Here is a 72,089-nt window from a genome sequence, read left to right as displayed (position 1 = left end):
GTTATATACACCGCGTGTGGCGGAAGCGCCGTTTATTAAAAAATAAATAAAAGAAGCCGCGTGCTCCTCCCGCCTGTCGGCACACCTACTCAGTATACAGACGCCATAATTTTAATAATGCCAAGACTAGGCAACTTTGTCTCCCTCCGAATACGCTGCTTCTTGACAAGGGACAGACTTCTAAAATATTATGGTGGTTATGCACTGGAACTCGACTGCAACGCCATTCCTTACTTTTGTCGCACACACTGCAATTTATCTCGTGCTGTATAAACCCTTCTGCGCGATCCTCATTCATACTGCCGATTGGAAGCCGCGTGATTTGGAGATTCTGGTGGCGTAATTACCGTGAAAAAATAGGCACACGAAACTGCGTCGCAAACGATCGCCTGGCGAGGTTTATTTATGCAGAGTCAGATGGTCGAGAAACAGGCCCGCCGCGGATTGGGTTCCTGCGGATTCCTCGTACAGCGGGTGGGACGCTTCCGCCAAAGTGACAAAAAGCACGGTTGAAGCGCATTAATGGCAGAGTGAAAGCAATTGGTTTCCGAACAATTTAATTGCCACTGTGCGGAAATGGTCGTCTATCAATCGCCCCGCTGCGGCGGCGTAGTGGTTAGGACACTTTAATAGGCTGAGACGAAAATACGGGTTCGATCTCGGCCGCAGCGGCCGGGATTTGATGGAGGCGAAACGCAGTTCGCCCGTGTACTGTGCGCAGGTTGAGGTACCGTAGGTGACCTAAACAAATTCTGAGCCCTCTACTAAGGCGTCCCTCATAGCCTGTGTCGCTGTGGGGCGTTAAACCTAAACCAACCAAAAGTAAACAAACCAACCAACCAGGTCATTTACAAATCAGAATATTTTTTAAGCCCGTGCCGACTGAGGCGTCCTCAATCTTCATTGTCTTCTTCATTGTCAAATACAGGTGGCGCGAATTGAAGCAACACATGACCATATGCAGACGCTACATTTCTGTAGATACAATTGACATTTCCATTGCACAAAAGCTCAGTTCATGTGCAGGGAGAGTGGATCCAGAAAGAGCTCGGCTGAGGCACCTAACTCGTCCGAAGCTACTACGTCATACCTATTTATTATGAGTTTTTTTTCGGCGCCTTTGAGCACCTCTAGAGGGTGGAAAGTAATGCGAGTCCTGCCGAGAGCATGCTGAAAACATTGCCGAAAAACTTCATTAAAATATGTACGCACACTACTGGCTTCATCAGGAGCAGTCGCCAATGATTGTCAGTGCGAAATGTTTTTACAGCAAAAATGTGAACAATTTTTTATTTCCTCGCTCCCTTGTTCCGCTTTGGGAGATTGCCACTGGAAAAGGAGCAGCCGTCATTTTAAGTTCGTGCAGAAGAAAAATAAAACCGCCAATTGGCGAATGGCTCGATAGCCTTGCGGCCACCAATTTCACTTTTGAAACTGGGAAACGAGTATAGAACGTGGCGCTGCTGAAGCTTTTGAGACGCAAGCAGAGCTAGGATTGAGAACGAGTATCCCTTTTCCTTGTCAGTAGTCAGAGCAGAATGGGGCTGTTCTTTTGTGGGTTTTGAGGTGTGCACACCGTCCAGTTGGACATGATACGATTTAAAAACGGGCTAAAGCTGCTCGTTTGCGACGCGATAACGCGACATGTTATCACGAACGCTCTCTCCGAGCAAACAGTCTATTACAGGCCATGAGGTTAACTCTTATGCTGCAAATTTTATCGCCAAATGAACAATGGACACATCACGCTTACATATAAGGTCACTTATCCCGTAAACCATGGTTGATGAACTGCATTCAAACGACGGTAATCTTGGTCTGACGTACGCACCCTCTTGTGTCCATTATTCAGAGGGACATGAACTAGTTACTACTGGTTCATGTCGCTAAGTCTTCGCGTTTGACTATTTTGCTGAGGAACAGACCCTCAAGGTTGACTAAAAAATGTACTTCGTGCCATGCTTGAAAAACTGATGAAAGAATAATAAATTTCATAAATCGAAAAAGCTGAACAGCTGAGTTCAACCCATGCCATGTGTCGATTTGCTGTGAAGAATCCCAGACTGCAGAGTATGTTTACAGTATGCGTTTTAATTTCTGCATAACTAGCGGGTTAAACAAAGACAGCTGCATTCGAAGGCGCTAGCCATAATGTCCAGCTATTCGCAAATCTTTATTCTAATGGGAATTTCTTTTTGGGAAAAATAAATTAACATCTATAAGTCCTGGTAATAAAGCAGTGGTATAAAATAAAAAGCAAAAAATGTTACCCGCTATCTTTGGCACAAACTTATCTGAAATAATCCAAGAAACTGTTCTAAATTCAGGGTCACTCTACCCTGCGTCTACTAGAATGTTACGCAGCGTAAGTCACTCTCGTCCAGTGAGAATTCAACAGTAAAGACTACTAACGCGCCATTATGTGTTAGGGAAAGTGTTTCCACAAAGTTTTACCCAGTGCCTGGGTATAAACTTGCAAACAGAAAGCTCGCTCTGATTTGGGACCTTGTTTACCGAGGAGAGGAGTACCAACTGCACAGATGGCCATTTAATCGAAAACTATTCAGTTCTAATTCCACAGCGGCCTCTAAAGAGCGGTCTGAGACAGCTTTTTGGGGCGCTTTCGTCAGACAAGGCCGTCTTCTTCATTTCAATTAGTGATGAACTATATTCCGGAGAACAGTTTTTCAATCAGTCCCCCAATGTCAAGATCGTTTACACAGCTTCATTTTCTTAAACTTTATCAGTTTTTTTTTGCATATCATATAACGGTACGAAAACAATCATACCCTCAAGTCCTCCCTTGGTAGGCTTGCACTTCTTTTGCTATATATTTTAAAAAAGCACCGCTCATTGGATTTCTATGTGGCAGTCTTAATTATTCGTTGTGAGCGCAGGAAAAACTTCAGAAGCAAATTTTTGCTACGCATCCGATGCTTAGACCACTTCTATCAACATGTTCATAAAACGTGTGTTACAATACTCATCAGCTGCCTCACAATTATTTTAAAAAGCGTCTCATTGGTTTCATATGACAGTCTTAAATGCATTCCCTTGTTCTGAGTGCATGACAAAGTTAAGAAGCTAAATTTTTTTCAATTCGCATCAACTCGTGCATAACCGTACCCTACAATATCCCATATTGCCCATAATTAAAAGGTGTGGATAGAAAGCTGGACTTGCTCTGCCTATCTGGAGACCATTCGAATTTTTCTAAATTTAAAACCTTGATACGTTCTCATCTGAGGTGTAATTTGTCTCCAAATACCGTTATCCTTATTTCTAATATCATTTTATTTAGCTTTTTACCGCCTTCTGTTGCCACTTTCTCTCGCGCCGAAATCTCTGTCCAACATATGGTAGCACATCAGCACTTTTACACGTCTGCTGAAATCGGTGTTCTCCATTACAGAGTCTCTCTCTTTCTCTCTCTACGAACGAAATACGAACAAATAGCAGGGGGAGGGGGGGGGGGGGCGGAAGGCGATCGAAGCATACACGTACCTGCATAGCAGATCAGCGCCTCTTTCTCTATGGTGCCATGTGTGATCGTTCAAGTTGTCCGCCTGTAAGGCCAGCACTGCAGTGTGTTTGCCTCTAGCCCATGCAGTAGAGCCTTGTAACGGGAATGAATAATAATCTGCATGACGTGACCCAGAAAGAAACTGTACTGGGCTCTGAACTTTTGTCCAATAGTGCAAATATCAAATAGTGCAAGTCCTATCTTATCTGGTTGCGACTTACCTAAATATAACAAAACCCACTCCTCAGCAAGGTTCTCATGTTCGAGTGCCTGTTCATAAGCTTAGCGTTTGGGTGTTTATTGGATTTTAATGCGAAAGCATTACTTGGCTCATGGGCGGCGTAGGCAGAGTCCGTCATCAGACCGCGTTATCAAAAGTGTCTGAATGCATGAACTGGGAATCTTCCATTGCATAGTAGTTAACAATAATACAACAGTTGATTAAGCAAGAGTTGACTAAACAATATGTACATGATGATAGTAGTGCTAGTTAGAAATAGAGAATGTGATAAATAGCGATAGGGCTAGATATAATGGCGATAGTAATGTGATAATGATAGTGATAGTTAATGATAGTTATCGTGATAATTTGTGACAATGATTGTAGTGTTAGCAATAAGAAGGTTATGGGTTTGAGTTCATGGTGATGATGATACTATAGTGATACTATAGTGACAGCGATAGAAGATAGTGAGGATGGTACTGATAGTGATTATGAATGATTGTGATAGAGGTAAGGAGATCATGGGTTCGAAAAATGAGCATAAAACAGAAAAAGAAAAGAGAAAAGAGAGGAAAAAAAAGGCAGAAAATGAACATGAAAGGATAAATGCTTTCACTTTTCTGCACATAAGAAGTATTAAGTGCAATGCCGTAATTTTTATGGAGCGTAATGAATTGGGTCATCATGCGCCAAACACAGGGCTCAACAAATTTTATCTTAAGCCTGCACGTAAAAAGAATTATTTATAGTAATCGAGCTTTTCTTGGTAAAGAGTGGTGCTATCTCACTTCAAATTTATTTTTCGCTGTACTTTTTGTTTGCAGAGTCGTAAGCTGCACTGATGCAGCAGCGGTGCTCAATGTTCTGGTTTTTAAGTGAACAGCTATAATATAAATCGACCGCAAGTGGTTGTTCTTTAGCGACGGGCTCCCTTTAGTCTTCACTCCCCTCAGTGTCACTCTGCTTGTGTTTGCATCAATTACGCCCACGTCCTTTTCTGGCAAGTCGAGCTCTCTGTTTCACCGGCAGACCGGCGCGGTGCTGTCAGAGGTGGCGTTCGGAAACTGCCCGTGGAACGAGCGCTGTCGCGGTTACTTGGTGGTGGCGGCAGCAGCAACAGGCGTTTCTCCTTGTCCCTCAGATGCCCAGTGGTGAGCTGCCCGCACTGCGATGGCCGCTGCCGCTTCGTCTCGCTCAAGGGCTCCTACCCGCACTGTTGCCAGCAGGTGGTCTGTGACAGGGAAGTGGCATTGAACCTCTCCTGATTTCCTGGGACGCCACCGCACGAGAACGCATGATCTACCGACTTCGTCGCCCAGTCCGTGACCCTGCACTCGGCGAGGAAAGACCGCCTTCCCTCGCTTGCAGCTGATACAACACGAGGCCGCTCTTGTTGTTTGAGGCATTTTTTGTATGCGCGCGCGGGACTGATACCGAAGTGAATCTCACGCATTAAATGCACCACTGTTATTTCGCCGTTAAGTTTTACGGCGACAGCTCTTGATGGTCTATTCCCTGCGGTTTGGCGCCGCAGTAGTAACGGTAGTAGCAGCAAAATAGTACTAGTACGCGTAACCTGAGGTGGTGACCGCGGGAAAGGTGGGTGATTACTGCGGAAGGAGGAGGGTATGGCGAAAGTGAGAATATGCGCTACAAAAAGATAGTCGCCATGGGAATCACCTGGATAGTTGTTCATCGGAGAGGAGGAGTGTACAGTGACAGCGGAGGAATGCGTAACTGGAAGATGGCGAGGGCGGAGGATGAGTGTGTATTCCGAACGTTGGTACCGCGGAGATAATCCGAATTGTGTTAAGCGTGACAGGAAGAGGGTATGACCACAGCAGAGGTAGGTATGAACAGCCGGAGGGGTTGCCACGGGAAGGATCTAGAGGGTGATTAGCGTGAAAAGGGGAGCCGAAGTAGGGGAGAGCAGAGGAAGGTGCCACGCGTTTATGGCGGTGCTTCGAAGCGTGCCACCTGAGGAGAAGCCCCGAGGTAGTGGCGTCGTGTGCCTGGAGTGGATACTGGAGGTAGGCGCTAGTTGAAGAACGAGTATATGCGAAAAACTAAAACATCCTTATAAAGCTATGTATACGTATATACCTGTTGATTTAGAATTATTTATTCAGTGCATAGAGCCCCGCGGCGAAGTGAGTACGACGCTCGACTGCTGAACTGAAAGACGCGGGATCAAATCCTGGCCGCGGCGGTCGCTTTTCGATGGAGGCGAAAAGCAAGGTGCCCGTGTGCTGTGCCATGTCAGTGCAGCAGGTCAAAGCACTCCAGGGTTCGAAATTTCCGGAGGCCTCTACTACAGCGTCTTTCATAGCCATAGCCGCTTTGGGACGTTAAATCCTATAAAAAAATGGAAGCATCAGTACATAGATAAATGGAAACACCTAAACAGGAAACCCTGAATATCGATTTACATAGTGGTAACCGTACTGAGAGTTTATTTTTTTTCTCTTCGAATGTTTTCTTGAAGTGACCTGCAGGAAACTCCTTCCGGTATTGACGAGTAAAGGGGAAAACTTGCAAAGAAGTAGGTGTGATGGTTTAGTTATGTCTAGGGGAACGTGATTGGCAGAAGAAAAAGAAATCCTCTTTTGTCGACAAGAGCTCTACCCACCTCAGAATGGAGTTCATTGGACTCCAGAAATAAATTCTTTTTGTAGGTTGGTGTATGGGGTTTAACGTCCCCAAGTGACTCAGGGTATGTGATAAGCAATTTTGTTTTTACTCTGAAAATCTCGATGCATACAATGTTCCATGTTCATTAAAACTGTTGTTACAAAAATTACATTATGGAAAGTATGTGAGGGGATGACACTTTACTTAATTTTGTTTCGCACATTTAACGTGTCTGCGGTTTAAAATTCTGTATTTTACCTTTATTAACTCGGTAAATGTGTAGTGAAAAGCGTAGAGAGGTCCTGACTGCGGTTTCGTACCATGAGATCTCTTATTTATTCCATAAGTTTACTGCTTACTGTCAGTGAATAAACTGTGAAATTTCTTTTGTGTGAGGTGAGTTAACAGTAGTGTGCCATTTGAATTCTCATTGAAACTAACTTAATTAAAACATCTGGGCTTCTTTCACTGTGTCAAAACAGCCTATGCACGTAATCTCTTGTCCCACAGTACCTCATTCGACTATTGCACCGCATTCAAGCTTTTGTTGCACAAGTGGGCTTTCCTGCACTATGACTATGCTTGAGGTAGAGCACGCTTGTAAGGAGCCCTAAATCGCCTTGGGAGCTGCTGTCCGTAACGCGTTGCAAATAATTGATACTTATAACCAATTACACTTTTTTCTTTATTAAACAATTACTTTTGATGTGGTAACGTCTCGGGTGAATAAGTAGTTTTTTTTTCTCCTCCAAAACAAGTTGAAATTAATAGTGCAGCTTTAAGAAGGGAAACGCGTGATAGCGGAGATGTGTCATTATGAAAGTGCGACAATGAACCAGCTGCAAGTATGGTGTGACCACGCTCGGGCCGCAATCGGGTCACCGCCGTTCTTTTCGCGTGACAGTGGCAGTCCTGGGAAAGATCACGTGTCAGCTATCTAGGGAGCCCCTGTTCGGTATGGTGACACCACAGATTGCCTCCAACTGCAAACTTGATTTCGTGTATGCAGTATTTTACACTTCTTAACGCACTGCAAAAATGACAGTTTTCCCTTTTTGATACGTAAGTTGCAGATTATGCCACCGGTTCAAGGAACATGGAGTTCTGCTGGTACCCGATGCGATTGCTCGATTTCAAACAAAACGAGTGACTCTTGAAAAGCGAGGTCAAAAGCTCCATCAGCTGCTGGCCGACGAATTTAACAGTCGATTCTAAGGTTCCGCATGTAATGTCCCAAATAAACCAACACAATAATTTTTTTTCTACTTCTCTTTGGCCTATACTCGCAGTGCCTTGCCAATGCGCTGACAAGCAACGAAGAGCGGCGCTTCATATACGACCTATACACTAGAATTGAAGCATTGAACAATTAGAAACTGATACGCATGCTGTTAACACGGTGTAATGTTGCACTCTTCTTCAGCGCTTGTATAAAACGAGTCTTCAGTGCAGCTGCTAATATCTTCACGAAAAAAGGTGGGAAAAATAGCGGCAACTCCGACAAACGACTCCTGCTGGAAATGAACACCGTGTAAAAAATATGAGGTGGTCGCATGGTGCGTTGTAGTTAAAGTAACTTGTGTTACGGCAATCAAATTCCGGTGGAAAGTAACTCAATAGTAATTGGTTGCATTTAGTGTGAAATCACTCATCGCATCATGCCCCTCCTTAAGTTTATTTGCGTGATACCTTTACACCAGGTTTCCATTGAAATTGTGAGACCAGCCGTCTCGCTGAGTGCCATAGCGACTGTAACGCTAGCCGTTATTGAGCCACTGAAGCAGTGAGTGGGACGACGGTACGCACAAGCGATACCTATGTGGCAGGGCCTCTTCCGCTACTGCTTCTTGCGTGCCATTTCCTCATCACTAACAGAACTTCGTGCATGTGGCTCTAGATTTATCTTTAGTGTCAAAAATTGCGATATAATAAAGGACGTTTAACACTTTGCCAAACTCTGTGCCACTCTTTCAATGATAAACCGCCAAGAAAAAGCGTCAGACGGAGTCTCTGGATCCCGAAGATGTGTTCAAGCGACAAGATCTGAAGAGAAACCGTGATAGGCAGAAGGTATGAACTGCTGAAACAAAAGAAGGATGGGCTGCGAGGCTGGAGGCTGACCGTAATTGAAAGCGTTTTTTAGACGAGCTGTTCAACCGCAACGGCGTACCGCTTTTGCACGACCATTGACTTAACCTGCTTCTGTAATTATTAAATTAGCTCTATGGGCTGTAAATCATCATTTCAGCAAGATTATTCGTTATTATTTCCTGTAACGTATGAAAGACCGGAAGAAAGCCAATAGTCACTGTGACTGAGGAACGCGCCAATGATTATCAAGCCAGTGTGTGTGATCAGCCGGTCACATCACCTTATTTCTCTGGTTCTACCAGGCTAGGGATAGGCAAAATATTAGCTAATGCAGAGGATCATATTGTGAAGCGTGCTAATTGTTTTTTTTTTTTTTTCAGTGAAGAAAATGATATAACTGTCAGCGGTCTGCTAAGTTGTACGCAAAATGTTTTCGCTTAAGCAATTTATTGTCAGAATTATTTATTTTCGTGTAACGAAATTAAGACAACTGAGAAAAACTTGTTTTTTTTTTTCTTCTATAAAATGCAAACGATACGGTTTTATAATAGCGGTACAGGTTTGTGCATATGAAGGGGTTCCAATAGCTACTGACACCAATAAACCCATACGGGATTTTTTTTTTTTTTTTTTTTTTTTTTGTGGTTCGTCAATGTGAATTTCTTGGGTATTTATGTTGCGTGGAACCGATCCTTGAGAGTGTTCGCCAGTGCCACCACACTCCAATGCAGCTTTGTTTTCTACTTTCTGATAAGTTATCTCCACAATTACTTTAATATATACCACTAATGAAAAGACAACAAAACACCCATGCACCACAAACCATAGCCCTAATGTTGGTTCTGTGTTAGCTATTCCCGGCCCTGCATTGCAGCGCAAACACACGACCACTATTGAGCCGATGGTGCGTGTTGCTTGGGAAAATCTCTTGTGCTTTCTTTTGTGCCAGTGGCTATTGGATCCCTTCGTATCTATCTCATAACGAAGCGCCCAACTTCCTCTATATTTGCTTGCGGATTATCCTAACGAGGTCTTCGAGTCTGGCGACCTGTATATGGCACAGGTACAGCAAGGGGGTTATGGCACCGATCCCACCCTCCCCCTTAGGTCACGTTCAACGTGACACTCGCGGTAGCAACGTTATGGCTGTCCGCCTCTCTACTGCCTTTCCTCGCTATCACTTCTTCCTATCCCTTTTATTACTGTCGGTCGCGGCTCGAGTGCTTAAGGTGTTAGGTAGCAAAACTGGCAAGATTATATTTTGTTTCATTTTTGTTTTTTAATGCTGAAGCATCACAACTCGCATTCTTGGATATCGCTATGAAGCCGCCTTTGAGCAACCGCTCGAAAAAAAAAAAATTGCTGCCAGTAGGTTTCGAATTGAGGCCGAGGCAATAAGATAATCATTTCAGACCCCTGCGGCATACCACTGCAGCACCTCGCTTTTCTTCTTCTTTATCGCAGCATAAACAGACATTCTAAAAACAACCACCACACTTGGGCTGTTGTTCCATCTCGCTTTTTTGTTTCTTTTTTATTTATTTCCAGCCTTTGGCACACATGACACCAATAAAACAATCAGAATAAAACTGAGCGCACAAAGCACAATGAATACATGGTATTGTACACTGCGGCGTCCGAATAAACGTAAAATTACCACAACGCCACATGCGGTTCTACTCGGGAGAACCACTCGGAAGGTTCCGCGGTCTATTTTTGGATCGCGACAAACCACTTCATACACTCTCGCAAAAAAATTCCGAGCAGGCCTGGCATCATTATCGCAGTGATACCCTGTCATTCTCGAGAGCCATATAGAGTTTCTTCCGATTTCTTCGCGTGCAGCTCAGCTGCCTGGCTTTCATGCTGCATTTGTCGTCTTCTTCATCGTCATCTCCCCTGGCAAAGTTGCTCTAAAGACATTAATTATTTCTCATTGATTCCAAAAGAGCCTAAAGTATAGGTTAACTACTTAGCAAAGCACGTTTCTGCGTATATTAAATTCTACTGAATTGAATTTCTTTCACCAAACTAATTGGAGAGATTTCAGGGCAAAAAGCTTATTTTGCAGCTTCGCGGGGCACAGAAAATGTTTATAGAGCAGTACAGTCGACATATCATGTGATAGAAATAATATATAAAAAAAAAGATACAATTAGAAAGAAGAAAATAGGCGTTATAAAATGCATACAATAAATACACTCGCCCAATGCAGTTGTGTGGTGAAAGCTATATACCTTCTTGGCTCACCTACTGCGAAATCATGCGTAAGTATTAAAGAAACACATGTATCAGATTCACAGGTCTACTAAATATTCACGGGTGTACATTTTAAAGAGATTTACTTACATAACAGGCAAAATACGCACGGCATGGTAGTACAAAGCAATGAAAATTTTAGAGAAATGCCCAGCGTTGTTTCTGTAGGTATCTGTATAACTCAAACTCGGAAGTAAGGAATCTAAAAAGATATTTCACAGGTCAATAAAATACCACCGCAATTCTTCGAATATGAAATATGATTGTATCTTTATATTTGGTGATTACAAATGGAATAATATTTCGCAATTTTTGGAATTAATGATCAGTTTTCTGTAGTGTGGCACAAAGTGTCAGTGCTGTGAGTATTAGTAGAAGTATTTTTGCTTATTAAGAACTCTGTTTCAGTAATAAAGGCTTTATGAGAGCTATTAGAGGAAGAAATATGTAGCATCCGAAAGTCATATAAGTTGTTAATTCTGATACTTGGTATATTTTGATATATATCAAAGCTTAGCCAGGATAAACCGCCGCTTAATTAAAAGAAATGAACGTGTGCTGACTTGTAAGGGCGCCGCGTGTTTTGCCTCCATTGTAACACGGCCGCTGTGCTCGGGATCGAACCCGCAACTTCGGGCTCAGCACTCGAGCGCAACTTCGGGCTCAGCACTGTTAGATAGTAACTGGCTTGAGCGCCTGCAGTTGGAGTGGCGGCAGATCGGCCAGATTTCGAGCGAAAGCCGCGTTCAGACACAGCGTGACAAATTTCCTTCCGTGCTCTCGAGCACGCTCGGCGCAGTACGAAACTTTGAAGCAAGGATGATGCTAAAACAGAATGCTGCTCCGATGTTGTCGCGATTTGTCGTAGCGATTTGTCGCTACGGGAAAGAGTAGAAAAACAACTCAGCCAGATGGTAGAGACAGGCATGATATGCTTCGGCAAGTTTCACACAATGAATAGGCAACACCAGTTGTAGAGGTCCAGAAGAAAGATATATAGTAGCCTGTGGTTATATGGATATTATGAAGTTACGTAAAACCCAGTATTGAAGACCACCCCGCCGGGGTGGCGCAGTGGTTACGGCGCTCGACTACTGTTCCCAAGGACGCGGGATCGAATCTCGGCCTCGGCGGCAGCTTTTCGATGGAGGCGAAAAGCAAGGCGCCCGTGTCCTGTACGATGGCAGTGCACATTAAAGAACCCCAGGTGGTCGAAATTTCCGGAGACCTCCACTACGGCGTCTCTCATAGCCCTACGTTAGCCCCCTTGGGACGTTAAACCCCACAAACCAACCAACCAGTATTGAAGACCGAACAATATCAGCTACCAAGGCCAGAGAACTTTTATTCAACACCAGAAGGTGGAAATATTTTTTGCGTTCTCGACCTGTCTGCTGCCTACCAGCACGTGCCGCTCACTCTATAGAAGCCAGACCTCTTTTGACCATTAACACTAGTTTGGGGCTTTTCGAACTTGAGCGCCTTTCGTACGGTGTAGCGAGCACTCTGCAGCCATTTCCCAAGCCATGATGGATCAAGTGTTTAAGGGCATTCCTAGAGTTGGATGCTACATTGATGACGTCATTGTGGCAGGCTCGGTCATAGATGACTGCCAAAAGTAACTTGAACGTGTCTTGCAGCGATTGTGTTACTACAACATCACACTGAATGCCTACAAGTGCAACTTTTTCCAATACTCCGTGACTTATTTGGGTCACGAAGTGATTGCGGAAGGCATTTATCCTACAGAAGCCAAAGTAAAGGCAATTCTGGAAGCGCCGAAGCCAAGTTCAGTTTCCGAACTGAAGGCGTATCTGGGAATGTTGAATTTTTATTCAAAATGTTTGGTTAACGTATCCACGGTATCACAGCCACTTTACCAGATTCTAAGAAAGGATGAAAAATGGTTATGGTGCAGACAATGAAACGATCGCTGTTAAAGCAGGTCATGGGGCGCGGTGTCCCTCGCGCGCGTTCGCTTCAGGAGTGCGTTGATAATATTTCTTGGCGCCTACAGAAATACACCAAGCACTGTGACGGTGCAAACGACTGCGTAGTTTTTTTTGTGAAGCGTCAACCGCGCACGAAGCTTTCTTTGCTCAAGCCCAGCTTTGTCGGTGATGAGCAGCAAAAACAAGGTGACAATGAAAGAAAAGCGTGATGTGTCGTGTGGTGCTGAGCGCGTGTTTCGCGAAGATGGCCGTGCGTGGAGACTGCGCGCGAGGAACAGGCCTCTTGGGAGGCAGGTGTGGTGCACCAAGTTGTGAATACTGTGACGTACGTTGTGAAAGTGCACGGGCATCCTCGATTTACCCACGCTGACCATCTACGCCCACACAAGGCCGATCCTGTGGAAGCCCCAGAGCGACCATGTACAACAGCGCCACCAAACGGACGGTGCCCACTCATCGGTCCCCAGCTTAATGAGGAGGCCCAATCAGCTCGGGTGAGGGAAGAACTAAATCCGACCACCCTTCCACCTCCTCCGGAGGATGACGCAATGCCAACCTCCGGTAGTACAGACCTCTCACTTCAGCAAAACCCTGGGCAGCTGCAAGCATCAGAGCCCACACCATCTACTGCGGGGGAAGAACCACCCCTTCGTAGAAGCACTCGTTTGCACAAGCAACCGGACTGGTCTAGACATGAGAACTTTAAGGATGAAATGTGGTTGAGGGACGCTGCGTTGTGACGTGTTGCTTTATCACGCCGCTCGGTCGTATATATAGGCCTTCGCGCTTTCAATAAAAGTTATTCGTTCGTCGTCCACGCCTGGCTTCAATCGTATCAGCAGGTTCTTGCATTTCGCTATGCATGCTCTAAGCCTAAATGCAGAAATATTGCGTCGACGCTCTGGCTTCTTTTCACCTGGACGAAAATGGTCGTTCTCTGCACTGCGTATTTCTTCAACACTTAATTGACGATGCTTGTACTGCGAGGGGCATATATTGGCTTAAAGTCTTGCGAGAAGCATCTCTGACCTACAAGCGGCGGAGGAAATTTAAATTGGAACCTGTTTTTGTAGCGCCTTATCAGTGGAACTATACAGTTCTACCGACCGTTCATGCGTGACGTTGGTGGTCGGAGATATATTGCAATAAAGAGCGGCTCGATAACGTAAGATGATAAGCAGAAGCGGCACAGCTTTGGTATAGAAAGCGTAAAGCGTTGAGTGTGCTTCCACCCGTCTGAATGGAATTTAAAGTATCTTTATCTGGCTTACAAAGGTGCGTTGTGCGCGTACACGCGGTTTATGCACAACGATGCGCCTGTGCTAGCCTTTCGATCGCGGAGCCGTGTCACGGGAAAACAAATCAGAGCGAAGAAGAATCGACTCCGTATCGACGGTGGCCTCGCGGTTGGTTGTCACTCGCTCTAAACGCCCGACAAGGCGCCTGATGAATCGCCCGCTGTTCCCGATCATGCGGCCGCCAGCGAAGCGCAGTTATTTCCCTTTCCGGGCCCTCCATTAGGGATGACGAATGGGGACGAAAGCGGCAACTGATTTTTTCAGGAGACGGGATCGTGGGGTTTTGGTATCTTTAACGAGTATCGCCGTACCATGGCTTATTTTTATTGCAAGCAGGTGAGTTATTATTTCAAACACTCGCTGCCACAGGCTCGACTACGCAAAGAGCGCAAATTTTTGGTCTGAAAGGGACATGTATGTTGGGCTTGGCCTTTTAGGCATTAGCTGAACTCATCAAGGAAGCTAGCGACGTGACACGATGCTGCGCTGGTGTTGTTAGATTAGCAGCGCAGTTTTGTTGTTTTAGGTGCTGCTCCGCTAGCCTGCATGCCTCTGCAGACTCAGAAGCAGCACATCCTAACTGCCTGTTAGCTATAAGATCGGTTTGCTCACTATCATCGCCGGCTTAGAGCAGTTAGTTGCATAAGTAGTTTCTTCAGCGGAATGTGGGACAGTGGCACGAAAAGTGCGCATGGTTGTCATGCAAAAATGTTTTCTGGCTTCTGCGACGATTGAACGGCAGTTCCATCGCTCTGCACGTAGATGGAGTGATGCCCCTCTCTTTCGGCCAACATAGCGAAATAACCTAACGATGAGATATGATACCAGCTCTCAGGAGTAAACTTTCACAACTATTTTGACGCGCATTAAAGGCCCATGCACTCACTAATATTCGGCGTCTGCTCTGGTGTCGGCGTCAGCGTCGTCGTTGTGACCGAAAACTCATGGGCTTGCTTCTGACAAGCAATAATTGGCAGGTGATATGACGGAGAACTCGGTGGTTGGTGTGACGCCGCGAGACCCCTTGCCATGCCGAATTGACAGGTGCTGCCAACTCGACTTCTCCTTGGAGATGGAAACTGAATTCACTGGGACCCTTGGACTCCGAGCCAGGCACGCTACTCCCAGGCCACGCAAGCACGTTACCAGGAGGCGCAAATCATAGGCACTATATCGGTACCATGTTGGCTATGCACTGGTCCTATGTCAGGCGGAACGTTGCGAACACACTGCATTGGGCCAAATGCTGCCTGGGTTAGTACGGTTAATCGCAGGGTGGTAGTTCACATAATACGGTTGCGTATGGTTGTGTGCGATATAGTTGAGACACAAATTAAGGTATCACTGATTAAGCTAGTGATTAAGCATACACACGAACGAGGATCTGCAACGGGAGGTCTCAGACGGGAGCCATTAACATTGTCGCGTCATACCCTTAAAGGAGAAGCTTAAGTGTTCCCCGACTTTTAGTCGGCTCGCTGTCTCATTGAACTTTCGTTACTTTCTTAATACCGGTAGCAATTCTATCTACAAGGGAAGCTTCGAGGAGGAGTACCATGTTCACACTATTTGCTGTTAAAATAATTTGTGCTGAGGAAGACGCCGTGATATTCTCCAAGCGATCCGTTTTAGCACGCAGGAAAAAATCTTGCGCTGTGAAGTAAACACTAGAAAAGGTTAGCCGAATTAAAAAAACAAAAACAAAAAACAATCCTGGGAAGTCCAACCCTATAGGTATACGTAAGTAACACCTTCATAACTTTCACGGAGTTTGGGCTGTATTTTAGCCTTGACAGACTTCGGGACAACTGCCAGCTTGCGCCGCTAATCCTTCTGACCCACGCCGTTTTAGTGAGAGAAGTTGCATTTTCTGTGTGTGTATGCAACTGACCACATATTTAACGCACTTAGTTTTTTAAGAGGTTGGGAATTCTATACTGATCATCTGCACATGTCGATGGCAGAGGTGCCGTTATAACTCGCCTAACATTCTTTCCAACCACTGAAAGCTCCAATAATGAATGCCCATGGAAACTACGAAAGTTAAGAGCTATTTTGGGGGATAAAAACATGATATTTGAGATGTTGTTCCAATCGTTTGTTTCCTGGAGCTTCAAGTAGTGCGTGGACTTTTCTTTCCGGTGTTTAATGCCGTATTTGTCGAAACACGCAGGAAAGTTGACCATAAGTGATATTTTCAGCGTACTATTGCGCTGTCTCACGATGTAGGCCGTCGACAATGCGTCCACATGCACGTACGCGTCGCGCCGTAGCTGAGAAGTGAAATGCTGGACCGCAAAGGAAAGAAATAGGCTCTCATACTTCATCATCTCTACTGCCGTTTAATTTTTCGCAGAATAAAATACTGGACTTTGTTTATTTTATGCTTCATGTGGCGATAAAACAGGCGTACTGCACCATTGTTATGAATTCCTGACAACATTCGGCGATAGTTGCGCCTGTTTTATTTTTTTAAAGTAATTTTTTTTTCTTTTTCTTTTTTTTTTTTTTTTTGCTTGCCAAAGTTGCACCCCGGCCTATCAGGCGTACCGAATAGAGGAGCGCCCAGAATTAACTTTGATCGCACAGGTGCGCTCAGCATGAAGCGGAACCCGAGCACACGGTGTCTGAAGTAGATAAACTACCATGAATAAGGTGCATGTTGCAAGAAGCGATCGACAGCTTCAACACATTGTTACTTGATGCCTATAAAATGACATGGTGTGGGAGGATTAATCTACCAAAGTTGTGGGCGGATTATAAGGGACGCCACAGTGGGGCCGGCCTCAGGATTAAGCCCAGCCGTTCAGAAAATGGCGGCAAAATGATTTCGCAGATTAAACATTAGAGAAAGGAAAGCATAAAGTTAATCAGTTGTAATGAGCCAGAGGACAAAGTTAGCGATGCCCTTGGGACTAGGCTGCCCCACTGAACCCACTTCGGCAGCCGGCTATATGTATGTTTTCGAGCGACTTTTGATTACAGTAGTGATTATGAATTTCACTGGAACGTTAACAACAAAAGATGTGCTCATTATGATACCAGTCAACATACCTTACACTTTACTGTGTGAAAAGAAGACAAATTTGTGCACATACAGAGGTCGAAGCACGTCTCAGTGCCAGCATGTACTGCGATTCGCTAGGAATCCAAGCGGGGGAAGGGAACTGTCTGCGTGACGTAGCAGGAGCGTAGCGTCGCCTCGTGCCAATCGCCCAAGCATGCGCACATGACGAGACCCTCTGTGGCGACCTCTAGGGTGCGCATTCGCCCGCCTCAGCCGTCAGGAATGTCCCGCGGCAGGGGCGCGCTGCGGCGCAGTGGGCCGAAAAGTCTGGACGACCTCACTCCCTAGCCCCCCTGTCTGATGAAGAAGCGAAACGATTAATCGAGTTTCCAAATAACGACAGCGGTCGATAGCCTTTCGGCCGGCGGAGGGGGCTTAAAACGGGCCTCTTCGCCCACGTGACGGTCAGTCGGCCAGAACCAGGCAGCGACACAGTTCGGCATGTTCGATAATGCTTCCGGAGCGTGCTTCGGCCGTCGCTGTCGTCTGGCTTGGCGCTAACTTGGGCCGTGGGGACGGTCGCCGTACCACCCGGTACCCTGTAGGCGCGGCGGCGGCTTCCTTTGTTCCCTGAGAGGTACGTGTTTCGGGAAGAACAGAGCCCCCGCTCGATATGCCGGGCCGTAGAATGCACGTGCAGGAATGTAGCGAGCACGAGCACGCGGTACCTCCGATGATGCTCCTTTCGAAAGTTGCACACTCATACAAAACGTTAGAAGCTCGGTGCAATTCCCGGCACAGCTTGGTCAAGAGCCAATCGCCTTTACAGGGACGTTTGAAATTCCATAGAAACGAACATACTTGTAATAAACTACATTAAGGCGAAATGCGGTCAGAAGTCGGCCACAGTAGCAGGTAAAGCAACCCTCGCATTCGCAACACACGTGTAACTCTTCGAGGGCAGATGATAACGGTATGTTATGAAATTGAGTTAATGGGCATGCAAGTAACCAAGGCTGTCATGAGATCAAACACAAGTTGAAAGGTACTTTGATCTGGTTTCGGTACCTGAAGAGCAGGTCGCCGGTTTTATTGAGGCAGATTTCGCTGATGCGGCAGCATCGGTGTTCGCGATTGAGAAAATGCGAACGGCGTCTAATACATTTATATATGAAGAAGAAAATCTGCACTATACACCTGTTGTATTACTTTGAATCTGAAGGCAAGTACTTACATTCTTCGATTTTTTTTTTTTTGGCATTGAAACAAAGCTTGTGAGCTATGTATGGCTGAGCGAATATTTGAATATTCAGCATTCTCTATCCAACCACACGTCCGTCGTAACGTTGTTGAACAAATCGTTTTCGCCCTACCATCTGCTAGTCTTCCTACTTATCTCCGTTGGTAGAGCGACTGTATAGTTTCTGCGAAAGCTGTATATATTTCCTTTGTATCCATATGACTGAGTTTGGGTGGATGCTGATGACTAATTTATCTCTTATCACTAATTATTATAATGTAAAAATGTCGCGTTTTTAACCTAGCGTGGCAGTAGTTACGTGATACTGACCTGTAAACGATACCTAGGCGCCCTGCGTCTCAATACTGAACCATAAAGTACTGAATGTTTCGTAAGTGAATGCTGGGCAGATAATTACTGATTTGTCTTTATAAATGCCGTCGCTCCCTGTCAGTTGTTCGGCATATAAAGCTCACTTGAATGCGACTGTTTTTTTTTTTTCCAACTGTTTCACACGCCAGGATTTGTTATATTTTACCATTCCACAAGCTATCTTTGGAATCTATGTGATCACATGAAAAAAAAAGAGGAAGAGAGAGAAAGATGTGCTACTTTTATACTATCGAACCCCGACACGTGTGCTTCCCATCATGTGTATATTTTTTGGATGATAGATGTAATAAAAACTGCGTTTGATTAGGCTTAAACCACAGTTTCAGTTCATTTAAATCTTAGTTACATGCTACCGCCAAAAGAAATTTTTCAATAACTTTTTTTTTTAAATTCCAGCAGCCCGCTTTTTGTTCAGCAGCAACGTGTATATCTCAGAGTTAACGAGCGTAGATTTTGAAGTGCGCATCGTAAACGCGACATCACACCAGCGGGAGTGCATGTACTTGGTTAATCCTGTCACCTATTGCAGGCCTGATTTTGTGGTTGGCAGGAGTATTGTGTAGATTCTTTCATAAAATCACCTGCTTATAGTAAGAACCCTATTTGGTAAAGTAGGGTTTCGTCAGTACGAGCTTGCAGATTTTACGTGGGTCGCTCCGCTAGTTTTCGAACGTGTATTTCTCTCCTGTCTTCGAGTGGTGAGCCATGCCGTGGGGTTGCTGCGCTGTGCGGGACGTGGGACCCCCACACAAGGCCACGCTGGGAGACGACCTGGTGGTACGCTCCAGCAACGTGGACCTCAAGGTGCCCCTGGTGTCCGTGCCAGAGTATCTCGAGCCCGTCTGCCAACACTACGGACCAAAGGCGGCCTTTGTACGTGCCTAACATTTATTTTCTTTTTTTTTTTTAATTTCCAGCTCCGAGAAATTTGTGAGTAAAACAACTATTCCAAGGCTCACAGGTTCTCGGATTTCCGCACTCAGCATAGATTTGTACGACGACAGCAAGTTCGGAGTTCAGTTGTCAGCAGAGGGAGAATATCCACGTGATCGCGGAGTAAATATATCTTGTTCGTAAGATTATAATATGAAGCTTTATTCTTACAGGGGTTGCTAAGCTGAAGATGACTTCTTATTTCCTTTTCTTCTTTTTAAGGTGCCGACCTTTACTGGCGAGGAAGCGCTGGATGTGTAAGAAAACTGGCTATGAGGAAAGGCGCGATAACTGTCAAACTCCTAAAAAAAGAAAAAAGAAAAAAGATGAGGCTTGGGGAAAGCGAAGGTTCAGTAGCTGCCACATTTCATGGTGAAGACTTGACCGGCGCTGAGAGAGAAGAGATCGAGAAATGAGTGAAAAATGAAAGAGGCGCTTAAGTAGAAGGCTGCAAAATAGTTTCAACCCTCTTGCATTTTGAACCTGCACTGACTTTGTACACCACGCAGGAGCATTTGTGCTTTGCCTCCACCGAAATGGGCCGCCAAGGCTACACGATTTATGCCGCGTCTTGCGGCTCAGCAGCCGAGGAGAGACTGACAAGAATGTAAATAAAGGAAGAAATTAACGTGGTAGTGGAGGGCTGCTAGTAATCTTGACTATCTGGGATTTTTTTAGGCGCACTGACATGACAAAGCAGAGAGCCGCCTTTTGCGTTTCGCCTCCGTCGAAATGCGGCCACCTGGTCGCGATTTCACCCGATTTCTTTATAGCCAGCACACAAGCCTCTGCAAGACGGAAGGCTGAATTTCGTCCCCCGTGTTTAACTGCCGTAAAAGACACTCTGCAGTGGTGGCAACGAGCTTGGGGTGCTTGCAACTGAGTACGCTGACTAATCTGAGTAATCAATTGCCTAGTGTTTATTTTATGTTTTTAAATGACCAACCTATGAGTACCTAAAGTTCGCGGCGCTGTTCAATCGCATGTGCTTCTGTTGGGTGCAGTGGTAAATTTATAGATGGGATTATGCTTTGAGGTTCTGTACAGTACGTGTGTCACAGGGTATGCAGACGCAGGGCAGTTGGTGCTGTTCTTATGCGGTATACAGCAAGGAATTAGCGAGATAGCTGACGTCTGTCCCGAAATTCCCACTGGTCGACAACGATGTGACGTAACAACCACATGACCTATCACGGGTAGTTCAAACACGATCACAAAGTACAGCAGTTATGACGTCACTATACAATTATTCATGAGTATACGCGTTCGCGACGTCATTCCACCACTTTTAAGCAGCAGTGGACCTGAAACAAGAAAAGTGGCGAAAAGTAATATGTGGTCGCGCTGAAGATGCGGCCGACTCGAGACGCCGTAAGAACAGCGTACTACTCCTCGGCCACTGCGGAATGTTCGTTCAGTACTCTAGTTTAGGGACGACAACCTCATACCGCATATTCAGCAACACTGCCGCATTACACTGCTAAGGCTACTTAAACGACCGCAGAATTTATGTTTTTATAATTGCTTAATTATATACGCGTCCATGAACCTTATACCCGGTTACACTGTTTATATATATATATATATATATATATATATATATATATATATATATATATATATATATATATATATATATATATATATATATATATATATATATATATATATATATTCAAACAGAATGTCACACAACTTTCCCAATTATCTATTTTATTCTAACAACAGTTTCTGGTGGTGGACCGTCCTTCTTCAGGGTGCAAAATTCTACCCTGAAGAAGGACGGTCCACCGTCCGAAACTGTTTTTAGGATAAAATAGATAATCGGGAAAGTTGTGTGACATCCTGTTTGAATTTAACCCTGGCCTATTAGTCACAAGCAAACTATGTCTATATATATAAATCATTTGCTGCCAGCAGAAAGATTGTTGCATTATGGTTTTAAGTAATATTATTCCTCCCAAGGCAGCATAGATAGCTCCTCACTGTCTCCGCAAGAGGATTCTTGCTTTATAATGAAGCATCGTCTGAAATCTCTAATTTAACATTGATCAGGGCCTTTTGTAAAATCCTAATTTTTGCTTTTAGGAAAAAAGTGCTAGCGATCTTGTTTTTACGCTGTCTTTCCGAAATTTGCTTCCAAGCGCGAACCGGGCTTCGTCCGCAGATCGATGCGACAACGGGCCTGTCGACCAGCTTCGGGGAACTGTGGGCGCAGGTCATCGCAATGGCGTCGGCATTTCGGAAACGAGGCCTGACGCCTGGCGCCAAAGTCTGCTTCCACTGCTCAAACCACGTCATCCTGTGGCCAGCGTTTCTGGGAATCGCGAGCATCAACGGAGTGCTCGTCATGGCCAAAGCATCCCTCACACTTCGTGAGTTTTGCACCCTGTGACTATCAGCTGTCATTCCCGACACACCTTAAGGCGCTACCCTATCGAAGGGTGACCGTAAGAGGTCGCCCGTTAGTATTCCAATCGGTTGACCGCTCCTGTAATAGCGATCTTACGGTGGGAACGTTAACAATGCTACGAACATGCGTATTTTGTTTTTGCGTATTACGTTTGCAAACTTTTACGCACGGTGCGCTGAAAAGCATTTTTTTTTCTATGATATTTATTTCCCACAGGCACTTCGTATGCGTAAAATTATACCGAAATCGTGGTGATAAGCTACATGCTAGACGTCGTCACATCCGGTGATTAGTTGCAAACACGCTTTTTTGATCGGCCCGGCATCAAACAGTGTTTACACTTAGCCCGTGGCAAATAAATAGTGTTGCTAAATCCTTTCCCTTGCTGATAAGCTTACCAGACACGTCGCGAAATTTCGTAGATGATTAAGCTAGCGATGTTTTCGCCACCTGGCGTTATCTGCAGGCTTTCATGCTTGCAAAAACTACGTAAACACTTTTCTATCATTTAATGAGAATATTGCAGTCTGAAATTTTGTCGTATTTGCAAGAAAAAGAAAAAGAAGGGAAGAGAAAGGTGTTCTAATTAAGGAGTCCTTAATTAGGGCACCTGCAGTAGTTTCGTGCCGATTGGCGGACATGAATGCGTTTTTCGTCCTGCAGTGTACAGCCCGGCTTTTGTTGAGGGATTTGCAATTTGCAATTTTGAAATGAATTGAATAGACTCTTAATCCATTCGCTGAATGGATGGAATAGCGCACACTGAAAATCATTCAAAGCGAAGCACTGAAATAAACATCCAGGCTTTCGAATAGTTTTCGAATAAGTGGTATAAAGAGAAAGCGCAGTTTTTTTTTTTTTTTACAATAGCTGTGCATGGACATTCCCACTCCGTGGCTGCGCAGCATGCCACCACGATGGACCTGTGCAGGCAGAAAGTACAAGTGGTACAATGATAATAATAATATTGTTACGACGGGGGTGTGACGTCGGAGCTCTGAACAATAGGTCGATAGGGCAGGGAGCTCAGCTGGTCAACGGCAGCGCGTCCGGCACGAGAGTGTTTTCCAACGTCTTTCTCCTTCACTTGTGCCGACAGCTTCATCGCCTTCAGGACTGTTGCATTTTCCCCCTGGGCAGACGAAGCCCCCCGGGCGAGGTAGTTATTCGTTCCCACGAGAGTGACAATATAATAATTGGTTCACAGGAAAGGAAAGGTGCAGTATCTGTCAAACTTGCTCTGTGGGCACCTGAACCGCGCCGTAGAGGAAGGTAGGAGGGTGGGAGTGAAAGGAGGAGCCGTAGTGGAGGGCTACGAAGTAATTTCGACCACCTGGGGATCTTTAATGTGCACTGACATCGCGCCGCACACGGACGCCTCTCCGTTTCGCTTCCTTCGAAACACAGCCGCCGGCGGTCGGGATCGAACCCGGGAACTCCGGCACAGTATTTGGGCGTCTTATCACTCAGTGGTGCAATGTAATGTGGCTGATTCGTGTGATTAACTGGGCGATAGGATTTAACCACCTTTAGGAAACCCGCCACGCCGCCAGGTCTCGGAGACTTGGCTCGCAGCTCGTGGCTCTCTCATTTACCGCGATGTGCTGCTGAATCATTCGCTGTAGTGATTAGTGGCAAGTGTTAGTTTTCTTGTGAGTACAACACGGTTGTGATGCGTTCCCCATAGAGGAAATTGAAGGAAATGAGTTGTGGGTATTTTTAGAGCGACAGGAATTAGAGCCGTACCGCAGTGTCGCCTTTCGCTCGAAAGCTCGCGGGTCTCAATACTTCTCAAAAGTAGCGAATATTCATACCAAGATCAGATTCTTATGCGGTGCGCTTCTTTGTTCGACTCGTGTTTGGTTTGGTCTTTAGCGACGATGTTCATATTTTATTCGGCTGGCTTATTCGTATTCGATTCAGTGTTGAAAAAGTATACTGTTAGAATATTGCTAATCCTCTACTGTGTGCGTAACACTGGCATGTAAGACAAAGCTTTGTATCACTGAAAGAGGCTGCCGCGTTAATACAATGGCCACCAAATTTATGAGGCAGAAAAGTTCACGAAAATTATGCTAATGGCCTAGCACGGCTTACTACAGCGAAATGCTGTTTGCCTCAAGGATGTCACCGTGCACTGTGGTGTTCGTGGGTGTCAATAAAGAAGAAGCGGTAGGAACGCGGTGCTTTATTTGGCGGCAGAGAGTACTCTGCTCGCTTTGCACTGCTGTCGTGACCGTAAGAAGAAATAAAAAAGATAGAGAAGGAGGAGGATGAACTTTATTAACCGAAATGTTACGTGGATGGATCTCCGGTGCCATTTCCTTTCCTTTTGGAAGGCAGACCTTCGGCACTCGTTTCCTGAAAGGAACGGAAAATGCACAGGCCTGTCGACTGGCTTTAACAGGGTCACTAACACTGCCGCGTGCAGGTAGAGTTGAAAAAGGTGTGGAGTATCAAAAAGTAGAGGCACCCGCTGCAGCAGCAACACGTCCACCGAAGTCATGACGAGGGCTGCTTCAGAAACAGATTTTACATGTCTGAATCTATCTCTTACGCAGTACTCACGATGGTAAAAGTGAGCGCTGTGCTAATGTCAGTGCTCACTCTTACAGAAAGCCCTTGCGGCGTTAGCTATCTCGCTATTAAGGGAAGGACGGCGAGTTCATTCGACCTAGTTCCCACAAGCACTTCCTTGATGGCTGTTACGTTCGCACGTGGCGTTCGTTTCTTCCTGTGAAAACGTAACAGATGGCATGTCAACCATTTTTACAGTAGGATGACCATACTGCTTAATAGGTAAGGGAATAGCGGATTGCCAAAGTCCATGCAGGGAATGACGAAAGAATGAAGGGTGGGGTTTAAACCAATCCTGCTCCGACCCTATTCTAAATGAAACTATTGAACCCCCCACCACGAACCAGATGGCATATATGCATAAACAGTAGTGTGATGTCCCGGTTATAGGGCTTTCTTCGGGGAGGAGAGTAGGATCACACACGAAATAGGGCCAGTAACAGATTTAATCAGAGCAGAATGCCCCCGCTCACCCGACGGTCTCGAGGTTGCGTCTGGACGCCACTGCGATGATCCGGTGCTTGAGGTGGGAGATGATGACCATAGCTGCAGGCAGCGCTGATGGTGACGGTGTACACGGCGAGCTCAATAGGCGCGCCGCCAGGACTAGCGAGCTGTCTTCGTATTTTCAGGCAGTCGTTCCTCGGGAGACGAGGCTGGGTTGACCGGCTCTAGAGCGTCTCTCGTTCCTCCCTGCCCCACCGCCGTTCTGTTGCTTTCCTTGTCACCTCGGGTCCTTTGTTCCCGTTACCGGAACCCTCGCCGTCCCCGGAACAGCGCACGTGTAGCCGTCATATAGAGCGTCTTCCCCGCATTCCAGCGTGTCGTTCAGTGACCCTTCTCGTATCCGGTTTTCGGACAAAAGGCGACACGAGCAGGCAAAATTGTGGAGAGGTCGGTGGTTTCCGGAATATACACTAAACCCGAACCCAAGGTCCGGCACAAGCAATTTAGCCATCACAGTAGCTTGGGGACAATAAGGCTTTATTAATGCTGTCCAACAGCAACAGGGGCGGTTCCGGCGGGTACATACCTGCTGGAAGTGAACTAAGCTTGTACACGTTACAGAAAATAATTAACCAATTACAATTACAATTACTCCATATCCCGCAAAAGTAACTGAATAACAACAGAAAAGTATTCGATTACCTTTGTGTTACTTTTCTTCGAACAGTCTATTCATGTAACGCAAGTGTACAGAGACGACAGAAAAATTGCATATTGTGTGATATACCGTTAAATATTGTTAATTTTCAAGAGGAGCTGTTTCTCCATGTTATCGTCGCTAATCTTTCCGCGTTTGCTTGTGAAGAAGTCCGCAGCTACTCTAAACAATCTCTAAATATTTGCACTGGACGGTATTATAGCGAATGAAAACCTTGCGCACCAGCTCGTGGTTGCGCAAGGCTTCGAGGCTGGTGTCCTCTAATATGCGCCGCACTTCGCTGCTGCCGGCGCTCTGGTTTGGAGTCGCGGGCAGGGACAAAGAAAAGCTGAAAAAAAAAAAATCGCCTGTAGGTGATTTTTCGGGAACATCAGGTGTGGCCTCTGGCGTGGAACCATAGCATGGACGGTTCAATTCATCGGCCAACAGCTAGTGGACCTCCTGGCATCGCTCTTCACTAGTCATCCACTTAGCCTCAAATAGAAGAATCGCAGCAGATGCCAGCAGAATTTATGCTCACCGGAAAATAGTCCCGACTTGCAGTAGCGAGTTTTCTTATTAAACATATTATATAGCTGATATTGATTATTTAAGACATATTTCTAACCCAACAGCCAAATTTCAATGTTAGCAAGTCAAGAAAAAAAAGACGGTTTTCTTGACTGAAACGAATTCGTTGTGCATGTATTGTTACAAAAAGCATCCAGACATGGCGACATAACCGAAGTCGTGGAAAGAGCAACGCGCGAGGCATTGAGGTTCATGCGGCCATAACATTTGCTGGAATGGCACAGTCACTCGCGCTTCGCCTGTGTCTTCCCTTTATGCACAAGGAAAGCTTTTTTTCCATTATTATCACCGTATCCCTGCACCCCTCTAACTTGTACAAAAAAGCGACCTGCTCAAAAGCAGCTATGGCTATTGTGCCGGGTTCACTCACTTTTACTTGTTTTTAAGTTTTGAAAAAAGTAATTGATTACCAGTAATCAATTACATACAAAGTAATTGAATTACCCATAACGTTGCAGATAGGAAAAGTAATCGATTAATTACAAAGTTACATAAAAACGTAATTGCTTACAAGTAATTAAATACTTGTAACGAGTTACGTACAAGTCTGAAGTGAACCCAGTGCCACTTGGCGAGAGGCGGCGCTGCGGCTCTCAGTCATCGGCTACCCAGGCTGTTGAGAGACCGGTCAAGTGACTCATCTGCACGCTCTTCGCTCTACTTTCGCCGTTGGATGTGGAGAGCATTGACTCATGACCGAGTGCACACGCGTGTTCATGGCTTAGCGAAGGCCATCGCGGTGCAATTTTCTATAAAAAAAATTTTCCTGCAAAACATTTTGACGCCTCGCAGCACTGTCCTCATAACAACCTGCTCCCCAGACACGTCCCTTATTCCATATTCTTTGGAGGAGGGCCGCTCCACCCAGTGAACACTGTTCCCCACTGTTGTAACCCCGCATGAGGGCGCCCACATCAGCTGTGTGTTGGACAGCCACCGTAGCGCACTGCATTCAGCTATGGCCTCAACTCGCCTCCATAACATATCAATCGGTTCCTGTCTGCCACTAAAGAACACTTTCAGGTTTACGCACCGAGTAAATTATACATTTTCGCGGAACATGTTGATTTTACTATCATGAGAAAGAGCTTCAAAGAGACGGTTGTTTACCGTGCACATTAGCTTAGCCAGACTATAGATGTCCAGCCAGTCATGGAGTCTCATAAATATTTTGGTAGGAGCAGTTCTGAGGAACTGCATAGAAGAAGATTTATTGATCTACCATGCGGATAACAGTACAGAGAGGTTCTTACAGGGTGAAAAAAAAAAAAAAAACACACACACATCAAAACTCGTGAAACAAAGTTTTCTTTCTTACTGGACTTTCAGGAAGTGTATTACTGTACGTCAAGGTATAGTGCGGTGTTGCAGGACAGTATGTATTTCGCTGTTTTAGTACATTTAGTGCAGTTGCCGCACGCCTTCCCTATTACGGATTGCGAGCACTAGGAAAGCTTCTCCATGCGAGTGAAATTGTCAAAATGCTACCGTCATTTCGCAACGTTTAGAAGCTTCAGTACAAAATCAGCCGCATTCACACATTTTGTCCTTGCGAAGCGTATACAATTTGCATGTGACAGTTGTATGGGAGCATTGAGCACCACCTCGCACGTTAGTGAAAGAAAAAATAAAGTATGGTTTGGTTTGGTTTATGGGTTTAACGTCTCAATGTGACTATGAGAGATGCGTAGTAATTAAAGGACGCTGGAAATTTTGACCACCTGAGGCTCTTTGACGATCACTGACATCGCACAGCACATGGGTGCCTTACATTTCGCCTCCATCGAGAAGCATCCGCCGTAACCACTGCAAAAGCGCTGTAACCACTGCACCAGCACTGCGGAGCGGAAAGAAAAGAAAGCCAATGCGTGGTTCTTGTAATTTCAAATGCATTTTTTAAAAATAAGGTGGTTAGCTGTGCGCGCTGGCCTAAAGAAGTGCGTCCATATTGGAAAAGATTTAGTTTTGTGTGCTTAAAATCTTGAGGGGTTATTTTGGCATCACCATGTTGATTAAGTATCTTATGCATGCTATGCGCCCCATGAAAAAGCTATAACAATGTATAATTTATGACAGGCAAAAAAAAAAAAGAGAAAAAGTTAATCTTCGCATGACAGTGAATATCAGTAATTTTCTAAATGTAGCTCTTGGATTTCGTGTAACTCATTCCGTACGGAAGCTATGAGTGTTGCGAGCATCTATCGAAACCTGGGCTTGAGGCAGTAAGACATAAATCGAGATGGTTTGGTTTGGTTTGCGGGGTTTAACGTCCCAAAGCAACTCAGGCTATGAGAGACGCCGTAGTGGAGGACTCCGGAAATTTCGACCACCTGGGGTTCTTTAACGTGCACTGACATCGCACAGCACACGGGCGCCTTGCTTCTCGCCTCAATCCAAAAGCGGCCGCCGAGGTCGGAATTCGATCCCACGTCCTTGGGAACAGTAGTCGAGTGCCGTAACCACTGCGCCACCCCGGCTTTTTTTTCTTCTTTATTGCCGACTTTGACATTTGAAAGTGAAATCAGAAATACAGTGCATAAAACGCGTAAGCCAGGCTTCGGCAAACACGGATTAAAATTCTCTCAGCGACACCAAAACATCAAGCAATGTAATCCATTCTGGTGGATCAGGGAGTGCTCGGTAACACTCTCTTAGTGAAACGACACTTTCAACAAAATGCTCGCGAACAGGACGCACGACAAGATCAGCATGTTCAAATTGCATCCTCGTTTTCCATATTGAGTGCAGGCCCAGAAGCATAATCAAATCATATGGTATATCCTGTGATGTTTCTATCGGCAAGAACCTTATTCCAAATGGATCGAGTGGTAACTGTTTCTTAAGCGTGCGCTGTAAAACATCCCAGTGAAATATTGGGTCCCTGCAGTCAAGAAAAACATGCTCTATTGTTTCAGGTTTTTTGCATAAAAAACAACTGGTAGTCCAGGGTACGAAGATGCCTTTGCTATGAAGCCATGTCTTAACGGGTAGCGTGTTAGTGTGCAATTTAAAGAAAAAAATTTTTACTGAAGATATTACCGGCATTCTTTTAACTCTTTTAAGGACGTCTTGTCCGGGGCCTCCACGGTATGGCAAACAGTACAATGGCTGGGGAAGCATGATGTCAGTGAGGTCTCTATAGAGTTTCTTCTTGGTGAGATTGCACAGATATTCATGAGAGAAACGCACATTTAACAACCTATAAGCAAGCATAACTTCACGCAGATATCCAGTCACGGCACCGCACATATTTTGACATGACGACACCACGAACCTTGGATGGAGTCTGCTGAGCCTGACTTGAATCACTGTCCGGAGAAATGGATTGTTTTGGTCGCTTAGATAAATAAAGCGCGATACAACCTGGCGCATAAATAAATGCACAAGCCCTAGTCCTCCCTTCTTGGCAGGAAGGAAAAGATTGGTTCGACTTGTTCTCTCCCATGTCGAAGCCCAAATAAACACAGCAAAAACACGATGAATTTTTTGTACACTGATCCTCATGGCACCCAACACATTCATTACATACCACATCTTAGATACAAGGAAGAGATTGCAGATTGTGGCTCGGGAAAACATCGACAATTGCCTTCCTTGCCACGCGTCAGCCTTTTCTTTTGCAGCCAACGCTTGGTTAGCCCAATATGGCCCTGGGTCGCGATAGGCATCAAGCGGTACACCAAGATAACGTTTTGGAACAGATGCCCAATTGAGCCGACAAAAATTGTCCGACGTGGCTTCCCAGTCTCCATGCCAAAAGCCATGACTCTTTTCCCAGTTTATCATGGGCCCCGGTGCACTCACAAAATTGTTTGTGGCATGCTGAATACTGTCTCTGTCGGAGCAAAAAATGGCGATATCATCGGCGTAAGCCAAGATTTTAACATGGGCCGCCTGCAGTCTATAACCTGTTATAAGTTGGCCACTTGCAATGGCCAAACAGAGTGGCTCGAAGTAAACAGCAAACAGCAAGGGTGACAGCGGACATCCTTGCCTTACGGACGACAAAACTGGCAGGCTGCCAGTGAGTTCTCTGTTTACTATGACTCGCGTTGAGCAGTTCGTGTAGGCCATTCTCACTCTCTCGGTTATAACAGTACCGACGTTCGTATGCTCCAAAACGCATAGCAGAACCTCGTGCGATACACGGTCGAACGCCTTCGCCAGGTCGAGCTGCATCATAGCCACTCGGTCACCAAATGCATCGCAACACTCAAGAATACTCCGAGCAACATGGACATTAGTTGCTATACTTCTGCCTTTTATTCCACAAGTCTGGTGCGGTCCAACTAAAGTTGTTATCACTGACTGCAAGCGTTTGGCCAGAGCTTTCATAAAACTCTTGTAGTCTACGTTGGTAAGAGTGATCGGACGATAGGACCCTACCAACAAACGTTTATCCGCATCATCACTCTTTGGTATGAGCACAATGTGCGAAGTTGTAAAAGACAAGGGCACTCTTTTTATTTCGTAAGCTTCATCCAGAACCTTATGCAACATGCCGGCTGCCTTCGTTCTGAAAAAAAAACTTTGTAAAAAGCCGCTCCTAGACCATCAGGCCCGGGTGTTTTATCTAGGGCGAGGGCGTCGATTGCGCATTCTATTTCGCCCTCAGTAATTGGCTGCTCCAGTTGCTTCTTGACCGTTTCATCGAGACGTGGCATAAGCGAAAGGAATTTCTGGAATCCGTCTTTTGCCTCGCGTGAGCAACTAAACAGATCCTTAAAATGATCGGCAACCACTTTCTTGATAACGGTGTTATCCGATGTGATTGCGTTCCCGGTTGATAACTGGCGTATTTCTTTCTGGCACGCATATCTTTTTTCGTCAGATAGCGCTCGCTTAGTTGGCGTTTCTCCTGCCCAGAGCTTCTCTGATGTAGCGCGTACAATCGCCGCTTAGTATTTTTTCGCATCCACACCTTCCAGCTGGCTTTTAATTTCCCTTATTTCTTTCGTGTAGTGTTTTCCGTGCTTATCAAGAACTCCAGTTCTTGCTGGAGTTTTGCTTCGTTCTCTCTTTGCTGGTATGCTTCTTTCGATGGCTTTCATTTTAACTCGCTCTTTAAATTCCTCCCATTCGACTGCAAAACAGAGGGGCTGCATTTCAAGTAACTTTTCGAATTCTTCCGTTACTGCGTTAACGAAGACGTCATCCTCTAACAGCCTCACATTTAATTTCCATAGGTCTCAGTTGAATCGAATATTCATCTGTCTTTCCCCAAACGTTGCCATCACCAAGCAATGATCACTAAACTGGACGGGCTTGACTTCGTAGGCAGTACATAAGGACACCAAATCATGTGATGCATATATTCTGTCTAGTCTCGCGTGACTTTCACGTTGGAAATGAGTGTACTGCGGACGATTTTCACCGGTCAGCACGCTTCCTATGTCTTCGAGATTGCATTTATGTACCATTGCATTTAGCACCTCTGCACTTTTGTCTCGGACACGTGCACGCTTAGCGCGATCCCAAGCTGAGCACACGCAGTTGAAATCTCCCAACAGTACTGTCACTCTGTCACTGTGTATGTAAGCATCAAAACGCTCAAAGAAGTATCGACGCTCTGTTTCAACATTCGGTGCATAGGCACAAATGACACGGAAAGACAGACCAGAATAGGTGAAATCAACGACTAAAAGGCGCCCACTTTGACAAGAAAGCACTGATTCCACAGAAATCCCAATGTTATTGCGTATGAATAGGGCACAACCACCTGATCCACCATCTGCATGACATACACATACATGAAACTGCATACGGAAATTGGACACCATTCGATCAGTCGCTTCTTCGTTTTCAATTTTTGTCTCCTGGACAGCAACTACATGTAGGTCATTGTCAAGAAGAACGCGACTAAGTTGGCACTGCCGTCTCCTTGCACAAAGCCCTCTTACGTTTAGAGTGGTTACCCGTAACGCTGTTTCAAGAATGCTTGCCATGGCTACACGAACGAATGGTGCCCATCACAATGAAACATGCTTCTCGTTTGATACATTTGCGATACCATGGGAACCGCATGCTTCCCAACCAAAATTCTGCCTTGGATTTAAAAGGAACGTAAACGCCTTTTTCCGGCATCCGTTCAAATACTAATTTATACAGTGTTTCAGCCATTGTTGTCACCAATATCCCCCCCCCCCCCCCCAACCCTTTTACGACCCTGACAGCAAAAAAACTACGGTGGTGGCTTGCCCGCCTGCCGAGCATCGGCGGGATTGCTCGGACGCGGCGGGGTATAAATCGAGATGATATCGAGGCTATGGGCAATGTGATTCAGTTCAATCTCGGCATTGGTTTCAGCCAGCAGCACCCGAAGTCTGCATTATTGGGGGGGTTAACCGTCTATTCTGGTTTGTTGGCTACATTATAGGTTCCATGAGCGCGTTGGCGTGATGGGATAGCCGACTTATGTGACTGTATGGTATGCGGCGCTCAGTTTCACATATGCGTACCCTGGTGTGATTTCAACTTTAGCGCGAGATTAGCGTGCCCGGCAGGTTGGTTTAATCCGTAGATATATGCTCTTCGCACTGCAGCTCCCAAGGTTGTTCACTCAGTGCGCGTTTGACCATGAGCCGTCGGAGTGCACCTATAGCGCGGGCGCTGTTGTTGTTTACCAAATAACATATGGTACATACCCACCATCGGCCAAGAACTGGGCAGCAGAGAAAGGTTTAGGTTTATACTTCCGTGTCTGAAAAGAAAATGATAGAAGGAGTAGAGCTCCTGCCCACGCCACTGTCCGCTTCTTCGTCTTCCTCGTTCGTAGCACTACCCGGGGCCTCCATCGCAAACACGAAGACTGCTCGCTGTGATACCACGTAGCTAGGCGGGGTGTTTAACAACTGCTTCGCCGGCGCTTGGTTGCCCAGTTTCGTTATAGGTGAGGTGCGTGCCTGTACGAGTGCGTAACTCTTCGGCGCAGACTTAGTCTGGTCATCCAGCCGATATAAGCTCCCCGAGAAGCAGCAATGAAGAGAACCTGTGATCGACTCGAGGCAGTCTTACAAAGAGCGAGAAGCTCGTATAGAGAAGAAACGCCACTGTGACCGTGTAGCCATGCTTAACAGAGCTTACTCTCGGGTAACCAGGTTTACCCCTTTAAATATCCGCAGATTAGAGCGCAGCTCTTTGGCGACCGTTCCTGCGTTTTGCGGCGTCGTCGCCGTCGGCGTTGCCCCTCCTAATTACTTCCGCATCCGAGGCAGCTTGCGCTCCTGCCACCACCGTTCGTTGCCGCGTGTAGAAAGGTAGAGCATATCTGGTGGACCATAAGCAGCGATATAGCGTAGACTACGTAAAAGTGAGCGAATGAATAATATAGCTTCATTACTACTTTGAGCCTAACAACTTATTGCAATTCATACAGTATTTGCGCAGTTTTGCTTTTTTCACGCCGGAGTGTTCCAGATATATATATATATATTCATTACTACTTTGAGCCTAACAACTTATTGCAATTCATACAGTATTTGCGCAGTTTTGCTTTTTTCACGCCGGAGTGTTCCAGATATATATATATATATATATATATATATATATATATATATATATATATATATATATATATATATATATATATATATATATATATATATATATATATATATACCGGGTGTCCCAGCTAACTTGAACCAAGGGTTACAAAATAATATATTTGAGGTAGGTCAGTGAAACCAATTGCATACAACTGCCAGCCTGTTTGCGCACTACAGGCAATTTTTTGTTTTGCATTTACTTAATTAGCTAATTATGTTAATTTCTCTAATTTATTAAATATCGACTTTAGACCAAAAATGCGAATTGGAAAGTTGTAGAGCACCTTCAGAAACCCCCATTCCTTTAACTGCGATAAAGAAAGTCTCACGTGTATCTTTTTTTCCGGGCTCAGAAGAAAGCCCGCGAAATACAAATAATACCACGTGACTAGCGCATTTGTGCGTCGCGATTGTGGTGCTCTCAGTCGTGGTTTGAGCGAACGAAATAAGCTGCGGCCGTGACCCGATGGTTCCGTTGCAGCGGCAGGCAGAAATGTTGGCGATGGTTCGAGCGAGCTCGAGCTCGCCCGTCGCCACCGCGATTTTGGCCAGGCCTGCGCACCGCAGCAGCCTACATCACGACAGGGGGATGGCGATAAAGAACCGGCAAATGAAGGTGCAGCGCTAATCTTAGTCGAGTCACATGATGTCATCTCGCCCCTTTACCCAAGCCTGTATGCGCAGATTCAGTTGCTGATACCTTATCGCTCATTCGTTTGTCGTGACGTTCGCTGATGGGAGAGAAGGATGCCTCGTTAGAATGTCGGTGGTGTCGGCTCGCCGCTCTCACTGCTACTGCACCGTCACGTGGGCCGGCTGTCTGACGCGGGCGAAGAAGCCATCGCAGGCATATCGGCCTGCCGCTTTAACGGGGCCTAGAAGGCACGGCCGCAGCTGATTTCGTTCGCTCAAACCCATAGAGTTAATACAAAGACTCTAGAGGGAAAGCTGCCCGTTCAGCCAATGCATTCGAGTAGTGACCGCGTGATTGCCTCCATCATCACACTGTTTAATGGTTGCCAGATGATTTTTACTTGCTAAATCAGGCACATGAAGATGGTTTGAAGCTGGCAACGTAGATCGTGGGAAGATGGCGGCGTGCAGTTAACTGGCGGCTTCTGTGTTACTGTAGAGTAGGTGCTGTAAACAACGGCAGAATCGTCACGTCTGGAGTATTTCTGGTGGTATGTTGCGTCGCGTACCTACTGTAACATCACATAGGTGTCCTGATTCTTCCGAGTTGTTATCGTAAGGCGGGCTATCCCTGCAATTGTTACGCGCTTCGCATGCATTTCGTCTGTCGAGAACACATGCATCTCCTCTGTGCCCGATCACCTGAAAACACGTCAGAAATTTGCTTTGGCGCAAGACGGCGACCACAGTATATTAACAAAAAACAGTGACGAATTCCACAGCTAACGGCCCTTCTTGATCTATCCGGGATGGCTAGTGCTGCATACAGCAAACGTCAAAGGGTGCTCGTGTGTGTTTACTGTTGATCTGCCTTGTGTGCGTATTTTTTATTTTGTTTCCTTTTATAAATGTCTAAGGCTTCTTAACTCCTGTGGATCTTGTGCATTTTTTTACCTTGCGTTTCGCATAGGATGAAGTCGACGTATCTTTTCTGGCGCGGGACGATGTCGCAATGGGATTATCTCACCACAGCATCATCTCCAGCCATTTTAACAGCTGTTTGTTCTTCAGTATAAGGAGTAGCAGTTATGAGGAATCAGAAATGCGCTAAATAATATCGTCTTTATTACCGCATGTATTAGCGATGCAAAACATTAATCTAAAACAAATTTAGATGCCACTGAAAACACTCGATCATTCACCATTTAAAATTAGCATAATGTGTCCCCTAGCAGGCTGGGGAAATGGCGATAAGGAAGCTCAATATACTTAAAAATAAACAGGATCATAATGGTTTTTGTGCATCTCATGGCAAGACATGCACACAGTGGTAAGGCATATCACTGAAGACCTTTTATTCGAGTTGCAGCCCGAAGTTAGGAACTGAGCATTTTAGTCATCTCATAGTGTGCAATTTCACACCCATGTAGCATTAAACGAGATCATGCAAGTATACCATAATAATGATTCATTCGTGGAATGCCATGATGCATATATGGGCCTGCCAAAGCCAACAGAAGGCTTGTAGGGCAGTTTTTAGCAGCGTAAGACAAGTCTGAGCATACATATGCTGTCAGCTGACTTAAAAAAAAATAATGTAAAACTAAAGATTAAGCAGGAAAAAAGAAAGAGGAGAACGAGAGGGGAAAAAATCAAGCATACAAATCTAATCTAGCATAACTTGACTTGCTTGAAAGAAAACTCTAGTTGGCACAGGTATAATTATGAACACCTATTATGAAATTTGCAAATATAAAATGTGGCACGTCTACTCACACGTGAAGCGATGTGCCGGATCCTTTTATAGCTGTTGCCTTGCATACAGCGCAGGAAGGCGCCATCGCGATGCATGAAAGAGCAAGCACCTGTTTGCTATAAACTTCTCGTTGTTTCAAGAGTCTGTCCTCGAGGCGCTCGAAAAGTGAAATTTGAAACCGAAACTCAAAGGGCGTCTGCTACGTCTGCTCGCAAACATGGTTTCCAATAGTTCTACCAATGGTTCTACATCATTCCTTTACGACCAAGAAGGTGCCAAAGATCATATAATGTGCTTGAAACTTGAAAACATTGTATGGAAATTTCCTGCAGTTGTGTTATCTGCAGCAGTTTTTAAAACTTTTGTTCGAACCTTTATTCATTTCTGACGCAGTGAGTAAAAATTGTGCTGGCCACAATGAAAATTTGATGATGGCGACCAACCAGTGGGAAGCTCGTTTCCGTGCCCAGCTTTCCCTCTAGAGTCTTTGTATTAACTCTATGCTCAAACCACGACTGAGAGCACCACACTCGCGGCGCACAAATGCACTAGTCACGTGGTATTGTTTGTATTTCGTGGGCTTTCTTTTGAGCCCGGAAAAAAAGATACACGTGAGACTTTCTTTATCGCAATTAATGAAATGGGGGTGCCTGAAGGTGCTCTACAACTTTCCAATTTGCATGTTTGGTCTAAAGTCGATATTTAATAAATTAGATAAATTAATATAATGACCTAATTAAGTAATTGCAAAACAAAAAATTGTCTGTAGTGCGCAAGGAGGGTGCCAGTTGAATGCAATTGGTTTCACTGACCTACCTCAAATATATTATTTTGTACCCCTTGGTTCAAGTTAGCTGGGACACCCGGTATATATATATATATATATATATATATATATATATATATATATATATATATATATATATATATATATATATATATATATATATATATATATATATATATATATATATATATATATATATATATTCATCTGAACAAGGGTCTATGGTTGCAGCAAAATTTCTGCTTCAATTTGACGGGCGTATTCGCGCGAAATATCATGCCGCTAATGTTTGTATGTATCAGGTGTCAAATATCAAATATATCCCGCAATGAATCAGGAAGAAAGTCGATTTTAATATTTAGGCTTGTTGTCGTTCCGCTGCGAATGACATGTATAAGTACATAGCTCGCAATCCTGAAGAGGTATGATGGCAAGTCAACAAACACTGAAGAGCAGGCAAGATCAAAAGTGTATTTTCAAGGAGAACAAATCCTATTGCCATTACAAGCTGAGCGAACAGGGAACTGAGCTAGTAATACACCCTTCAGGAGGTCGCGTGTTTGTAGACAAGGGTTAGCGCGCACGTGCGAAATGTGGAGAGTACATCGTCCACCTGCTTTCGAAAGACGAAACCTTGAACCTTGTGTCTTTACTGCCACTGCACGCACTCCTCGTCGAGTTGACACATGTTCTCCATCGATTAAAAACGGACCAAATCTTCGTCCCCACGCCGAGGGTTTTAATTACAAACCCCCTCGAGAGTAGCGAGCCCACACGGCTGGGCGTTGCTGACGCATGCCGAGCGTGCACCCGTTCTCTCCATGGCGATCCTTCCTCTCTTTCTGCAGCACTGGTTCTCGCCCGTGTCTCTGGCGCGCACCTCGTGACGCTAAGCAGGGAGGGCTGCTCGTGATTGAGAAAGCGGGAAACCGCGTCAACTCTTCTCCACGAGACAGCTCGATGTATCGACCGCATATCGAGGATATTGCTTCTTTCCCTACTCGCGCTCGCTCGGCCCGCTTGGCGTTGTACAAATCCCCCCTCTCCCCATGCACGCAGGCGTCGCCGAGCCCCTGGCTCTAAAACGAGCCGGAGTGGACACGCATCCCGAAGCTCCGCGATAAGAGGAATGCACCGCGCGCGCTTGTACTAAGAGAAAAGTTTCGATGCTAGGGGAGAGAACAAAAAAAAAAAAAAAAAAAAAAAATACGTGACAGCATTGACTGGCTGCGCCGCCACGCATGCTCTGCGCCGTGCTTTATGCTAATGGTCCGATGCCGGCGGCTTGGTCTATATCTCGGCCTCGATTTGGACCCCGAGCCGCCGCCTAGGGCCACTTGTCCTAAGATAATGGCAAGCACGACCGCTTTCGGGAAAAAAACGGGTGGGCAGGGGGAAGGGGTGCGAGGGTGGAAAGAGCGAGCGGGAGGGGCTGTGATAAGCCCCGATCGTTTCGTGTTTGACATGTCCGGCCGCCTCATCTCGTCCTGCTGCTACACGCGCGCCGCGTTTCACGAGAACGTCGCGGACCCCGCGTAGGCTTCATATGGCCGTTCGTGCGGTTGTTGCGAAACAAAAGCGACAGAAAAGCAGCGGAGTTGCACAAGCCCGGCGGGGTGCTCCTGACGGGGGGCCATGTTTCATCTATGTCGTGCACTCTACGACGATGGCCTCTTTCGATGAGCAGGCGGATTCTCGAGAGCCAAGAAAAAAAGGGGAATAAATAAGTTAGAGATGTTGTGGGTAGTCCACGTAAAGCGGTAGATACAAATCTAAAAAGTCACTGCGAATTAAAGTGAAATGGGGTACTTTAATTTTCCTGGGCTGAAGGACATGATTAAAAAGGAGAGCAAGTAGAAAGGCGAGCGTATATAGGTACACAAGCGCAGGGCTTAGCCATTACTAAAATATTAAGGAAGCGTTTCATGTTCGGAGTGTAGTGCCTTCAGTATAAATACTCTTTGAAAAATCAACGGATAAGTCCGGCCAAACTTTAAAAACATTGAAACTGCTGGATGTTTAAGTAGGGAAAGCTCATTAATATAGGGATCGTAGTTTTATATACGTATGCATGACCTTTTCCTTTTTTTTTTCAGAGTCGGAACAACCGTATTAAAATTGTGGATAGGTATATACACGTTCTGCAGGGCTGAAAGCGAGAAGAACGTCCAACTTTGGAGCATTTTTCAACTTTATGTTAATGCTTTATTGCTGACTCTTCCAATGGTTTCAGTTACTCTTTTTATCGGAAACAGCCATTTTTCAATTGGAAAGAAAAAGTCGGTTGTTCTCGCCCGAAACAAGTACAGGCACAGCGGATGGGTCGGCGAACAGCGATGACAAAGAAAGCCAGCGCAACAGTGTACATTCAAGTGCTAATCCTGAGACGACTGCTTTGTCGCGACTGAAGTATGGACGACATTAGTTTTTACAGTGCGGTATCATGTCCGAGAAAGCGAGAGACTAAGTTGCGTGAAGAAGATGTGCAGGAAGTTATCTATTACGATTTTGCACAAGAGAGAGCTCATACGTGTTGAAGGGGCTCTGTGTAAATGGTCTAATTGGTCTCCATGTCACCACGCATTCCACTGACGTCCGATCGTCGCATGATCACATGACGTAGCTGCGGCAGGGGGTCAGGAGGACCGTCGGCCAGGTAAAATGGCAGCTTGGCGCAAATTTGTTTGCAAAAGGAGAGCGAGGGGCATCCATTCGACCCAATGGGAACAGGCCACGTTGCAGGTCGCTTTCCTTCCGTCGCTTAGAAAATGGCCTCGGAATCGTTGCTTGGCTGTGGCGCGAACTGGGCAAAACAGAGCAGTCCGAATGCACTGCATAAACACACGTTTTGCGAACTTGGCGTTCTTTGCTCTGTCGCTGTTTCTTTTAGAGCGCAGCTCTTTGGCGCCCTGCGTTTCGCGGCGTCGTCGACGTTGGCGTTGTCCCTCTCCGCAGACGAGGCAGCGCGCGCTCCTGCCGCCACCGTTCGCCGCTGCCCCCCTCCCTCTTCCTGCGTGGCGGCGACGGTGTTCTCCGGTTGCCGAAGCGCCGGCACGGCATCAGCGGATCACGGTGCGTTCATCCCAAGCTGAAACGCAGAGCCACGTTGACTTGACTCGCAAACGGCGTCAGCGACATCAGTCAGTCGCTGCTATCTGTTCGTCGCGCAACGTTCCTATGGGCCCACGCGCTGCCTCCCGCAACCTCCCGATCCACCAAGCTTCCTTCATGACAGTCAAAAACTGTTAGTGGAGTGTTTCTTGAAGGAATATGTGTGAAAAATTTGTACATACATTTTTGCTCGAATTCTTTGCCTCAATATATCGAAAAGCTGAAACAGCTGATGAGCGGAGCTCTAATTTCGCATTAGGAAGTAACGTAATAGTCGGCAATTTTTTTCCGGTCGAGTTGCGCATACAGAAATGGAACATCGAGGCCCGGGCTGAAGAGAATCCGCGGCACAGGAGGTTATTTTAATGTGGCTTCGTGGGAAACGCACTGGACTAAATATTTTGCTGAAACCACCGCCCGGGCGCAACAGCCTCAGCGCAGTGACAAAATAAAACCTGTAGCTTGTGTAGAAAACAATATGTACGTTGTAAGCGAGTTTGCTCAGTAATGGAGAAATTTGATAAAGTTTAACTGAAAACATGACAAGGTTCACGCTGCAGTGCCGCGCGAAAAAGACAGATAAACAATGAGGCGCTCCACGAACAATGCTTTTCGCCGTCCGTAGTCGCATGCGTCAAAATCCCGCTCTCATAACTTATGGCAAAGGGCACACTCACTAAGCGTAGTAGAGCTTGGGCAGCGGCTCGTTGGTTTGACGGCATTATTAGGTTTGTGGGGTTTAACATCCTGAAGTTACACGTGGGAATATGCAGGATGCCGTAGTTGTGGTGCTTAGGATTAATTTTGATAACTTGAAATTTTTGAAGAGGCAGGCTGCTGATATTTATCAACGCTTTTATCACGTGATTTTTGCGGCTTGAGCCTCTACATATAACCCACCTTGAGCCGCTGCGTGGACGAGGTCCATGCAAGGTCACCAATCGAAGCGGATAGGAAAGAAAGATAGGTGGCTGCCGGAGGTAAAAGGGAATATATAGAGGAAGAAAATGATAAATGATTCTTTTGATAAGGAAGAAAGCTGCGAAGTGCTTGCAACTGTCTCCCGAAGATAATACTTTTGCTCTGATGGGCGGAAAGTGGCATGGGAGTGAAAGCGATAAGCTGTGTAAAGGGTGCCGGCGCGGAGAGAGACAAAAAAAAAAAAAAAAAAAAAAAACACTAGCCTGGATTCAACGGAGATAGAAATAACAGAAAAGGGACAGGGTGGTCAAAGAGACGAAGAAGACAGAAAAGGGGAAGAAAAAGGCACTTTGTTTTTCACAGAGAAAAGTAGAATGGAAATAACAAAAAGCGAACGTTCACAGTTGGCGGAACTTCCTTACAAAATTATTTTTGAGGCCATGGTGATCTTCTCAGGAGGCTAAAAATAGCATGTTGAATTGGCTTTAGGACCAGGGAGTGCTGGTGTGGCAAAACATTGGGGCAGAATTGAATTTCGACCAAAAAGTGGCCATCGTGCTGGATTTGAGCATTCTCAACATTGTTTACAGCTATTTTTGTGTTGAGCCCATGCTGAAATTATGGGGCTTATTAAGCGCAAGGTCATCCTCTCTATCTAATATATGTATATATATATATATATATATATATATATATATATATATATATATATATATATATCAGTGTATTCAACGAAGTAGATGTGCTGAAGCAATTTTCGGGATCATTTATTTACACTTTTTTTGCTACAACCCATGGCTCAACGTGATCTGCAATATAGTCGTAAGGGTGTCTTGTTCTCTAGACACACACAATATTTCATACGTATATTACAAAATTCACGTTATTACCTTGAATACCCTCATCAGAAGGTATTACATATGGGGTGGGACACCTAGACTTTAATAACTGAGGAAGTACGTAATAATTTCACGAGAAGAAAAAACGCTATACAGATATTTTCGTTATTCAAGCACGCGCGTAATGCGGTCAAGGAACGTGGACGGGCAGATGATGGCTGCAAGACCTCGGGGAAGACCGTCTCAGTCACTGGCAGTCCGGGGAAGAATGATGAAGATAATGTAGCAGTGAGGTGCGTGTGTGTATGTGTAGGGGGGAGCGGGCGCGCGCAAATATCTTAGCTCAGGATAATAAAAATTGGGAAGAAACAAACAAACTGGCAGTTAATGCGGCGACGATGAGCAATTGTCGTGAGGTTGGACAATGATTTTAAAGATAATATACTGATGTCAAAAGAGAATGAATAATGAATGAACCAGCTGCTCTGTTCTGAAGTGATTCGAGTGAGTTAGATACGTATGCTTGCTTCGGAGACCATTCTAATTCTAATTCTAATTTTGATCTCATTATAGTTATTTGCATGCCAGAAGCTTTACGTGTTGAAGGAAAAGTGCAGATGACATTTTGAAAAGCCGAGCGTCTTGTTAGCGGATGATATAATGTTTTAGATATGCGTGTTTCATGTAATATCATGACAAACATGCATGTCAAGATATTTATATGATTGGTTAGGGTCGATAAGAACGTTAGAGATGGTGTACTGAAACAAAAGGGGGTCACGGCGATGGTGGAAAGACACGTATTTGCACTGTTAATATTTCGTCTCATTAAACTGTCATTGCATCAGTTTTACACGTTATCTTGTAGTCATGTTTGGTCGAGGGTTTTAGGGACTAGTTTGTAAAATTACACAATTATCAGCAAAAATTCGGATACAGCAGTCTAAACTTTACCCCGCCGGGGTGGTGTAGTGGTAAGACGTCCGACTACTGTGCCGGAGTTCCCGGGTTCGAACCCGACCACGGCGGCTGCGTTTCGATGGAGGCGAAACGAAGTGGCGTCCGTATGCTGTGCGATGTCAGCACACGTTAGAGATCCCCAGGTGGTCGAAATTACTCTGTAGCCCTCCACTACGGCTCCTCTTTCTCTCTTTCCACTTTCACTCCCACCTTCCTCCCTTTCCTTAAGGCGCGGTTCAGGTGTTCACAGAGCAAGTGTGACAGATACTGCACTTTCCCTTCCTGTGAACCAATTATTATTATTATTATTATTATTATTAATGTTTGAGGAAGGTCGCGTATACACATTGGATGGAAAAACAGCGCGACAGACGAACACGACAGCAAAGGAACACAAGACGAGCGCTGACTCACAACTGAAAGTTTATTAAAAAGGGAACACAATATATGGAAAAAAGAATAAACACGTGATGCTACGTGGGATGCAGGCACGCAGTCTCACTTTCATGTAGATAAATTGATGGCTTACTAACACACAACCTAAGTTTTTTCCTCATGTGGTAGGCCTCCATTATCTCGCGTGTTAAGCGGGCCGGGTGTTTATAAAGGATATCAGAATATTGCAGTGAAGGATAACAAGATTCGCAGTCACGGACGTGGTCAACGAGATTAGTAGATTTGTTGGCGTCTAAGTTATTTACATGCTCTTTCAAACGTGTATTAATGCACCGCCCCGTCTGCCCAATGTACACTTGTCCACATGATAGTGGGATTTTATAGACTACACCTTCAGCACACAGCACATACTTAGTTTCATGCTTAACCCCACATGTTGGTTCATGTTCGTTCTGATGCTCAGCTTTCCTTTCCAAAATAGCACAAACACTTTTAAGTTTTTTAGGTGCAGAAAAAACAACCTCTATGCCATATCGTTTTGCCACATTTTTAAGATTGTGTGACAGGCGGTGTACATAAGGCAGAACGGCAAACTTTTTCCTTTCCTTTCCTTTTTCCGCACAAGGTACCAAGGCTGGACTTTTAAGCTTTTTGGCTATCTTGTTACATCCCAACAATAAAACATCATCCGGGTAGCCAGATGCCTTGAGTCTTCCAATCTGATCATTGATGCTGCCGATTACCCTATGCTCACATGATTTTGATAGAGCAGACATCAAAGATGAGACCACAATTCCTGTTTTTGCTATCTTAGAGTGATGCGATTTAAAATTTAACAAAGGTTTCTCTACCCTAGGTAGGTATTCCCAGCAGATATGACCCGTCTCAACAGTCAAACGCAGATCCAAAAACTGTAGCTTGCTATCACTGGTGACCTCAGTGGTGAAAGTTAGACCAAGAGCATTTTCTTTAAACAATTTAAGTACATCAGTCATGCGCCTTGAAAAGTTAGTTTTTTCAACAAAAATTAGGAAGTCATCAACATAACGAAATATGCGCAGCGCCATGCCCGACATGTGTTTTCAATGCCACTATCAACAAAGGACAAACATATGTCACTTAACACTGGCGCTACTCTAGATCCGATGCAAACACCCGCTCTTTGGGTATAGAACTTTCCTTCCCCTTCAACGAACATAGCCTTCAGGTACAAAGACAGCAACTCGAGGAAGCTAGATACAGAAATGCCACACCGTCTAATAAACTGTTCTTCATCATCATACAGCGTTATACATTTTAAAACAGCATTCATCAATTCATTATGGGGAAGAGAATAAAACAAGTCTACCACATCTACACTGAACACCGTGCACGACCTTGGATTATCATTCCGAAGAAAATTTACCACACGCTCAGAGTTCCGAACTCTGAATGGGTCATTAATAGCCAACGACGCCAAATATGTCTGCAGATATCCTGAAATTTCATACTACCATGTACTCCTCTTCGTCTGTCGCGCTGTTTTTCCATCCAATATGTTCCACCTACTCGCCCGTTTGGCTTTAGTGTATACACGTACACTATTAAGTCTTGCGCACCAACATTCACACGTTACGAAGCATGGAGAAGTTTGGCTTCAGTAAAGAATGAATCAGAAACTGGTGCTTTTTGGTATACATTGTATCTCGACCTCTTTATATACAATTCCCCAAGGGCATCCTTAATAGGGATGTAGTGAACTGCCGATCAGCAAAGTTATGTGAAATATTCTTGTGACTAGTTATTTATTTTATGTACAGCTCTTTATTAATTTATTTATTACCTCCTTTGAACGAGCACATTTTTATCATTCGTCGTCACGATAACAGCGGCGTGTTGTTTATGCTTCTTTATTTGTGCCTCGATGCTGAACGTACGGGGCAGAGCTCCCATTTCAATCTCGAAGATGGCAAGTTGCGAGAAGCATGGTTGTTTACTCTGACAATATTTACAGTACAAGCTCGGCACGAGGGCTGAAGTCTACTAGCCATACGCAACTGTTCTCGCACAGCACGGCCGAGGAGGTTACGTCGCGTCCCCTCTTTGCGAGTGGCACTGCACTCGACGAAAGCTTTTTTTTTTATTTTTTTTTTATTCAGGTTACCTCTAAAGGCCCTTCAAAGGAGGGTATCACATAGGGGGGGGGGGGGATACAATTGTTATAAACACGATACAATTATCAACAACAATTACAACAAGGAACATTAATTAAATATTAGGCATAACATCAAAAGAAAGAAAGAAAAACAACAGCAAAATATTCTACACAATTTTGTCACAGCGAAGTAGCTCTTGGAATTTTTTTTATGCCAGTTTCTGTAGCGGTGTGCAAGTTATTCCATTCAGTGATAGTGCGAGGAATGAATGAATTGTCATAAGATGATAAATGACACTTTGCGCGTTTAACTTTGAAGGCATGATCAAGTCGTGGAAAAATGACATCAGGTAACTGAAACAAATCACGGCGCATTAGTGGATGGTGATAAAGCTTATGGAAAAGTGTTAACCGAGCGTGTTTACGACGACATGATAAGTCTTTCAGTTCAGCACGTTGTTTTAATGCTCTGACGCTAGTGAAAGGTGAGTGGTCTGAAAATATAAAACGCACAGCACGGTTCTGCAAGGATTCGATGTTGGCGATAACATAGGCTTGATCAGGGTCCCAAATAGCCGTGACATGTTCAATTTTAGAGCGTATTAGAGTGATATATGCAAGTTTATTTTTTTAACATGGATATGAGTGTATTTGAGAGTACGTTCAAGAAGACCAAGGGAACGGTTAGCTGCAGCTAGGGGGAGGTCAATATGGTGATGCCATGTTAGATAAAACTGAAGTTGCACCCCGAGGTATTTGTAACTGTTTGTTAGTTCCCCAGCATTGTCACTGAGCATGTAAGTGGTTGAAATGCGAGATGTACGACGAGTGAAAGATAGGTCTTGTTTTAGAAACGTTTAAAGTCATTAACCAGGATGTGCACCATGAGCTTACTGCATTCAGGTCAGATTGTAGGAATTGGTGGTCGCTGTCAATAATAATGTTACGGTAAACTACGTAGTCATCTGCGAAAAGACGAACTCTAGATGTTACACAGGCAGGTAAATCATTAATATAGATTAGAAAAAGCAAAGGACCAAGCACACTTCTTTGGGGTACACCAGATGTCACATAAGTCGAAGAAGAGTTAGAATTATTAACTGAAGTGAACTGAGATCTAGGAAAAAGTCCTTAATCCAGGCGAGCACAATAGGGTGGATGTTAAGCTGTGCTAGTTTTAGTAGAAGTTTGTGATGAGGGACCCGATCGAATGCTTTTGAAAAATCTAGAAACACTGCGTCAACCTGAAAGCCCCCGTTAAGTGATGATTGTAAGCCATTAACAAAGTCAGCTAGTTGAGTGTCACATGAAAAACCCTTGCGAAAACCATGCTGATATTTGAAAATAATATTATGGTCTTCGAGGTCTCGGTTTCCAAGGGGCAGAAGTCTCACTTATATAGCTCGGGAAACCGTTGGTACTCATATAGTCCAATCTGTAGGCACCACTTGATGGGGACCCGAGAGGTCCAATCAGCGAACGCGCTGATCGCCAGCTTCAAATCTGCCGCGGCACGAGGACATTCTGCCGCCAGGGGACCAGCGCCAAGCTCTCTGGAAATTCGCCGACCTGTCTGAACTTGCACCTCGCTGATGCTTCATTGCAGTGCGCCGCTGCTTTGCGCCGCAGCACAGAGGCTTGCAAAGGGGGCGTTAGCAGGAGAAGCTTGATGTTCGGCTCAGCTGGAATCCGGATGGCTTGTCCGGGCACAATAGCACACTCATTTGTGCAGCAAATGTTTCAGGGAGCAAGATTTAATTTACGCAGTTGGCGTTAAACAGCCGAAGCTGAAACCTGCTGGCTGAACTAGACCTGTATAGTTTAAACATTTCAAGGCTGCTCCGTGTCTTTCAAGACCCGGCACTACCCCTCATTTTCCCTACTCGTCTCGTCTAAAATAATTCAGAGGACCAGTCGAACGGTGCCGCGTCCGCCGGCGTGAATTGAAATGATCTGACAGAATTTGACTTGCATTCAATATCTGCGACTTAGCGCTCTGCACAGCTACGCTGTAGCTACGTATAAATGGCCTTTCCTAGGGATTTATTCAAAGGGTGGTCGTTTGCCTCTGTCTGTTGGCGTAGCAGCTTCAGTGCTATCGATAAAGGGGGCAGCGTATACGATCAATTAAGCCTGGGGAATATTTGGCCCTGTGCCCGTTTAACAGCGAATAAAATTTGCCTTGTTACCCTGTGACGCTTCATACACTAGGCGAATAGTTTTGTTTAATGCCTCACATGGAGAGTAGACACGACCACAAAGACATGAACATGAATATGAACATCTACCGGCCCAGAGGCACCGCAAAGCAGAACAGTGACCAGGGTGTCGAACCGGAATTTTTGCGGGTTCGGTTCGGGTTCACGATCTTTCGGCCTAGTTCCGGGTTCGGCTTCAGAGCGACTGTCACTTCCGGCTCTAACCGGATAGACCGTTTCCACCCGGCTAAAGTGGTTTCAGGACGAAGGGAATGGGGAGGGGAGTGAATTGACAATAAATCCTGATGGCGTTGCTTCCTTAACTTGGGTGCGTAAATTAAAAAAAAAAAAGACAAAATTAGTTTTATGCAAGATACGTCGACTTTACCCACTTTCAAAAGCATGGCACACGATACAATCTGTTGCGTCAATGGAATTTAGCTACGTCGTTTATGTATAGTGTAAACACAAGGGACCTAATTTTCATTATTGTTGTACTCTGTACCACAAGGAGATTAAAAACCATGCAATGCACAAAACTGTAATTTCGAATTGAGGTAATTATGAGTATACGATGAAGTGTATATACACCTAATACCATATATTACCATGCGCTACTATCACATCGTCCATCGAAAATGTAAGAACTTATGATGAGAGTCAGAGTTCTAAATAAACTTAAAAACTTATTGGATGAATAAAGAAATGGGCAGGGACAATATGAGACGAAACACTAGTTGTTTGTGCATCTGCACTCTAATTCAGTATTCAGTTATAATAGTTCTTCCCTAAGGCGCTGATTTTATTAACATTGACAACTTTTATTGAAGACGCGTCAGTGTGATTAAATGTAAGGTTATGCAGTGAGAAATAAAGCAAGGAATTGGTCAATTAGAAAAAAAAAAGAAATTGATTGCATATGTTTGAGCGGACACCAGAGACATTTCTGAGGATAATAAAAGAGAGAGACGGGGAAGGCATCGTGCTAAGAGAAACTAATTGCCATCCTGTATATGATGGGACTCTTGACATTAAGTGCACGGAAATGTGAAAGATAGAACCATGCTATTTAATGAAAAAGGGGAAAAATACACGGGTTTGGTGATCTGTTTGAGGGCAAGCATACCGGCTGAGTTTCGATTTCGGGTTCAGGTTCTATTCCGGTTTGACACTCTCACATGATCCCACTTCCAACATCACTCGGGTGCTTCCGAGAGGTGGGGAAGTGGTGTTTACTCGTGTCCAATAGTAACTCTTTGTGACTCTATGCACACGGCGACTACCGCACCGCTTAGGCAGCGCAGTTACAATAATGGCGTGACGTCAACTGAGAGGCATAGGTTTTATTGAAATGGCAGTTCAGAGCACTAATGTGGCTTTAAGAATGCTATAAATTAAAAAAATGGTGTTATCTCTCACAGCCGCCAGAAGCCGCGTTTCCGGTTGCAGCGCTACCGGTAGTAGCTGCACTGGCACAATTGTGAGTTTGTTGTTTTGAAGGCATTGCAGTAAATGATGCCAAATCATCGTTAGCATGGTTAAATTGTGCAAGAAGCGGTGGTAAGCTCCAAGAGAAAAAAATATCAAGCTGCGTGTGACTACTAGAAGCAAAAATAGCTCAATAATTGCGCAGAGTCCTATTCACAAAGTGTCAGCAATTCAGGGTGACCTGTCCAGGCGCTGCATATCTTTTTTCTTAATCTACGAATTTTCTTCACTGATATTGGCCCTATTTAGATATATTTCATGAAATAACGCTATGCTAAGCTGGAGGCAGTGATTTTTCTTCTGCCCCGCTGCTGTTCAAATTCCCAATGTCCTTGCTGTTCATCCTTAATCGTGGCGAGCCTGGCTAGCCTCAGACCTGCTAAAGGACAAGTTCACCCTGGTGACCTAGGCGCAGAATAATAAAGGTTATACCCTTATTTTTCTCGCCAAAATCAGTTTCACTAGATGTTTATAATAATAATTTGGGGATATTTTTGTACATCAGTCGTGAAGGCTATAACTCACCAAACGCGACTCCAACGGTTCGCTTTGTGACTTACGGAGCCGCACTTGACGAATCCGCCGTGGTGTCTACTTGCAGGGGAGCTTCTCTACCAGCTGGAGGACTCGCAGCCTATGTTTGTCGTCACCGAGACGGAGCATGTGGCCAAAGTGGAAGAGTGTAGAGAATCTGTACCCAGCATTCAGGCAGGTGTTCCTTCCCTTCAATTGCTTTATTAAAAAAAATAAAGCAGGAATGCCCATTACAACTACATTTTCACCTTCCTTTGTTCATCTATCCGTCCTTATCCCGAGGAAACGACTGTCTCAGCTGGGCGATATAAATTCAAAAACGGGTGAAGAAATGTGGTAGGATTTTAACGCCGTTAAACCGAGTTGACGTGTTCTAAAGCACGTGTTTAGCCTTTTCGGCTAATGGCTTTTCTTTGTGTCTAAGAAGTCGAAGACGACGACACGCAATGCTAGAGAGTGCCATTAAAACACGCGGGGCGTTTGGCTGCGCTTATCAGGGAAGTATACCGACCCCAAACCTCCTGAGTGGGTGAGCATTCTGGATGACCTCGCACGCCTGAGGAGATTTTAGTATAGCCGCGTATTCTTTTGCGGCGTGGTACATACTGACCGGTTTTTGTGCGGTGTTGTCTAAGCAGGAAATGAATAAAAAAAGTGCGACAATAGCTACGGTGTTCCGCACTCACTTTCCACGAGAAATTTCCACGGGTTCGAATCCGTACTGCTCCAGCGGGATTTTTTTTTTCTCATTTTACTGTTGCAATAGCCAGATTTCCCAAGGTCATTCTATGTCACCGTAAGGTAAGGAATGGTGAGACACTGTGGACCCCATGAAAGATCGCTTTTGCACTGAAATCATCGTATTCGATCACGACAACTCTCTGAGGAAGGACTTTCAGTCTGTAACACAGGAACGCTGCCCATGGGCCATGAAGGCTCGTTGTTTAGAGCTGAATATAGGTGGGCGGAGAGAAGGCGCGATGCAAACGGGAGGGAACTGAGATGCAATCGTGCCCATAAAAGAGATGAATGTTGTATTTTTATAAATCCACAATATTCTCGCGAGACAACCAAAAGAGACTGTTTGAAAACGTTTTTTTATCATTTTCAAACACGCATGGCGTCTTTAGTTACGATGCGTTGAAGCCCGCGCTCTCGAAGTCTTCCTTGTCTGCACTCGCACCTGCAGTGGCTGTGTTTGTTTTCACTGTGTGGGATTGTTTCTCTGTGCATGTGGTTGGCTGGCCGCGTGCATGAAATGTCTATAAGGATTCGTGTTTCAATGCTATAGCGTACTCCTTGTTTGCGTCCACCAGACTAATTACCTCACCTGAAATAAGTGAGGAAATTGAACAGTGAAATAAATAAAAACAAAGCTTAATTTATTACTCTGAGACGCGGATATAGACAAAAGTTCTGTTAATAAATAAATAAATAATTGATTGATTGATTGATTGATTGATTGATTGATTGATTGATTGATTGATTGAAAAATTGCTCCAACAATGTAGCAGGCCCCCACATCCCTTCTCCGGCAAGTAGGCTCAGGACGGGCGCCTCGGTGACTAAAGGCTGGCAAAGATTCTGTGTCGTACATGTTACTTCATCTCAACTTCCACGTTGGCGCTCACAAGTGGCGTAATGAAAAAAAAAAGCGTACAAATGTTTCCCTAGCGACAGCCTTCTTTATGTTGTTCGTCGCGTATGCATGGGAACAGAACGTTCAACAATACACATGCATTGCCGCATTGGGTGCCAGGCGTAGCGCATATTAGACGGTATATTGTGTTTTTATCCAGTGGCGCACAAACGCAGCTCGCAGGGCACCATGGCGCTGTTGTTGAAACAAACGAGAATTTATTAAATGCTTGTGGAGTACCGGAAAAAAAGCCAAAAGCACCCGCTGCCAGGGGTAGACTTAAAGGGGGGCTGACTGAAAAACTTAATTGAAAGATAAGGGATAGAGGGGAGGGGTCTCTCGCGTCTTTACCGCCAAGCGAGAAATTTTACAGAAGAAAACGATCATGAATGAAGTTTTCTTTTTTTTTTTTAACGCGATTTTTTTAAATGCCACATTGTTTCGAAATCCGGCACTGTCGGCGTTGTGAGCGAAAAATCACGGCCATGGCTCTGGCTGGTGGTAACTTGCAGGTGGTAACTGACAGGCGACATTGCCGGGCACTGATTGGACTGGAGTGGAGTCACGTGACACTGTCGATTTGACAGGAGCTGCCCCTCGAGCTCATTTCAGATGGGGGATGAGGGGAATCGAACCCTCCAGGACCTTTTCATAGCAAGTCAGACACGCTACCCCGAGGCTACGAAGGCTTGTTCGTACGGTAGAGTTAAGAAGGGCTTTGTATCTTCGTCGGTGAGTCTTTCACATTATGTAGTAGTTCACGACTGTTTGCTGAAGAGTCTGTGTGAGAAACGAGAGGCACAATTTTAGTGATTAGAGATTATCGAGTTGCGCGGAATTAAACGATGTCAGCTGCGGAGCAACCGAGTTACGCACATGAGCGAGGGTCCGCAAGGGAGCTGCGGATGGGAGCTATTAGCGTTGTTGCGTCATGCCCTTAAAGGTAAAGCTTAAGTGTCTCCTTCCCCTGACACACATACACACACCATAATATTTTTAAAGGAATAAGCCAGAAAAATGGGCTCAGTCAGACTGCCCGTTCAACAGCCACCTTTAAGAGTGCGTGACCCATAAATCCACCCGACACCTTGTATCGAAAGGCAAGGCGATGGTGTTTTTACCCTCTTATGAATGCAGGCAAACTTAAAGGACTTAACACCAGTGCGATTTATAAAAATCTTGCTTGGAATAAAAAGATGGGTGATTGGTTCATGATTTCTCCGGTTTTTTTTTTTTGTTTTTTTTTTTTTTTTTTTTTTCAGGTAGAACGGCGAGTTAGTAAGCCATGTGCAATTTTATCAACCAGCTGAGCAGTTTGATGCTCATTCATGCTGGGTCATTAAACCTTACCAAGAACGTGCCACCGCTTTTTCATGTGCTGTCCCCTTATTCTGTAGCTCATAGAGCGAAGAACAAGACGGTTGGATATAAAGATTTCCTATGAAAGCCTCGTTTACTCTCCTTTTCAAGCGAGTGACCACGTGTCATATGTATAGTTTGGTGAAGTGGTGCGACGAAGTCTTGCCTTATCTAGAGTGGAAATATTTAGGGGACACTTAAACTCCGCCTTTAAAGGTATGACGCACATCCACAATGGCTCCCATCAACAGCGCCCCCTGCGGATCCTATTATACACACTTTGCTACTCGATTAAACACTAAACCATCAACTTGTGCCTCTACTAATTTCACACATATACAATTAGAATATCGTCGGAAGATACCACAATATGTGAAAGACCACCGGCCATAGATACAAAGATCCGCATTAATGAAGCCGTACTAACGTGCCTGTGCTTATAGCTTAGTAGCACGTCTCATTGAGGGGTCCAAGAGGGATGGGTTTGATTTCAATCTCGGCCTTCCATCTTAAAGGAGTTGCTATAGCTGACAGATCCTTCCTTGTGACATCATACAACAGGGCGACCAATCGATGCCAGAGGTATGCTCGTAATTTTGTGGTCACAACACTGACAACACCGACGCCATATTTTCTAGAGATCCCCTTAACGTTGTCGCGTTAATATGTGGGGCTTCCTTCTCAGTGTTCCTTTTGTCGTAAACTTTGAAATAGCTCTTTTATAAAATGAGAACGCTTTTCAGGCGTTTCGGCTTAATCACTAACTCTGTGTAGTCGATTGGCGCACTTGCAGCTTCAGAAACCTAGTGTGTGGGCGTTATTGTATTCTAATCGGTGAACAAGCGCTGTGCACATGTTATGACCTTCGTTATTATCGTTATGCGTTGTGCACACGTTATGATCTTCAAAACTTGACGGAAGTATGTCATTTCGGTGCAAATGCTGCTCGCAGATGTGCGTCACAACTTCTTAAGAAAGCTTCCTCTGTCCTAACAATGTTCCTTCTGTTGAGGCACGAGAGAAATGCGTAAGGTGTTTCGTAAAGCTGTCGTACAGACAGTGTCCATGTGAAGGCGCTGGCCAACAGAGAGAATGAATTTTTTACTGGTATGACGATTCCTCAATCTCGAGGTTCAGTTGGCAGCGAACAAAACAGAGACGAAAGAGTCAATTGTTCTTATCCATTTTTTTTTTTCGGTCTCCTTGTGAATATTAACTACTGCATAGCACTAGGTCTGAGTAAGTTTGCTCGTTCACCTCTTCCCATTCGCACCCCACTGAATGCCGCAAGAATCGAAGCCTCATGTTGTGCGCACGCGGCGACTCTTGGCGAGCAGGACGTGTTCCTTTTCGACGAGAGCAGCGACTACACCACGCTGGAGGAACTCCTGGAGGAAGGCCGCGCCGCCGGCACCGGAGGCGAGCGGCCCCCGCGCACCGACCCTCGTGACACCCCGATGACCGTCCTTTACTCGAGCGGCACCACGGGCCTGCCTAAAGGCGTTGTCTCATCGCACTTCAACTTCGTCAGCCAGATCAGGCAAAGCGGGTGAGGGTCGTCGCACGCCCCAGGCGAGTGGCGGCGGCGGTCAGTATGTTATTTGGCTAGAGTGCGCAAACGATGCGTGCTTCATGCAGCAAAGGTCAGACTGCATGGATATATCAGAGACAGTGTTGCATTTTCCCGTTTGACCGCTCTTATTGTCACCACTGTTTTCACTCTTTACAAGACTAAGCTGGCGTGCCCCCTGATGTGTGTCGTACGCGAATTGTAAGCTGCCCGTGTATAACACAGCGATCGGAACGCCACTACCACACCCAGGCCAGGAGGGCAAACTTTAAAAGATGAGGTCGAAACGATGCAACGCATATGACTGACTGCTTCATGACGCGCTTGCTTGGGATCGCATTTTGTAGCTAATCTTATTAACTCGATTAATCTTTTCTCATTTTATAACTGTTGGTTGCCTCTTGTGACGTCAGGCTGATAGCGAACATGGAACGCCGCTCGACTTCCCTGGTGGCTCCTTCCTTCCGTTTTTCTCATTTACGTCTTGTGGCCTTGCTTGAACCGGCAGCAGAGCAACACTCCGGTGTCCAAAAAACCTACCCTAGGTAGTGATCAGGACATTAATCGATCTGGTAAAGATAAGGAAAGCACGTATAGCCTATAGCTTCCCGTCACTTGGTGAGCGGCACGCTGCTTCAATTCGTACTAACTACCAAGCATGTTCTTATAGGCTCTTTTGTTAACACGCCATCCTTAAAGGCCCCATTCTAAAAAAAAAATCAGGCGTAGGCGTTGCAGCGAGAAATCACGGCATACCTCTGGTAGGTGGTAGTTGGCAGGTGACATGGTTGGGTAGTGATCTCTGGTCGTGTGAAGTCAGGAGACCGCATGACGTGGCCAAGCTGGCAGGAGCTGCAAACTCGGCTTTACCATTGGAATCAGAGGTGATATTGGAATGCAGCCCTCCAGGACCATTGGATCCCTAGTAAGATACCCTGTCCCTAGGCCACGCAGGCACGTTCGTACGTCTTGGCTAAAACGGGACTTTTTATGTAGCACGTCTTACGAAGTAGCTCACGAATGTATTCTAATCAGTATGCGTGGGATAATCAAATAAAGGATTGTCGATTAAGTCAGAAGATTGCATGCACGTGAACGAGGATCCGCAAGAGAAGCTGGCAGACGGGAGCCAGCAACTCTGTTGCGTCATATATACCTAAAGGTGGAGCTTGAATGTTTCCCCGACAGTTCTTTTTTTTTTCTCTCCTAAAGTTTTGGTGCTGTATCACTTACACTAGCGTAGCTGGAATTACTTGTTGAGGTATTTATGAATGAAAGATAATTTCTGGGTCACTTTTTTAGCATCTGACTCGCATGTCGGTGTGCCGGACATCAGTATACGATAGATAGAGGGTAATTACGTTCGGCGGAATTTCCGATGCTCATATTACAGCCCCATTGCTTGATCCTTTGTTGACATACAGGGTGGTTGGGAGGGGGGGGGGGGGGGGGTGAGCGCAACCTTACGTCGCATACTGTTCATATTCAGAAATTCTGGAAATGAAAATTTATCCTCGGGAAGTTCTTTATGAACGCAAGTTTTTGGGTATAATAAGACTGTAACATATAAGCAGGTCTCCCCTCGGGACGCAGCAATATTCTTTAAGGACATGGAGCATACTCCACATATGCCTCAGATTTAAAAGTGATGCCTAAAAATGCTGCACTTGGGAATTAACTACGTCCATAGCCAAGGTGGTCTTGCCGTTGAATGACCCCGGACAACGTGCATGTGGACGCTGCGTGACGGCGCAGGCCAGACGGCGACCAGATCATGCACTACACGGACGTGATCGCGCAGTGGATGCCAAGCACACACCTGTCGGGCGTGTTCTTCACGCTCATATCGCTGTGCGAAGGCGCCACTGTGTTGCTCCTGCCGGGATTCCGCATCGAGCTGCTACTTACGTCCATCGAGAGGTACCAGGTGAGCGCTGCATGGGGTGTTTCCGGTGCGCCGCTGCTGTCACTGGTCCCTGGCTTCCTTAATTTCTGAGTTCAATAACAGTTATTCTGCTACTTTAAAAGATGGGTGCAACTTGACAAGAAGAGAATAAGCCGCAGCTGAGGTAAACTTTAACGGAATGCATACCAAGGAGCTTCTCACAGAACGATGAATTCACTACCCTAACAGTCTGTTCCTCGTGCAGGTCATGGTATTTGCCAACCCTTTTCAGCGCAATGGCTAGAGTATAGTGCATACACTGCAGTGATCAGTACTGTTATTCGTTTTATCATCCTTGGCCGTCTCAAAATAATTAAGGTAGATGCATTATTATGGCTCTGTGATTTCACTAGGTCAAACCCTCTGACCTTCATATCTTCCTTCATTCGATCTCATTATGTTCGGCAGAATTGCGACGCGGGAAAGTGAGAGCAAGAAGGCCGAAAAGTACGCGCGAGCCAGGCTGAAACCCTTTCTGTGTACGCGTCCTCTTGAGTGCCTCAGTTTATTTTAACACATTCGCTTCTGTCCTGCTCTATACAGCCAACCAGCCGACAGCTCAGCGCAGAGTTTGAAATCAGAATCTGTTCAACGTCTTGTTGCGTTGAGTGTTAACACAAGTCGGCACACCGGCTCTGTTGCGATTCCACAAGCTGGTGTTTTGCGCAAATTCTGCCGCACAATTTTCAAAAGGGCAGCGAAGGAGTGGCGGGCGCTAAAGAAGGTCTTCGCTTATGCGCAGGCCACCTTCCTGCCTCTGCTGCCAACGTTCGCGGTGATCGTGACGCAGTCGCCGCTCGTGGAGCGCACCAATGTGTCCAGCGTCCGCACGTTGGGCATTGGCGGCAGCGTCACGCCCGACGTGGTCGTCCAGGACCTTCAGCGCATATTCAACCTCGAGACACTCTTCCACGGTGCGGTTGTCGAACCCAGCTTTATTGATTTTGCTATCGATTTCGGCGGAAATGCTCACGGCGTGTATGCTATCGTAGCACCACCGCATGCCACCTCTCGTTTTTTTTTTTTCCTTTTTTTTTTCCCCCAAAATTGGCGAGAGTTGGGCCAGCCTGGTTCATAATCAAAAACAAGAAAACCAGCGGAAGGAATGCGCAGCACAACGTGGCAGAACTAAGGATAAGGTAGAGGAATTGAAAACAAACATTTACTTTACTGCGTTGCGCTCCATCCGCTGGATTTAAGTTGTGCGCAGTGCTTTGCCTGCTCGCGCTTTGGCATTTAGCGAGCGTTGAAGGCTGAACATTTGACGGTATTGCTCCTCTAAAAACATCCCGGGTGCTGCCGAATGCATGTTCGAGTAGACATGACGTAGTACAGTTCGCGCATAAATTATAGTCATAAGATGCATGCCAACATCTGGAACCTCATCAAAGTTGTGCCAACCACTGACTGTGCGCAAATATATGAACGCCTTCGTGAATGGAGCCAAGGCTCCTTTCGAGAGACCGCGTATTTTTGTTGCCTCCAAATACATGCATCGTCACCCTCCGGACCAAAATGACGGTGGTGGACGTATGTTAGTGTACAATAAGGCATTGTATTGCATTTGTACACATCAGCGGGCACGCATTGTCTTAAGGCGTTGAACTTGCCAACTCCGGTAGTGCGCGATCGCGCGCACTACCGGCGCGATCCGTGTAGACTTTTTTCCGCCAATCATCAGTTTTACCAGAAAAAAGTATATTCTGAACAAAACATGTGCGCGGGAAGTCTCGAGAAGCTATAGGGAGCTTGCATGAAGCGATGCATGCTGGGTATAATCCGCCATGATGCTGTCGCTGGCAGCAGACGACGCAGCAGGTCACTCACACTCGGTTGCATGGTCGCGTAGTGCGCGCAGACGATGCTGGCGCGATCAGACAGGCCGACTGCGGGTTCTTCACAATTCCAAAAGTACGTATGCACGAGTGCGGTAAGGCAAAGGATCCCTCTAGCGTTGCCGACTCGAATGGCTCGCATGGGCCAACACTCGGAGACCGACGCTATGAAAGTATCAAACTACTCGCCAGAACTAGAAGTCATGAATGTCGGCGATGCGGCGATGTCGACGGGCGGCCACAGGTCCAGACGCATAGTACAGCCTGTCGTCTGCGCCTAGCGTGAACAGGTCCGCGCCGCACTGCTTTGCCTTTCTTCATAGCGCGCCCGATTTTTCGGGCACAGCGTCGACGCGTATGTTCCTCACTGATATCTTACAAGATCTTGCACGCAAGTAAGGACAGCGCATTAAAAGCCGCTTGTTTGCTCGGTGGACCGTCGAAAATGACAAGGCATTCGCACCATTCAGCCTGGCTGCGCCTCCCGCCGTCTGCTGCCAGCGACAACATCATGGCGGATTATACCCAGCATGCATCGCTTCATGCAAGCTCCCTATAGCATCAGCAGCAACGTGCAAATACGTCTGCGTACTCAGTGCTTGCATTTTAAGGCGACAGCGGCATCGTCAAAGGCACCATTCTGCAGAAAATTAGGCGTCAGCGTTGTGAGCGTGAAATCAAGAGCATGTTCCTGGCAGGTGGTAGTTGGCAACTCGGTGACATGGCCCGGCACTGATTGGTCGACGGGATGTGTGACGTCACGACACCGCGTAACATGGCTGAGTTGGTCGGAGCTGCCAGACTTCACAGTTTGTTTGAGATGGGAATCGAACCTGGGATCATTGGGTCCCAAGTCAGACTTGCTACCCCTAGGCTACGTAGGGACACTGGTACACAAAATCAAGGCGGGGCTTAATGAAGTATATCTTCGGTGGTCTTGCACATAATGTGGATAGTTACGACTCCGTGGAAATGCGTGAGAAAATAGAGGCACGAGTCAACTTATTTGAGGTTGTGTTTTTGAAAGAGGATGTGAAACACATGAGCGATAATAATCAATGGGAGCCGTCAGACGGGAGTCGTTAACCCTGTCGTGTCGCACCCTTTAAGAAGGAGCTTAAGTATCGCCCCAGATTTTTTTATCCACTATTGAACACCGCGTAAGAGTTATAGTTACAAGGAAAAGTGCATTTTGTTCTTCATTTTATGAAAGGCCACACACGAACAGCATTGGTATATACAGATACCGTTTTTCTGGCATGTGCAGTCGCGCCTATATAGTATGACCTAGGACACGGAATACGTGTTGTGTGGTCAGAGCCTTCTTCGTTGAAACAGTGGAAGTCATATGTGAATGAGGAAAGCTATTCGGCTAGTTATTCCTCTCGGAAGAGCAGGAATTTCTGCAATGCGTGAATAACTAAAAATCGCAGAAGCCGCTGGCGGCTTGAAAACCATACAGAGCATGCCTGCGCGTAGCCAAGGTTAGCATCTCAACTTTTTCATCAGCAGCATCACCCGATGAGAAGACAGCTAAGGTGCCACGAGAAGCCTGCACTGTTAGCGATTGCTGCGAGAAGAGCTGAAGAGCTAAAGCTTAATACGATGTCAGAAAATGGAAACCACAGAAAGTCTTGCATTTTGATATAGGGTATAGTAAATTACGGAAGTGGGGGATATAAAGAAACTATGCAGGTGAAAATTTTAATTTATATTGCAAAGATTAGAAATTAGGAGAAGGCAATGCTGTTTTTTTTTTTTCTTTCATTAACTGGGCCGATCAACAAAACAGCCTTTTGAGTATAAAGATGATGTACTGGGGCATTTCCGTTTCACTGCTGTGTCATAGAGTGTTAATGCCGAAAGCATTTAGGGGAATACTTTGGTAACCTTTTGCTGGCTTGCTCCTTAGTTGTGACATACTCGATCATTTTGAGGCTCTCAATCTCTTCCAACTTCCGTCTATACCGTATCCTTTCATTTTTGCTGATGGCTCTCAGCCCCAACAAACCGCGGCTGGCTCTGTGCGAACTAATGCCCTTTGACCAACATTGACAAGTGTCCGGGCAAGGCCTGCGACTTCTTCTCACGGCGCTTGTATCAATGAGTGCATGAGGTTAGTTGTGATGGATGATTCCCCCCCTGCCCCCCCCCCCCCCCCCCCCCCCATACTCACGTATATATAAAAATAACCGAAACCAAATCAAACTAGCCGACCGCATTGTACTTCTACGACCAGAGGGTCCGGTTCTTCCACATAAACTGTTCAGCCTTGTAACAACATGACATCCTGTGCTTCTTAGTGATATTCCGCCACTGTATTATGCCTTGCACACTGCCTAAATTGTCATTTGGGCACTGACATGTTCAGCAGATAAACAAGAACATAATTTTTAACAAGGCCTAGATACGATATTGAATATTTTCTTAAGCGTCGTGGACCTCTCCGCTTCGCCTGAAAGATCTGAATACGCCACTTTTCGCAATGACCACACGGGACGACAGAAATAGTCCAGGTTAGAAAACTTTTACACATTCGACCAACTAGTTGCACTCCAACCAGCCGTACGAGTGCTGGGGTATTTTGATCGTGAGCGGTAAGGTCGCCAAATGTCAGGAAAGTTCGCAATGGAAGTCCTGCCTTATATCTTATTTCCGCGGCTACAATTTCCACATGGAAGCAGTATAAAAAAATCACGAGAAGCTTAACTGTACGTCAAGCAACCAGCATCGTGACGGGCATGGTGAAGCATATATTTGTCATGGAAGCTTACGCGCACTGGAGTGTCAATTTGCTGCCTGAGGTCGCTGAAGAGGGGCGAACCATGTCCACAGGGACCGAGTGAGCTGCATGTGATCTAGACTTTGTGTCAAGGAGAAAATTAAAACCGCACCCAACAGTGATGTTCTCTCCTCAGTGATTACGTTCATCCTCCACGGGCCCCTGCATATTCACTCACAGATGTCAAAACCGCGAAATAGGGCTTCTAGACATGGTAACTCGAAGCGATGCAGCGCTTCGCTAAGGTGCACAGCATAGTGCGCATCACCATCATCATCAGCCATCAATGTCATTTACACCGTAATGGCACAAACTGTGCACCCCACGGCAGGTGATAACAGTACTAGTGATTTTGGAATTCTAAAGCTCGTCCGGACAGTGGCGTATACGTAAACGTTACGTCACTGATAAATAAGACGTCACTCTCCATTTCCGAAGAGCTCAAGGAGCGAAATGGGCATTACGAATGTTTTCTCGTCGGCATTACACGGTCTCTCTCTACGTGCGTATGAAACGTGCCAACGAACGAGTGAAAACATGTCCGCGCGGACCCGTTGGCCGGTATAGTGTGGATTTAGTTCCTAGATTCCAAGACGAATTACAACATCAGCGCGATGATCTCCCATGTGCCTGCACACTATGACACGAAAAGCAACGAGTGGGTCTACATCCTTCAGGGGCGTTAGCACCATCATAAGGAATGGCAACCGCATCGAACAGATATACCACCTTAGCTGGTACACAACATCGCGTGTTTGACCCTTCAAGTTCTGGAGCACCACTGCGGAGCACTCAGCTTCCAAAGGGAGGAGAGTGACTCGCGCTGCAAGGAAACAGGCTTCTAAACTAACAAAGGAGACGTTTATTTATGTCACCTTTCAGTGACACACAAACACAGAGCCGTGAGGGGCGCGAGGCTCTGATGCGCGCACGAAGCGACACTGACAATGGGCAGCGATAACCCCCTACTGCAGTCGTAAAGACCGCATCAGTAGAGCTGTAACGTCGCGGCGACCACTGGACAAGTTTGCGAAAGAGAGTAGGGAATCAACGCAAGATACAACTGTCGGAGGTCACTGGACATCGCTATACTGACGTTCTCGAGCTAGGTCACAAGACACCGTGTTGGTGAGCTTAAGCATTTGCCGGTTCGAAAGGATATAGTATCAGGAGTCGGCGGACGAGAACAATAGAGCACACCACACGTGCCTTTCGCTGTCTCAGAGCAAACGTCTCCGGGGCGCTTTCGAATGGTCCCGCAATGCTCGGCTGCCAGAGTGCCAAAGTCTGGCCAATGTGCTCCAACGGGCACTGGTCATTGGGCCGCGGGTGCGGAGTTTAGTCGAACTACAGCCATTATTAGTCGCTTCATCACCTCTCCCTTTCCTGAGGCCGGAGATGGCCGTGCAGCGGCAACGGCGGAAAGCGCGAATTCCCGCGCGTTCCACTACACCGCAAAGCCGAACAGGGAAATTGGTACAGCTATTGCATGTTGACAAGCTGCATCGAGTGACTGAAATATTTCGTAATCAATTGCTGGCATGAACTTAAACAGCGAGCTCTTGGCTTGAAAGCAGTTTCTTATAATTGGGCAACTATTGTCGGGGACATCTTTGTGTTGCTATGCAGACATTGGGCCGGACCATTCGTTACGGCCTCACTTGCCGTTGCCGTTTTATTTCTGTCTCAACGTTGAATTAACAGTTTTCGAGCAGCCAAATACGCAAAAATATGTTTCTTTACGAAACTGAAGGCCGATGTGAACGTAAATTACCGGGTAATTAATAGTCCACACGAAGTGCATTTGCGTTAATTGTCAAAAGAAGAGAAATTGTGCAATCGTACCAAATCTTGCGGGGAGACGAGGCAGACGCCGCTTACCTACGCTCTGCGAGATCGCCGACAAACGGCGCAGTTATCGGTACGCGCATGGCACGTTGTACTCATCCTGTAATAGCTAGTATTGTCGTATAATGTTGATTTAATGGTAACGTGAATAGCTCCGTAATGGTATAATATTTCAGAGCAAGATCCGCGAAATTGCTGGGGTAACTATATTCTGCTGCGGAGTGAGTTCATGCATTTGTGCTGTGCAGCTTTCGCCGCATATCGACAGAAAGTTGTCTTTGAGGATAGCACAGAAGTTGGATGACACTACTAAAGCCTCTTTTCATTCGGCGCATCCGCGGCACCCTTGGTAAGAAGTGGCAATCCTTTTGCAGCGGGCAGTCTTGGCATATTAATAGACGATTACTTTCTCTCCTCACATCGTCACGTGTCCTGGCGCTCTTCCTTTTTGCTTGTTATGTGCTGTGTGAGCTATAGAAGAAGGCGAGAAGAAATTAGGGGGACATTTGAGCTCCATCTCAAGGGTATGACGTGACAGCGCCATGTGCACGCTGCTGACGGCTGTTACTGTTGTTGCGACTAAACGAAGAACGAGAAGGAATATACATTGGCTTGCCGTCAGTTCAAAGCGGGATACATGAGGCCGGAAAGGTTCAGGTGGCCCACACGCGTCGGCGCCGTGATGCCACTAGAAACTGCAGCATGCACCTTGCTACTTCCTTAAATAATATTTCCATAATTGTTACCTCTTACATACCTACTCATTAGCATAGGGTCTCAAGATCCAACTTCACGTGAAAGACACAAGTCCGACCATGGGACCTCTCGCTTTATATACCTGTAACTTCGTTTTAGATTCCCTAATAAACTTTCAGCTTAAAATTCAACATACACATAAATTCCCAAACAGAATTGGTACATTGTATTGCGCTGCGCGACTGACGCATAATACAACGAAATAATAGTTTTTGGTCCTGCTCTATGTACTCCGAGAGCGTTTTGAGAGCAAAACAGCAACTGCTCCAGCGTCATTGCAACCCATAGGTTTCTGGTGGCGCTGCAATCGCCCTTTTTTTAAAATGGGCCTGAAACTGGCCCCGTTTTTGGTGACACGCGGAGGGCCCCGTCCACTAAGCTAACTTTTGCCAAAGGTTAAAAAATCAAACATTTGAGGTAGGCCAGAGAAACCACTTGTATACGGCTGCCAGCCATCTTGTACACCACAAGCAATTTTTTTTATTTTGCAATTAACTAATTCGTAATTGCGATAATTTTTCTAGTTTACAGCTGTTGCATTTAGACAGTAAATATGATTTGCAAAATTGGAGAGCACCTTCTGAAACCCCCATTCCATTTATTTCCGATGAAGAAATCCCCTGCTTCTTTTTCCAAGCTCTAAAGAAAGTCCGCGAAATACAAAAAAAATATCACGTGACTGGCGCATTCGCACGCCACAATCGTGCTGCTCTCAACCGTGGTTTGAGTGAATGAAATCAGCTACAGCCTTGGCTCCACGACCCCGCTGTAGCGGCAGGCCGACAAGCCTGCTGTAGTTTCTTCGTCCGTTTCAGGCAGTCGGCGCACTTGATGGTGCAAGTTGCAGCAAGCTCACCGCGCTCGCAGCAACCATCGCCAACATGTCAGCCTACCGCTCGGACTGGGCTGTCAGATCACGGCTGCTGATAATTTCGTTCACTCTAACCGCGATTGAGAGCACCACTAACGTGGCGCGCGAACGCGTTTGTCACGTGATATTTTTTTGTATTTCGCTGGCTTTATTGAGAACTTGGAGAAGCGATACACGTGAGGCTTTTTTAATAAAAAATAAATGGAATGTGGGTTTCAGAAGGTGCTCTCCAACTTTGCAAGACAATTTATTGTCTTAAGGCAATAATTAGTAAATTGGGAAAAAATATCTTAATTGCTGATTGGTTAATTGCAAAATAAAAATTGCCTGTGGTGCGTCAGATGGCTGGCAGCTGTATACGCATGGCTTTTCTGGCCTACCTCAAATGTTTTATTTTTGAACTCTTGGCTAAAGTTAGCTTGTACACCTTGTATATTCTAGTTCAGTATAGACACTTTGTGCTGTTGTACAAAGTTTGCTAACCGAAACACGCAATATAGTAGCGCGTATCCGTGTTACAATTAATTGGTGAAGAGCAGATGACTCGTGTCGTACGCATGCAGACGCGCTCAACCTTCTTTCTGATTGAGAAAGAAGAAACTCATTACATAATGATATGCGAACCTCTGCTTCCCTGCTTTCGATTGACGTCAACGAGCCATTTCTCCGTGTTATTCACGCAGTGTACGGCATGACCGAAATGAGCGGGATGGTCAGCATAACGCCGTCGCACCAGATCATCTCGGCCACTGTCGGCTACCCAATGCCACTTACAGAACTGAAGGTGCGTATGTTCAATAAATATATAAATGAATCGATAACTGATATTTGTTGACTAAAGATTACACATAGAATAAAATTTTGGAGGACTTTAATTTTAGTTTATGAGAACATCCCCATCTTATTATATGGTTTACACACACACACACACACACACACACACACACACACACACACACACACACACACACACACACACACACACACACACACACACACACACACACACACACACACACACACACACACACACACACACACACACACACACACACACACACACACACACACACACACACACACACACACACACACACACACACACACACACACACACACACACACACACACACACACACACACACACACACACACACACACACACACACACACACACACACACACACACACACACACACACACACACACACACACACACACACACACACACACACACACACACACACACACACACACACACACACACACACACACACACACACACACACACACACACACACACACACACACACACACACACACACACACACACACACACACACACACACACACACACACACACACACACACACACACACACACACACACACACACACACACACACACACACACACACACACACACACACACACACACACACACACACACACACACACACACACACACACACACACACACACACACACACACACACACACACACACACACACACACACACACACACACACACACACACACACACACACACACACACACACACACACACACACACACACACACACACACACACACACACACACACACACACACACACACACACACACACACACACACACACACACACACACACACACACACACACACACACACACACACACACACACACACACACACACACACACACACACACACACACACACACACACACACACACACACACACACACACACACACACACACACACACACACACACACACACACACACACACACACACACACTATATATATATATATATATATATATATATATATATATATATATATATATATATTAGTTTATAATAAACAATTGTGCAGGGAGGATTTTCATCTTATATTATTAGACCGCAGTGGTAGCTTAGTGTTTTGGGCGCATTCATCGCGAGAGATGTGGGGTTCGATTCCCAGTGCCATCAGTGAGAATCCGGCGGCGATACTATGGGCACAATACGCTTTTCCGTGGCCTAAAACAAGGCTTCTATGGGAGTAAAATAAAATGTATATTTGACCCCAGTTTGTGTAGACGAAAATATCTCGCTTCATGACGCCATTTGACACAAGCTGCCAATTCCCTGTTAAAAATCGTCGCCCCCGCCGTAAGGCTGCAGTGGTCAGGGCGGTCGACTGCTGTTCCCAAGGATGTGGGATCAAATCCTGGCCTCGGCAGCCTTCATTCGGTGGAGGCGAAAAGCTAGGCGCCCGTGTGCTGTGCGTTGCCAGTGCACGTTAAAGAACCTCAGGTGGTAGAAATTTTCGGAGCCCTCCCCTACGGCCTCTCTTATAGACTGAGGCGCTTTGGAACGTTAAACCCCATAAACTAAACCAAACCAAAAATAATCGTCGCCATCTTATCTGAATTATAATAACTCCATCTATTCTCACATTGGTGAGATTCATTTCGAAAGAGCAAAAAAATCATGATTCCTAGAAGTGTGGCCCCGAAGCCTTTCGGCATTCTTTGATGTGTCAGACGCGGATGGTGTGCATCAAGATAATTTACTGCAAAATGTAATGCTAGATGCTAAGAGCGACGATTTAGAGATGAAGTAGAGTCAAATCAAAGAGTAACAGAATAAATGAGAATAAATCTATCCTTTGTGGGCACAAAACTTCTTTCTTTCTTTCTTTCTTTCTTTCTTTCTTTCTTTCTTTCTTTCTTTCTTTCTTTCTTTCTTTCTTTCTTTCTTTCTTTCTTTCTTTCTTTCTTTCTTTCTTTCTTTCTTTCTTTCTTTCTTTCTTTCGCTCCCTCCTCTATCAATTCCCTCATAGTGCGGTTTAGGTGGCAACATAAAAGCATGACAGTTATTACGCCTTTCCTTTCCCTAAAGGCAATTTATTATACATTGCATCACGATGCGATCCCATCTAGAGAGAGAAAAGTATTGCTCGTTTTCTGGTTGGCAGTTCTCTTAGGGCCGAATTGCATAGTGCTCCTTAGCTTAAACGGTCTCCTTACCTCGAATGCGGTAAGGGTCGTTCTAAAGCAATCTTCCTTTTTCTGGCCCCTCTATTTATGAAATATCGATGTCGCCGCGCGAACACATATGTATTTGCTGGGCTTCCTCGCCAATAGAGGTTTAAAAAAGCGCGATTCAAGGAACATCCGCGCCTGCACCAGCACTTCAGATATCGCTCAGCCATGGCTGCGGTCCACCTCAACTCTCTGCTTTCTTTTTAAGCGAAAATGGTGTATTAAGGTGTTCAAAGGACAAGTTAGCCAGTGAACGCGAGCATTTTAAGAAGAATATAGTGCCTTTCCCATGTCAGTCACGGCAAACACGGGAAGCGCACGGTTGTAGGGAACCGTACTGAGTTGCGTGGACAATGTGGCTGGATTAAAGTGCACATAATTTTTCAGAGGTGGGCTACTTCACATGTGGCTGCAACACTTATCAAATGCCGGTCGGTGACTGTTGCCGTGGCTCGAGAAATGGCCTGGCTTCTCGCGAAAGCTCTTCCGTGTCGCTCATGACGCAGATCTTGGATCTGGATACTGGGAAACCACTGGCTGCTGAAAAGGACGGCGAGATACTGGTGCGCGGACCCCAGCTGATGCTAGGATACCTGAACAAGCCGGAGGCCACCGAGAATGCCATCGACGCGGATGGGTGGTATCGGACAGGTGTGTGGCGAGGCAGCCCCTCAGCTGCGGTACGCTGGCACACGGTCTTTACTGACGGCAACTGTGTAGCCTTATAGTGATTGTACAGTCACCATAGTCCTGCGTAAAGACAGCAATAACATCCCAATAAGGAACGGTGTCAGGCAAGGGAACATGATCGCCCCAACGTTATCCGCTGTGTTTACAGGAGATGATAAGCGATTTGTGCTGAGAGGAGTTGGAGATGAGAGTAACTGGACAATGCCTGAATAATCTGCGTTTTGCTGATGACATTGTCATGCTAAAAGTAGAACGGCGCGTCTAAAATTAATATTCAGAAAACTAAAAAAGAGTCTGGGAAGCGAAGCAGTAGTTTATGGTAGGTAGAGAGGCAATAGATACGCCTACTTAAGACAAATAGTCATCGCAGATCCGACGCAGGAGTGAAATAACCAGAATAATAAGAATAGAGTGGAACGCATTCGAGTTCGACAGGTATACATTCTCAGAGAGTTCACAGGAGTACTCATCGGTGGGGAAGGAACGTGCAGATGAAATAAAACTGTTCAATTTAAATTCATAACTACGAAGCTTGGGTGTGTAGCGTAAATAAAAAGACAGGAAATGAGCAGAGTGAGTTACAAACGCGAAGTTAGTGAAATGGGCAGGACATGCAATGTGCGAAGGCAAGATAACTGATGGTCGCTAGGGGTAGCAGTCTAGATTGCGTGGAAGGCAAGCGTGGCAGAAATTTAGGCGGGCGGTGAAAATATAGGAAGTTTGCAGGGATCAAATGGGCGCAGATGACACAGAGCCGGATCAATGAGAGGAATGTCAAAAAGACATTTGCTCTGGAGTCAGCTGATGATGTTAATGATTATGTAAGTTCAAGCCGGGTGGCCATTTTGCTCCAGTTCAAACCAGCAGGCTGTACAAAAAAAAAAAAAAAAAAATGAAGGGCAACCGCTCCCCATCGTTTCTGTACAAATCAATGGGACTGCTGGCGGCCCATTTTTGAGCCATTCTGGCGAAAGCTAACTCTATAAACGCCTGCCTGCATTGACCTTTTATAGCACATTGAAAAGAATACGAACAATTTCTTTTATAAATTAACATCCTGACCTTCCTAGAGAGAAATTTTACACGGGAAAACCGTGCCTAATTCCATCATCGAGAACAGTACAAGAAGTACTATCAACAACAAATGAAATGCGAGCAAGATGACACGGACAGCAAGAATGTCTTAGCTGAGAGGAGCTCAATACTTGCGCAGGTTAAATATACTCTGAATGCACGAAGGATTGTTCTTTGGAATAGGTAATCAACCTCGCTTGTACCTCCTTTCCGGAAGCTAATACACCGGTGTGTTTTGCGTTGTCATTTTAGTTCTCTTGTTCGCGTTTCATTAGTTTCTGATAGTACAAAGTTCAAACTATCACTATACGCTGACCAATCAGCGTGTAGCGTTGCAACAACCAGCAGAACTGGGAGACAAGCTGCTAACAGCTGTCAGTGTAAAAATTACAACCTCGGAGAAAGAACTCGTTGAATAGCCTTAGGGATAACTCCGCAAGAACACGACCACTCGACGGAGTAGCGTACAAAAGCGAAGTGGGGATGTACAGCTGGAAATGTTTTGTACAGCTGCAAATTTGCATCCTATAAAATTGAAAAACTGCGACAAAAGATCACGTTTCAGCGTAGCTCAAGCCTCAAAGGTGGTGCGTAAGTCCCGTCGTTTGCAGACTTGTGTGGCAGCCCCGCGTGGCGCAGGCGACGTGGGCCACTACGACGCCCTGGGCCAGCTGTACATCGTGGACCGCGTCAAGGACCTGATCAAGTGCATGGACCAGCAGGTGGCGCCCGCCGAGCTCGAGGAGCTGCTCATGCGGCACCCAATGGTGCGCCAGGCGGCCGTGACGGGCGTGCCGCACCGGACGATGGGAGAGGCGCCCCGAGCCTTCGTGGTGCTCGCCGACGAGGCACAAGCTCTGCCGCCGGAGGAGGTGGCGCAGGAGCTCGCCCAGCTGGTCGCCGGTACGTGCCAGCGTTTTGTCACGTGGTGATGAGGTCCAAATGAAATGCGTCACCTCTTTATGCTTCGCGGCCACGTGCAAAGATAACACGCAGTGTGGTGTCTGATTTCGGGGATGCTGATTAGAGTGATGCATGGAATGTCTAGGAACTCAAAACAGAACGACATACTGACTTTATGAATGCTTCTCCTCGTTTCTTTGAGGCTACCTTCTCTTCGAAGCAACCATCCACTCGGATGATCGGTCGTTGTGATCCGTAGGTTTGAGGTTCACCTTATCTAAACCTCAGTGCTACGTGGAGCAGAAGTGTGTGGAGGAGTGTGTGGAGCCTTTGAAATTTATCCTTTTTATTAGAGGGAAGCAAAATATGACTGGCTTAAAAATTCGCAGACGTTCTCGATAAAGCGATTATCTCGTGTCCACTTGCGACAGTTAAGCGAGACCAGTCCACACTCCTTCTAACGTTTTCCCTTTCTCACTATGTCTAATGATAGACATCTCTAATAAAAAAAAAAAAATGACAGGCTTCGTAAGCTGTCTACCGTTAGAAGGCACCGGTGCGCTCGAATTGAAGGTAACTTGTTTTCCGGCACCGGTCGTGTACCTCTCTGAATTCTTTCTTCTTATTTCTTTTTCAGAGAATGCTGCTCCCCACAAGCACCTCCATGGAGGCATACAATTTATGGACGAACTACCAAAGTCAGACTCAGGAAAGTACCTGCGCCGGAAGCTGAGAGATCAGTACTTGCAATCTCTGTCCTAACGCCGTGCGCAATCAGTGGCAGAAGTTAATAAAACTTAGCTGAGCCCCCGTGTTCCTCATGCTACCGTCTCCCGTCTTCTTCATTGTCCTTTCTCTTCACAAGCTGCAAAATAAGCAATTTCGTTGACAGAGCTTACGGTTGATAAATTTGGTATTGGTGCAACTAATTAAATTGATATTGGTATGCCTGCAATGTCGGGTTTAACGTCCCGATGCTACACGCGGGTTTTAACCTTTGAGGGACACCTGCAGCGCGCATGCACCTTCGGATGAACAGTACTGCACGCAGCTCGTGAAAGGGGGTATAGCAGGTGGCATAGTGTGTGTGCAGAAGAGTGTAAATCTGGGCAACTTGATAGATTATAAAGAGACATTATGTCCTTTTTCACTGGTGCCCTTCTTCATGAGTGTAAATGGAGGGAGGGGGGAGCAGTGAAATTGATTTCAGTGGAAATTGTTTTAGCTTTAATACTCAGTATTTGACAGCTGTAAGGCATTCAGAACGAAGTGAAAAATTACCATTTTACTGAATATCCGTTTTAGCAAAACAAATTTCGTTCATTCCGTCCGCCAACGTTGCGCTTGCATAGTAGTGTCTGTTTCCAACAGCACAGTGCTTCATAGACAGGAAATCTGAGGGGTACATAGATTAGCCAGGAAGCTCAGCAAACAAAAAAATAATAATAAACATTATTAACTTTAATTACTATCTCGGCGATATCTCCCAAAAGACTATCAGGAGTATTGGAAAACCCCTAACAGGCGCTGCTAAGCATTGCAATCTGCAAATCTTCGATTGGTTAAGTCTTTTTTTTTTTTTACAAACTTCAAAAAGATGGGCTTGTTGAGATATGAAAATGGATTCTACGGCGCAATTGTACAAACGTTGCAGGACACAAGAAAACAGGTGGGCAATGTTAATTAGTAAGCTCGTTAACAAATTTTTGATAATTAAAATGATAAGTATTGCAGTTAGGCGTCTAGTTGCAATTAGGGATTTGTAGATGGCCATTAGTAATAGCGATACCAGTTTTTTAAATTCCGGAAATGTGATTACCCTCGGTGTTGTGGCTCAGTAAGTCATGGTCATGGCTATCCAAGACGCCCGCATTTAAAAACATAGTTGTGGTTTAACTCTGATTAACCCTAGTTGAATTGCGATAGCAACGGCGGAAGCTTCTTTTGCCTGCTACATTATTCCCATTTCACGCGCTATCAATGTAAGGTGCTACATTATTTGGGGCACTAAAGCTCATCCTTTAAGAGTATGACGCGAGAGCGTAGGCTACCAACCCACATATAAATGAGAAGGGTTCAATGCTGCTGAACCGAATATGGAGTGAAAGCATTAGCTGCCGGTGAACGAGCGTTCTTCTTCTCCTTTTTCTTTCTCTTTTTCTTTTCTTGTTCTTGTTCTTCTCCTCCTCCTCCTCCTCCTCCTCCTCCT

General features: G+C 45.6%; 2 protein-coding genes across 2 annotated transcripts in view; both read left to right on the top strand.

Annotated features, from left to right (window-relative positions):
• Positions 1–5,011, top strand: part of LOC146201841 (complement inhibitor CirpT1-like) — a 9,613-nt gene extending 4,602 nt beyond the window's left edge. The window contains exon 3 of the mRNA XM_084583498.1: positions 4,888–5,011. Coding sequence (XP_084439624.1) covers positions 4,888–5,011 — 124 coding nt within the window. The remainder of the gene's footprint in view (positions 1–4,887) is intronic.
• A 14,311-nt stretch (positions 5,012–19,322) lies between these two features.
• Positions 19,323–70,709, top strand: LOC146201840 (luciferin 4-monooxygenase-like). Its single transcript, XM_084583490.1, has 10 exons — positions 19,323–19,490; positions 21,718–21,925; positions 49,644–49,750; positions 53,912–54,123; positions 55,900–56,071; positions 56,832–57,003; positions 64,865–64,965; positions 67,720–67,864; positions 69,617–69,880; positions 70,518–70,709. The coding sequence occupies exons 1-10, from the start codon at positions 19,323–19,325 to the stop codon at positions 70,640–70,642; spliced, it is 1,674 nt and encodes a 557-aa protein (XP_084439616.1). The 3' UTR covers positions 70,643–70,709.
• Positions 70,710–72,089: the final 1,380 nt, after the last annotated feature.

Source organism: Amblyomma maculatum, chromosome 1, assembly GCF_055883805.1.
Source record: "Amblyomma maculatum isolate TAMU_Amacu chromosome 1, ASM5588380v1, whole genome shotgun sequence".
In the NCBI taxonomy this organism is placed as follows: Eukaryota; Metazoa; Arthropoda; class Arachnida; order Ixodida; family Ixodidae; genus Amblyomma; species Amblyomma maculatum.
Note: the sequence above shows the minus strand (reverse complement) of the source record. Positions and strands in the feature narration are given on the sequence as shown.

What these genes read in the sequence shown, in the direction of transcription:
- LOC146201840 (XM_084583490.1), top strand. Translation starts at nt 19,323, where the DNA reads ATGCCGTGGGGTTGCTGCGCTGTGCGGGACGTGGGACCCCCACACAAG. An exon ending in CCTCGAGACACTCTTCCACG is followed by an intron (nt 57,004 to 64,864) that starts GTGCGGTTGTCG and finishes TTATTCACGCAG; the next exon opens with TGTACGGCATGACCGAAATG. An exon ending in GCTCGCCCAGCTGGTCGCCG is followed by an intron (nt 69,881 to 70,517) that starts GTACGTGCCAGC and finishes TTTCTTTTTCAG; the next exon opens with AGAATGCTGCTCCCCACAAG.